The following is a 72,089-nucleotide window of genomic DNA, read 5'->3' as shown; positions in this document are numbered from 1 at the left end:
CCAGTCATCAAACTCAGAACCTGGCACTTGTAATAAGTTCTCATTCTAAATATGTCTTATAGTTGTTGTTAAGCTAACCCAAGTGTGTCGATAATTATATGTATAAACATAAACGAAATATACTTGTGAGTTTCTAGATTTTTTATTTATTTAAATTTAAAAAAAAAGTAATTTTATATCGAATACAAACTTAACCTCTTGACCAGACGAGACAAATAATTATAAAATCCACTTCATGAAAAAATGCGATGATCGATCACTTGGTGAATTGGGTACAAAGAGAAAGGCATTAATTTGAACGATTTTTACATGACAAATTGGAATCATTATAGTGAGATGATTTTTTTATCTTCCGACAGACAATTATTTCGTCTTGATACTATTATTTAGATGACTTTTATACTGTCCACAATTTGCATTTTGATCGACATGTTGGTTAAGCTCTTTAACTTTATATTTTGTATAAATGCTATAAAAAATTCAGTATTATGCCACTTGTTTAATCTCGTTGGTTTACCTTTATGTATGTTTTGTGTAAGAAGAAATTGCAGTTTTATTTTAACCATTTTGATTATTCTCTTTAATGTACTATCCTTAATATTTTCTTGGTGTTTTTGTTTTCTTCAAAACGAAATCAGGTGATTTTTCTAGTATCTCAGAATGCTTATTTACTAAATTTCAAAGCAAAGAATTGATTGAACCGATATTTTGATATTTATATGGTAAATATACTTTGAAACTGAGAAGTCAACTCTCTTGAATATGAATTTAATAATTTCAGAAGAATTTGAAAGTGTACAAATAAATTAAAATTACCCAATAAGATCAAAGAGGTATATAAATAAAATCTGTTAAGCTCTGTAAGTAGAAATTTATCATTTAGATTGGGAAAACAGCATTATCCGTGTTGAAATGAATAATATTATATTGATTTAAAAATCAAAATTCAAAGAAAATAACAGAAATGTTAAATAATGCAGAAAACAGAATTGGAAGTTTTGCAAAGAATAATATGTTTTGCTTTTTATAACTTTTTTAAGCTTGAAAGAAAGTATTGCTATATTTAACGAGTAATAAGTAAGGAAAAACAATACAGGTACCGGGTCATGATAATGACAAACAATCAACACAAAACATGAAAAGCGCGTGGTAAAGAAGTGAATTGATATAGCATGATATTTTGAATTTTTATCAACATTTGTTTAAAGATTTGTGTTTTCTAAAGAGCATTATGTACGAAATGCAAACAAACAAATATAATTTTCTTAGTTTCATACATTATATAAATTGAGATAATGAAATAAGAATCCGTTTTAATCAGCCACTTTGGTTCAATTTTGTCGGGTAAAGTGACCGTCGGCAGTCTGTGGAGGTCATCCCGATAGTTAATTATATGTTGTCTAGTCTAGCCGTTAATATTGATTCACTTATAGGGTCTTTGCATCGAAACTAAACACATTTATTCAAAAACCAGTTGTTGGCATGACACGGGTTATGTTCTTCTCATATATGTTATGATGGTATGATACTAAACCCCTAACGGGAAGGATTGTGCCTGATGTTCATATGATGAAATCATAATCTTTCAGTCAGTTTAATTGAAGTCTGGAGCTGGCATGTCAGTTAACTACTAGTAGTCTGTTGTTATTTATGTATTATTGTCATTTTGTTTATTTTCTTTGGTTACATCTTCTGACATCAGACTCGGACTTCTCTTGAACTGAATTTTAATGTGCGTATTATTATGCGTTTACTTTTCTACATTGGCTAGAGGTATAGGGGGAGGGTTGAGATCTCACAAACATGTTTAACCCGCCGCATTTTTGCGCCTGTTCAAAGTCAGGAGCCTCTGGCCTTTGTTAGTCTTGTATTATCTTAATTTTAGTTTCTTGTGTACAATTTGGAAATTAGTATGGCGTTCATTATCACTGAACTAGTATATATTTGTTTAGGGGCCAGCTGAAGGACGCCTCCGAGTGCGGGAATTTCTCGCTACATTGAAGACCTGTTGGTGACCTTCTGCTGTTGTGGTTTTTTTTTTTCTATGGTCGGGTTTTTGTCTCTTTGGCACATTCCCCATTTCCATTCTCAATTTTATTCAATGCAAAATCTTTTTTTGTTATTGTCTTTGAACTTGCTGTCAGTAACTGGGAGTACTCTCAGATCTGTATTTAGTAACTTTTTGTTGTTAGGATGTACAAGTACCCTGTCACGTATATTCTGTGGTTTTTTTTTTTTAGATTTGACAGGTAATGCCACTTAAAAACCATAAAAGTTGAAAATCAAATATAAAAAAAAAAATCAATAATGTTGATATACTTGATTGGCCAAGGTTAACTCTAAAGAAGTGAACGTTAACTTTGTTTGTTTAAAAGACATCTTTTCTATCATCGATATCTTCATTAATGTACCGAAATTTAATTAATGCCCTCCAAGACACTAATTCGCCGATATTTGTACGCATGTTTTGACCTTAATTATGAGACATCTCTATTAAATTTCGACCACAGCACAAATGCGAGGCGAAAGAATGTAAGCAAACGTGCACTTGGAGGTAAATGGTAATAACTGATTTGTAATGGACAAATTTAATGCAGTAAACCATTGAAAAACTCAGAAGGAATAGTTTATTTAAACGAATGCAAAATATGAAACAAAAAACAAATGTCATGGCTCTTTCAAATCACTTAACTGTCAAGTTTTTCAAGTGTTCTGTTTTTATTGTTTATCAATGTCACGATCAGATAAACCTCTGAAACTGCGAGGAAAGATTGTAAAACTCGAAAGTTAATTAGCTTGCGACCAGCAACCACTGTATGAAATATTTTGTCTATAATTCCTTAGAAATGTTTAATATAGAAAGTAAATGCAAAATCAATAATTCCGATAACATTAAAATTTCAAGAAACTCGTTTCATATGTCTTAAAGAATAAGTTATCATTTTTTACCTTTCAATGCATGTTTCTTTGCATTTCGTTATGGGTTTCCCCTCGCACTCACATTTTGCTGTCGTCAATGAAGTTTCAACAAAACATTATGCAGTTAATGTCACTTCGTAAGTGAAAATATCGGCGGATTTGTTCTTGGGAAAACAATAATTCGATAGCAGTACATTTATAAAAAATTGATAATAACATTTTTCTTGGATATATTGCACTTCTGATGAGAGAAAACTAGAACAACACTTTATAAACTGTAGAATCATTGAATAATTATCATTATTATCATTTAGTTACTTCTCATTTCTCTCATCATAAGTGCTTGACACTTTATTTTTATGTGGTGCCAATATTTAAACGGCAGATTCAAAAGAAACTTTTAACATGTACATACAAGTACGTCAAAAGGTCATTATTGGTTTACTGGATATTTTGATAATGATTTGGTTAACTCTGCATTAGCGAATAATCAATCAAATTGTTTTTATTACTCCGTCTTTATTTAAGTAAGAATTAGATAATTTGATAAAAATTTCAAAGTGAAAAATGATATGGCATCTTTAGATTAAAGATGTGAAGATATAAAATCTTATAAGCTCTATTTGTTGATAAGTGGACATTTATCAAAATGTGCGCAGAAAGCATTATCCGTGTTGAAATGATTGTCATTAATTTATATTGATTTAAAAGTAGAGAAAAAAAGTGAAATCTTTCCAAAAAGTGTAGAAGACAGATAGTTCAAGTTGAGTGGGAATCACATAGGAGTACTTATCTTACTGTTATTGTGAATCTGACCTCTTTGTTGATACATATACCCTTGAACTTATTTAAATCACTTAGACACATCAACAGCGCTACAGGTTACAAGAGCGCAATTATTCGTAATGCATTTTCCATAGGGTACCACTAGTGTTCCGTATTTTTTTTCTCGAAGACTACACAAACTAGGGAAAAATGGGTAGCAGTTCCTGTTACTAGAAATGCCAGCGTTGCATTACAACCAAAAAAGTATATAGGGTCATGCGGCTCAAATAGACTTAAAATGCAGTAGTAAAAGATCGTCTACTTTTTTCGCTTAATGAAAAAAGGCATATTTTTAATGGCTCCGACGTGCAGAAGTGGAAGATATTTTCTATACTCCGTAAAATGTGAATATGACTTTCGGCAATTTTTAAACCTAATTGGATAAGCTTTCGATTAAATGTAATTCCACTCCTGTATCAACCAATCAGACGCCGTATAGGATTCTATTCTGAGTACCAAAACTTGCCTGTAAAGTGTAAACAAATAATTGCGCTCTTGTAACCTACAGAAGCAGCAAACGAGTTAGACATAATACATGGTAAATACAGATGACAAAATTAGTAGGGAATATCTAAGGAAGCGATCATTAAACTTTAAAACGGGAGATTTGTGATTTTTTTTATGAATAAAATATGCTGGTCAAGCAGATGAGAGAGAAAAAAATTATTCTGCATCCATATTTTGCCAATACCCTTACAGTATTAAATTAAAAAAAAAAAAATAGTATGATCGATGGCATAAAAAAAAATATTTGAATATCGCATAGATACTATTTGTTGTTGTATTACGATGAATAAATTATAAAAAGTAAAATCACCAAAATACTAAACTTCGAGGAAAATTCTAAACGTTTAAAAGTCCCTCATCAAATGGCAAAATCAAAAGCTCAAACACATAAAAAGACTGGATAACAACTGTCCTGACTTAGTACAGACATTTTCTTGTGTAGCTAGGTAAAAATTCACACTTGTATGACAGTTCAACATATCATGTTCTAAAGATAATTAACAAGTTCGTTTACTAAATATTTATACCCTGAGAGCGCTTGAATTAATTATTATACATTACCAGATGCTAACTATAAAACAGGGTTAATATTCTTATATGAATTCTTATGTTATTCGTTTACTAGATTATGAAGAAGCGAATTTAGAAGTTTGAATCTATTAGAGTTTAACATTTTTTTTAAAGAAACCATGAAATGTAAGAGAGAACTAACGTATTTCCTTTATTTATTTTCATTTTGCTGAATTCATTAATATTACAAAGTAACTCGCTATATATTTTGTTCAAATACATTTCAACAGAAAATAGAATTGTTCATACTAATAACTATTTTCAAGTCAATAGCTTGTCTACGGAGATGGCAAGATCCCGACATTTACAGATATTGCTTTAATATAAACAAATAAGATTTTGTCTCAGGTGTCTTTTAACATATTCATACAATTTGAACAGTAATATAACCAGAAATTTGAATAGTTTATTCCAGAAACACAACATCGTTTTTCATGTATATTTCGAGATAATATTTCAAAATATCACAATACACCATACAAGTAGGCGCAAGTAAGCATGCTTGTTCTAAATCCTTACATGTTCTTAAATTATTTTATTGCTTTAAAAATTACAATTATAGATATACCAAAAACCTGAATAGTTTTATTCGTCCTTTTGATATAGTTTTTCACCAAATATTTCAAAAATAGTCTAACATAGTCCACTTTATCTTCGTGGGCACTATGTTGTTTTCCATGAATTGACTTGGAGTTTCAATAAATTATAATACACAGTGTGTCATACTATACTAGAGAGTCGTATATCATCCTGGTCCTTGATATTTAAATAAATGAGTTGGTGAAATACAAAAATAAACTTATGCCGAAGAAGTTTCAAGTAAATTAATTAAAATTTTTGAATCGAAAAATGTCGTGATATCGTTAATTAAAAAACAAAATTAACAATTCAACTTTTTGTTGCATTTATTAAATACAAATCTTCCCTATGTAGCATAGAAATTTGTGCAGGCAAACATTCGTTTCTACCAATCCTCATATCGTGGCGGTCTTCCTAATGGCTTTGGTTTCTTTTTCAGTGGTTTGACTTTATTCTTTTCATCATCTCTGTCAAATCTATGAAAATAGTTTATTCATTAGAATTAGCCACATGCACATGTTATATATTGATAACTTAATCTCATTGTAGAAACTGAATGTTGATTTCATTGTAAATCTATCAGAACAAATATCATAGAACAAAACCACATATCATTATATAAACGACAACAATCGAAAGGAACCATGTCAGGAACGTTAATTGTTAATTGCAAATAAAATTGATTTGTTGATTGTTGCTTGTTCAACGTCTAGAATAAAAAAAAGATAATGAATTTTCAACACGAAACAAATAAGTTTTAAATCAAATTGGCAGGTTGTACAAGGTAGATTAACCGTAATGAAGAGTGTGGGTGTGGCAAATGCAGAATGTTTTATGGCAATAGGCCAACCGTGGACCCCTTGAAGATTCGCCGTAACATTTTCTTGCATAACTCACAAAGCGTGACGCTCACCATTTACGAGTCATTGGATCTTCTATCGCTCTTAATATAGATTAGACCATTGGTTTTCCTGATTAAATTGTTTATAATTGTCATTTGGGGAACTTTATAACTTACTGTTCAGTGTGAGCCAAGGCTCCAGGTAAAAAAACGTACTTTGACCTATAATTGTTATCTTATTGTGAATTGTGACTTGAATGAAGAGGTGTACCATTGGCACTCCTACTACATCTTCTTATTTATATACATGTACCAATTATCTTATTGTCATTAAAAAATCAAGGTTTGTAATTAAGTTGATCAAATTTAAAACTTGTAAAGTTATCGACAAAATTTGACTAGTTTATAGATCTTGTCTTCCTGACAATCTCTTAATTAAAGAGTTGTCGGAAAATTTCCTCCATACCGTCGAATTGTAGATATTGTTTTGCTGATCATCTTTGCTAATTTAAGGTTCCATCAATATATTTAAACTTTTGAGATATAAGTCAAATTCCCAAACAAATGATAGTAACTCTCATAATGACTCGACTTAAATTTCAACCATTAGACGTATGTGTAGAACTTTTCATGTTGTTATTGTTATCAGCTTACATATTCGCTCTATCTATTATAGTTTACAAGATAATAGGCAAAAAGTAAAACAAAATGGAAGAGTTGTTATTCAATGGCTAAAACTCATAAAAGAAGTCGTCTGGCAGTTTTGACGAATGTGAACAATTGGTAGAGCTAATCACAAAACTGTTTTGTCCTGTCAGATTTTATCTAATTATAACGTTTTTCAAAATAATAGGCAAAACTTGTGTATAATTGTGTTTTACCCTATGTTCTATTTGAAGCCATACCGGCCATCTTGGTTGGCAGACATACTATTTACCGTATACCCCCTTATAATGATGGTGACATAGATTACTTGGCCAAGTAATGTCAGAGGAGAAAATTGTTGTTAAAGTCAACAGAAGACAACAACGACGGACGCCAAATGATGAGAAAGTTCACTTGGCCCTTTTGGCCCGATGAGCTAAACATTGATATACATACGTTCCAAGAATACACCAACAAAAACAACAACACATAAGGAGGACAGCTAGTGATGTTAGTGATATTAAAGCTATGGTCAATGGTGTAACTAAAATGAAATATAGAACAGACTTTTAAAACTTCAGATATAAACCTAATTAAAAAATCATAAGATTTACTCATTATACCATATAACTTTTTGCAATTCGATTTGCAATTTACGAATAACCTTATTCAGATAATTCTGAATAATGACACCATCTTATTTATATTGACAGTCTTGTTCTTGAACAGTTCAGATTCGGGTTTTAGTACGTACGTCTGTTCGATATAAATGAGACAGATGTCTTAGAGGTTGAATATACGAATAAAAAATTTCATCAAAGATACCGGGTTTGAATATCTAGCAGGAAGTCATAATACATTTTTTCATTCTATTCAAGAGAGAGGGACGAAAGATACCAAAGGGACGGTCAAACTCATAAATCTAAAACAAACTGACAACGCCATGGCGAAATGTTGGTTTCAGGCATGCAACGACATAAAATATTTTGGAAATGTTTACTATAAAATCTGTGTTGCGAGTTTATTCTTTATTTATGTGCTATCCATTTAATGACAAAATAGAACATACAAACTTACACTTATTGCACATTTTGCCTTCGAAAAACACCACACATTCACAGTGAAAATCAGCCGCCATATCTGTGCATCTTCCAAAGAAACATGGATTACTGATACAATGAACAAAACCTGTCAATACTATAAATAATGGTCAATCAACATGGATATTTTGTGGGAATTTAAGTACAGGTGTTTAAATCATGTAATCGACTTTAAAAATGATAATAGTAACAAAAAGTTCAACCGTATATCTATAAGCATGAATGAATACTACACATTATTGATTAAGATTATTATGATATATTTATTTTCACCAATATCTATTATTTATACATCTATTGTTGTATTTGTTTGGATAGTTAGTTAGTTTCTGCCATGTGGTTTTGTTGTTATTCTCCTGTTTGCCCATTTTGCCAGATAGACACGTGTACCTTACTCTTGTCCTTACATCAAATATAGTAGTCCAATCGCTTAAAGTACCCGAGAAACCGACCAAATCACAAAATCTTAACATTGATCAATGAACAATGAAAATGTTGTCAAGGTTACATGAGTCATGCCGGACAGACACGAACATCATACAATCATTCCATACAACAAATATAGTTTAATTATAGCTATTACTAATTATAAGGTAGAATTTAACTTAACTTTTTTTTCAAGCAGCTAACTATAAAAAATGTGGTCAATGTCCATATACAGATGAAATTTAATAGGTCTTTCCACGAAAAAATGGCCCTGCATTAATACTATAGTCTCATTCGAGCTCCTCCCCCGCATGTAGCATTACAACTATGCCAAGGAGCCCATTGTTCCACTACACAGTAATTGTTACCAAATTTATTACATGTATAACACAAATCAAACACACAAGAGATATAAATGAAACAGCAGATCAGAAGATTTCGTGTCATCCTCTCTTTACCATAAGATTTCGTCTAACTGAACATTAATAAAGCAAAACCTGCGTTAGATTTGTCTTAAACTAATTTTAATTTAAAGTTATCGTTATCGCGGGAAAATAGATACGGGAGGATAAAGTAAGGATTTTCGATGTTATTAACATAAACCATGTTCAATATTAAATAGAAAGTAAAATACCCTATCGTAAGTCGTTCTATGAATTATTTGATTTACAAATGTCGAAAGTTTTCCCGATTTAAAACCCAAAAATATATGATCAGGTTCTCTTGGGTAGCTTCACTTGATACGCGTATATAATCTGCCCTCGATTATGCGTTGACAAGAAACTTAAGTGTTTGAAAACATATCATTCTATGGTGGGTGATAAGATGCGGCCAGACTTTTTCAAAACGCACGTTTCCGAAAAAGTAATAATAGTTATCAAAGGTACCAGGATTATACTTAAGTACGCCAGACGCGCGTTTCGTCTACATCAGACTCATCAGTGACGCTCATATCAAAATATTTAAAAAGCCAAACAATTACAAAGTTGAAGAGCATTGAGGATCCAAAATTCCAAAGAGTTGTACCAAATACGGCTAAGGTATCTATGCCTGGGATAGGAAAGTCCTTAGTTTTTCGAAAAATTCAAAGTTTTGTTCATAAAATATTTATGAAAATGATCACATTATAGATATTCATGTCAACAACGAAGTGTAACAGTGTAACAATAAGCAAACAACACTTATTTTTTTTTCTTATAACAGCATTTAAAGAATAACGGTAATTTTAGTAACGGTCTTTCTAATTTTGACTTCATTTGATTGTATTTTTCTTTCGAACTTCTTACATTGTAAACAGAATTGAAAAAAAATCATATGCCATATTACTATCTTTTCATTAACCTAGTAGAATAGTAAGATGAATTTCATAAAAGCTTTGAAAATTTAACTAAAACTTTTGTTATTCAATATTAAAAAAAATACTTTTAATCTTTGAACATCCCAAATTACTTTCACTTGCAAGGAAATTTAATGTTAAAGACTTATAATAACAGATTATATTCCAACAGAATATTGTATTGTATGAAATAATTGTGCAATAACCCTTTCATTATTCACCATAAAATATTTCAATGTTAAAACAGAATTTCAAAACACAGTCAAATATACTTAGGTATGTTGTTGCAAACAGTTTTGATTGATTTTTGTATGTTTAACGTTAAGTGGCAGTTAGTGCATGTATGTTCACGACGAGACACTGGTTTGCAAAAAATAGTAATAATAGCTAATGTATTGTCATGTCTTCTACAGTTACTCTTTGTTTATAATCATATAACTTCGTACACACACATGATCTTTAGGGGATACCAGAAGTTACCGAAGCTAAACGCACTAAATGCGTAATTCCATTTACCCAAATAACAAAAAAATTGCAATGTATTAAGATATACTTCAATAAGATGACAACTCAATGATCCAAGAAATTTTGGAGTCATTTAAAAAGTACAATCACAAAAGTACTGAACTCCAATGCAAATTCAAAAAAGGAAAGTCCCTAATCACACGGCAAAATGAAAAGCGTAAACACAATGATAACTGTCATGTTCCTGACTGGTACAGGAATAAAATTGATTTTAAAGCTAGCTAAACCTCTCACTTATAAAGCTCAGTCTACTATATTTGATAGTTAAAAGTTTAGATACATTATCGTAAATTGTAAATCTTTCAGAGAGTAGACAAATATGTTATGAAGCATCTGTCATTACAATAAAGTTCCATAACAGTACTAAGTATAATTACAGACAACCTTAGAATTTGGACAGGCAAATGAACATATGAAGCATAAGATACAAAAGGGACATTCAAACTCATAAATCGAAAGAAGACTGACAACGCCATGGCTAAAAGAAAACAAAAAACAGAAAAATATAGCAGAAAAGACACATCACAGAAAACCATAGACTAAGCAACACTAACCCCACCAAATACTGGGTTGATTTCAAATGCTCCGGAAGGGTAAGCTGATTATGCTCCACATGAGACAACCGTCGTGTTGCTCATGTTATTACGAACCCGGTAATAAGTCTAATTTTGTAGATCACATGCGTGGTGAAAAGGGAAGTGGATTGTATTTACGATATATATATACAAAATGAACATAAAATATGATTTTTTTTCAATCAATAATGAAAGTGAAATAGTGAAATAATATATTGCATTTAGCAATGTGGTAAAAAAAAAGCTAAAAAAAAAACCATTGATGATGAATTATTCACTTACAAGTAAATAATACGATCTCATTGAACTCCAATTTAACACCTTATCTAGAGAGGAATACTGCATGCAATGTGCGTGTTCAATTATTTAAATGAAAGAGATGTAAACATTGAATGTGAAATAAAGATAAATATGTGATTGACTGATTCTATCAAAAATAAAATCATTCTTACACAGGTAAAAACGATGATTAATATATATTTTTAATCTATAATATGAAATTAAACAAACCAAGAAAGATCCAAATGCACGCGTCTTATATCTATTTATATCTTCATTTATGATTATATCGCTTATATGGCAATCGGATGTGTTCAGAGGTTTACTCAACAGTTAATTAGATTGCGTCTAGATTAAAATACACACGAAACGAAGCTACATGTTATCACGACCATGCCTTGTGTATTGTTTATTTTAAACTTTTTATGATTTTACATTTTCATAAATCAAATACTAGAATATGAGTCAAATCGGTGGACATCAATTTGACAGCTATTGCCTCTTTAAAGTTGCGGAGAAAAAGTCATCGTAGATACCAAGATTGAAATTTGGTAGTTGCGCCAGACGCAAATTTCGTCTACAAAAGACTCATCTGTGACGCTCGAATAAAAAAGTTAAAAAAAAGGACAAATAAAGGACGAAGTTGAGGAGCATTACGGACCAAAAATTCCATAAATGTTTTTCAAAATACAGCTAAGGTAATCTATTCCTTGGGTTGAACAACCGAAGTACTTCACATTTCAAAGTTTTGTTAACTTATAATAATGACCATTTAGATGATAATTCATGTTAACACAGAAGTGCTGACTACTTGACTGGTGATACCATCGGGGAATAAAAAACTCCAACAGCCATGGAATCCACCCAGTGGTTGTAAATTAACTCATCATAGATACCAGGATTGAAATTTTGTGTATGCGAACGAGGCGAGTTTCGTCTACATAAGAGGCTCGACTAAAAAAAGTAAAACATAAAAATTATAAACTGCTTGTGAAACTGAGTAGCACAAATATAAGACAGGCAGTAATACACTCACGTTACTACCGCACATTCTAAATAAATGAAGTATATGATTGCCAATAATACAACTATTCATAAAGGAGTAGGTCCGGTAAGGCCGATTTTGGCCTCAAATTTTAAGTTCATCTAACGAAAGATTTTGGACACTTTTTAAACACTTAAGTGTCTATTTCAATTGATTCAATTAGTTTATGTGAAAGATTTTAACTGATTTCGTTCGTCATTAAAAACGCTCTGATTCAAGACTAAATATGAAAAATCTATCAAATATGCCAAAAAACGTCACTTTTCAGATGGTTTTTGTCAATAATGTGGCCGCATCCGTGTTCATTCTCAACCTTTATGTATGTTATGTATTATCATCAAATACAACTTACATTTCAATATTATGAACACGAATGCGGCCACTTTCATTTAAGACGGAAACCGTCTAAAATTTAACTAAAATAATAAAATTGTGAAGATTTCAGTAATTTAGCATGACTTAATGGTGCTAGCTATATAGTACTCGATATATGTGCATTGTATTGTCAAAAACAGCCCATATTCATGTAGCAGAAGCATTCTACTTTCCAGTTAATAGCTAAAAGATTACATTTTCACAATTTTGCAAAACTACTATATTTTGGGGCCAAAAAGGGGGTCTTACTCAACATACTCCTTTTCAATTATAGTCGATGAAAGTACCCGTACGATCTTCCACGATTAAGGAAAAACACACTGCATAGTAGGCTAATAAAGGCTCTGATGTATACTTTTTTTCAGTGGCTGCGAATACTCTAAACTCGTACTTTCGTGTTAAATTGATCTGGTGTAAATTTTGTGATGTTTTTTTATGTCAAGTTATATCTCGTATCTTTTTTTTTATATATATATATATATACCCGCGTTGGTTATGGTTGAGTTTGACTATATATTTTCACTCTTGTTCTCGTGCTATGAAAAACAAAATTGTTTTGTAAAACATATTTCCATTCTCCATTACCGTACATATTTGTTTTCAAGTTAACGGTTGTTTTTCTGCGAATTTTTTACACATCAACCCTTATTTTGATGGTTTTGTGATTGCATTGTGTCATGGATCGGATCTGTGTTTGTTCGATGTGTATTCATTTGTTTGTGTTGATGTGTCTTTTGATTGGGTTAAGCCATTTCGGCTGATGTGTTGTGATGTGCCTTTCTGTGTTGTGGTCATGCACTGTTGTTTAAGAAAAGGGTGAGATATTGGTGTCTATTAGAACGTTTCGACCCGCTGCATTTGATATTCAGTGATTGTCGTTTGTTGATGTTGTTCATAAGTGTTTCACGTTTTCGTTTTTTATAGAGATTAGACCGTTAGTTTTGCCGTTCGAATGGATGGTTTTACATTTGTCATTTTTTGGGGTCTTTAGAGATTGCTGTGCGATGTGTTCCAAGGCTTCGTTTTGAAAACCGCACTTTGACTTATAATGGTTTACTTTTCCAAATTATGATTTGGAAGGAGAGTTGTCTCATTGGCAATCATACTTCATCTTCTTATATCTATTAGACGCAAAAGGAATGAACAATTCCCAAAAGGCTTCTGTATCGTTTCTAGATTAACTTGTGAAGAAAGACACTGTAATGATCAAATCTTAGCATTCAAATTTAGTCACAGATGCCAAAAATTCAAATTTTGGTAAAGAGAATAAATTTTGTCGATGCAATGGCTGTGGTCCAAATTCATTTTTGTTTAAATAAAAAGAAAAGTATAGAAAGCCCTGGTTAAAAGCAAAATTAAAATCAAGTGACTAAAAAAAAGACCGTACCCAGATTGGCGGAAGACCACATGTAGAAGACACCGACGAGATATCACACAATATTTTACATCTGCATGACGACTCATCACATCGTTTGGTACAGACGGCGAGATAAACATCGAAGTGTTGATTTTACGTTTTTTTACATAATGTTTCCAGATGCACAGGGTTTGTACTTATTTTTTATTAGACAAAAAGTGTGATATAAAATTATGTAAGCAATCAATAACTATCATACACCCATCAACAATGAGAAACAAAACAGTAACAAAAATATATAAGATTTTACTGTTTATATTATCCTGATTCCCAAGTTTAAAGAAAGATAACAACAATTTGATCAGACGAAGTATGTGTGGTTTCGGTTTCAAAATTTTAAAAGACAGATAGCAAATTGCTTTCAATTAATGCGTTTTTTCTGTGGGGGAAACATTATAACTTGAACATTAATTATTATAAAACTTTAGGTAGGACATTTTAAAGCATAAAAAGAAAAGTATGGAAACAGGAATCACATCTACACCTATTTAAGACTTTTTATTTGGCCCCAAGGTGGAGGAATTAGATGATTTAATGATTAAATTTATCTGAACGACCAATTAACTCGTGAGTTGGAGGGGGTTTGTACTTATGTGAGCAACACAACGGGTGCCACATATTGACCCAAAGTTTTTCTTAAAAGGAGTTCATGTTGTATTGGATCTTGTTTTAAATGTTATTTGTGTTTGTTTTTTATATGCCGTTGTTGCTTTTTATGTAAAAAGTCTATTTTTTGTCCTTTCACTTTTTAATTCTCATATCAGTCAAGTTTCATTGTTAGAAGATTTACATGACCAATGGATTAAAAAATTAGGTTGGGTTTATGTTAATCAGTCTGTCAGGTTTTCTATATTGTGTTACTTGTACTTTGTTTGCCAAGATATTGTTAATGTTTTTTCGATTTATGATAGAAATAATGAGACGTGGTATAAGTGTCAATGAGAAAACTCTCCATCTAAGTCATAATTGTAGGTCAAAGTACGGTCTTCAAAAAGAACTGGCTAAAAACAAATCAGTAAGCTAAAGGGCCCTCAAATGGCAAATGTAATGTGTTAGGACTAGTTGAATGTTCTTTAACTTTTTTGTTTTTTACTGTATCAAAGTGTTGAATGGTTTTCTTCGACGTTCATATTGATATTTCTCATTGATATTTTTAAAAAGAACATTTCAAGGTCTGTATGGCAGTTTATTGAATATTATTATAAGTCAGTACATCTCATACTTGGGCGAGTACACAATTTTTCAGTTCAATATAATCAAATTATCGAATAAGTGTCAAATAATATTGAGCTGTTCAGATTGGTTTTACTAATATCAAGTTATTTTTATTGAAAAAAGGTTTAAGATTTTCTATATTAGAAAATGCCTGAACGAAGTCATGAATATGAAAGTTATTATCTATGCGTTTGATTTTGCCATTTGTTTACGCACTTTTTTTTTAAATTTCCCTGGAGTTTTTTTTTTTTTTTTGTTTTTTTTTTAAATCATACAATTATCAAAACAACTGACAACTCAACCCTTTCTGGTATGTCATTGAGTTCATAAGCTTGGAGGATCATTCACACAGAAATGAATGCATTTTAACAAGTATTATATACTAAGGGAACCATTTCTAGCACTCAAGTGTTTTGGTAGAAATGTCTTGTTTTTATTTCGGCATCCGTAAAGATAATTAAAGCGGGGATTCTACATAAAAGCCCCAGACAGGGAAATCTTCTTCTTTTATATTTTGTTCTGATTTCATTAAAACAAAGAAAGGATCAAAAGCAAGTATTTACCTAATAAAGGAGAATGTTTTAATAATTTTTAACCTGACTTTGTATTAGATAAAAAACATCTTAATCATATTTTCATACTTTGTAAATCAGTTGAAGCATGGATAGCTTTTCAAATCAATTCTTCCTAATTGGTCTACGAGATATAAACATCGTTGAAATAATGTCGCTTTCATAGCATTTTTTGTATATTGTGCATTGCTTTGTTATATAACTTCATAGTAATAAGAAACTATATAAATAAAGTTAATTTAAGATCTTATAAACAAAAATATATAGGTGAAAAGGCAATTGTAACAAAATGGTTTCTTGAATTGTCATTTAAAGGAACCGTAAACTGTATTAAAAAAATTGATGTTATTGAAAGTCTTTTTGATGCGCTTATTGAATAAAAATATATTGACTTCTATGTCATTATATTTATTACAAAATTAATGTTGGTGTAGGTACAATGTAATATTATCAAAAAATAATTAATCGACTTATACCGCTTTGCTCACATCAGCTACTTCTATTCATGGTCAATTATTTTAGCAATATTTGATTTTGTTATGGAGTATTCCGTTATAATTTTGTCTCTATGTTCCTGTCGGCATTGTCTACGTAACATATATCAACAAAATGTGTTTGTCCTTTATCACACGAGTCTGTCACATTAAATTACAGATATATATTTTTTGGTTCATCACATTCACTAATGCATGTTTCGAAGATACATAAAAAAGTATAAAATAAATACCAAACTCCCTGGCATATTCAAGAAGTGGAGTATATCAATACTTACAAACTTAAACGCTATCAATCAATGAAATCAATGAAATAAGTGAAGAACAACTGCCATATTTCAGACTGTGTATACACTTTATCTGAAAAAAACCTACTGGTGCTTTCAACCTGGTTTTATACCCAGCACACCCTCCCAAACGTATGAGAGCTGTATAAAGTTCTATTATATTGACAAAATTTGGCGAGTAGCTCAAACAGACATAAAAGTTGACAATTATTGGGTCAAAACACACACATCTTTATAATGAAACATTGTAACACACCTAATGTCTTTAGATGTCTCATTGACAACCATACCACATCTCCTCATTTTTCTATCAATCTGAAAAAAAGACGCCAACAAAAACATTGTGATTTTGACAATGATGCAAGCAAAACATTTTTTTGTCGTTGATCATGCATACCGTATATAGTTTTAACTTTTAGTAAATATAAATATAAAAAAATTAAAAAATAAAGAAACAACACCGTAAAATGTCCTTGTTTCCGAATGGCAATTCAGGACAGGACAAGTTATGATATCTATATTTGGAAGAAATAATTCTTGAAAGGTCTTCGTAGTCAGTTATCGAATGACCTTGACATCACTTTACGGATTAATTCGAAAAAGGTACTTATCGGATATACAAGACTTTTAAAATGCATTTACCCTACATTAATAAATGCAATAGTTTTTCATAATCACATTAAGTTTTAAATTAAAAGTAAAAAAACTGCAGTCAACTTCATTACAATGAACTCTCATCACCATTCTTCACTATGTCTTTCCATTGGTTTTGGTTTTATCTTTTGATTCATACGTTTTGTTGTTTTCTCTGTTCGTCCTTTTTTACCTCTGAAAAAGACAAAATAAAAATTATTTTCAGAAATTATTCGAGTTGAAATATTTCATTTGTAAAGGACTGTTTATTTGATGAAGTAATTAGAATCCAATAAATCTATCCACAAACAAGAATAGGGGTGAGGTCTGGTATTTAGACAGGGTAAGCGTTTCCTGATATTTCTATTGGTATTTATACATGATACCTTCTATAATATGTAAGAAATTGTGAGAGGAACTTTTAAATTCATTGCTGTAATGAATTTCCTTAAAAATGATTTATTTTGAATTGAGATACACATATATTTTAACATCGAATTATAAAAACTTACGTTCCTATAATCCACCGGCAACAACAGCACCATGTCAAAGTAACTGCTAAAGATGCTAAGGCTACAACAGGTATGGCCCATGTTTTTACTACAAATAAGATGTCTTATGACAGACCATTATATTGATGAAATGATTTGAACTAAGATTTTTTTTTATGTTGTTTCTTTAGAAATAATAACCTTATTGAATAGTGAAAATTATCATTAAATAGATATGGGAAGTATCATGGACATATTGTAGGATTATCAAGATTCATCGGTTCTTTCAAATGTACTTTTAATTTGTCATTCAACAGATATAATAAGATGAGGTATGCGTGCCAATAGATTGCTTGCCGATGAGACAACTCTCCATCCAAGTCACAGTTTATAAAATGCAAACCATTATAGGTTCTAATAGTTATCAAAGGTACCAGGATTATAATTTTGTACGCCAGACGCGCGTTTCGTCTACATAAGACTCATCAGTGACGCTCATATCAAAATATTTATAAAGCTAAACACGGAACCTTGGCTCATATGTACACGAAACAGCAAGCTATAAAGGGCCCCAAAACATGACTAGACTAAGTGTCAAACCATTCAAATGGGAAAACCAACATTTATCATCGATACTTGCACAGACAGCATCAACAACACATTGCTAGATCTTTAAACATGTTAAAACATGTGTTAGTCTCATTGGTGTAGTTCTTTTAGAGCATACGTATACATTAGATATGTCGTCGTAAGTGAATATCTATAGTGCATAACATGAATAGGGAGTTTGAAAAAGAAATCGAAATTAGATCACCTATCGTGACAGACAAATTGTTGGTTTATCAAGCGTTTTATGCTATAAATATCAGTGTTCATGTTTGTTTTTTGTTATCAATCAAATCACTCCCCTGAAAATTCATATTAAACAATAATTTCTTTCAACATTTTTAATCTGTTGAAGTGATATGAAGACTTATTATTATCACTTTGCTGCATTTATTATTGTTTACACTGACTCTACACTTAAAACTTCATGATTTGTTAATGTAATACCACAGTTCATTGTTGTTTGTTTTTCAGTTGTCAATCACGTGATAGCTAAGTAACAATCACACTAATCTCCCAAGTACAGTATAATATTTATTTTACTTACGCTTGCTACATAGTTTGCCTTCAGAGAAGAAAACACAGTTACATTGAAACCCATCATCTTTATTATGGCAAGTCCCGTACTGACATGGTCCGCTGGCACAATCATCTTTCACTGTATAAAATCAACTTAAGTTAATTCTATTTTTGAATTGGTATTTGTCATAAGATGCGTTTTCATGAAGTCTTGCGTAAAACATTTTAACAATTTAATATATAATGCATACTTTTCCCTCTATTTACAAAACGGATTTTTAATAATTGCTATATGTATATTGGTTTTTACACTGTATTATCATTTTCTTCTTATATGTTTACTTTTACCAATAATTAATTAAGTAATTCTTATTTTTGTTCGATAACATTTCGTCTCCCTCCAGGTAAATTTATATGGCTTGTTTGTAGTTTGTAAGACTATCCTTTGCCTGAAAATCTCTGATCTCTCATGTTTATAACCTCCTTCATATATGATAAATTTAAGTGGTTGTGCTTCTCATATGTCATGAAGCACGTTACAAGCAACTATCGGTCTATCAATCATGTGTTTACAATTAGATAAACAATACAACATGCAATCCTTGTAGTAAAAATATATACTGTGATAAGTTAGTAAAATATTTTAGGACGAATATGGTATTTAAGACTATTTATAACATGATACTACATATAGAGCTGTGTTAGTTATAAATAATAATGATAACACAAAGATGATAATTCAACTTTCAATTGTTTGATTGCGTTTAAATTTATCAATTTTCATTGATTTATTCTTTTACAGCTTTTTTCCTTATCCATGTACTTTAGATAAATTTTACATTTTTTGCTTGCTTGCTTTACTTGTATAACTGTTTGCTCAAGCATTTTAATAACGTTTTACAATTGCAATCAATAAATAAGTTGAGCTTCAGCTTTTAATGCTATTGGATGCTTGTGTAAACATTTATACCAACAAAGCAAACAAGCCAAGCAAACCTACTATAAACTACATGTACATGCATTAGGAAAATAGCTGTAAATTCGCCTTTGAGTTCGCTATTTTTGTTATACTTGAATTGCGTCACTAATTAATAAACTGTTGTCACAAAGAAAAAGACGATCTGAAGGAAAGCGAGATTGCTACTTAATCCAAAGACGTTGGACAACCATTAAGTACATAACAAGGCCTCGAAATAGTCGTCAAACTGATATGCACTGATAGTTGTAACTTTTTAGAAAAAAAACTATCGATCTAAAAAATATATTACAAGTAGTTTCTACCAAATAGACTGAAACTCATCAACTTTTATGCCGACGTCGCTATATAAGCAATACATTTTTTATACCTATGTCTTGCGGTCAACTACTTTCATCGCTCACCGGCAACAATTACCTTTCCCTGTAGCAGTTAACTTTATGCTGGAGTGTGTAGTTGACAAAATGTTGATCGCTGATGTTTTTATTGCTGTCGTCACTTTTGCTAAAATAAAAATAAATAAACTCACATACGAGTAAACACCAGATTCAGACAAAACATTGTTTGATAGTATTAAATCACAGTACGTGCTCATGAGACCGAGTAAAATCAGGAAAGTCAAAAGTTGTTTTCTTTCTTTTTGTGTAACAGTTGATATTTCTAGTTTATAGAGAAAAAAAACCACTCAAATAAATCAATTATGATACATTATGCACGTTACATATCATGCCCTAGCTTGGAATATAAGATAAGGTCCAATTGTGAGTGAGCTGTCGTATCTAAAGTAGCATTGTGAAGGCTCCCGAGATCCAAAACAGTCATAACGTCTAAATCTACTAGTCATTGCGCCACAATAGCCTTACTATTAAAAAATTTCGATAAGAATATTTTAAAATAAAGGACTACTCCTGTTTTGGTGCATTCATTATGATATTGCTGAAAGTGGTATAACAAAAGAAGAACAAAATCTTGCATTCCAAGATATTTGTTCCACCCTGGCAAAAATGCTTGCTAATCTTAATGGTCTGTCAGAGGTCAAATTTCAAATTTTGTTACTGAAATTTCTTTAAAAGGAAATTTCAAGATCAATATTTTATCCAGAAATTATGATCTAAGATTTTTAATAAATCGTGAGCTTTAGATGATTTCTCCACCCAAACATAGAAATTCCCTTCTAAGCCCTTGTTCATATTTATGCCAAAGGTTCTCACGACGAGAAAACCCTCTAGCAGCACATGTTCAATGAACATTTTCCAAAAGAAAGCCGTATTTAAGAATAAAAAAAACCTTAAAACTGTTGAACTCTGTAATATATACAAATACTCTTCTCATTCTTTGTTAAAACAAAACTCCTACCTTCTCTTACAAAGACATTTAAGGAATGACTGTAATATTTTTTCTGTCTATGAAGAAATAACATAAAAAATTTGATGCACACTAAATAACGCGCGTAGCGGGTTATTTAACAGTGTGCACCACAATTTTTATAATTTAATTCTAAATTCCATCTTAAACCGTAGAAAACCTTGAAAAAACGTTGATGACGTCACGGTCACATGACTAAATTATGTCTATGGTCTGATAACAAAATAACGTCAGCCAACCAGAAGACGCGTTACATCCAAAATTAAATTATTTGTTATGTTTATGAAAAATGTATCAAACAAAGCGCCCATTACTACTAACATTTTCATGTTTTTAGTCTAAACTCATCAACGGATAATATTAAGTACACAATTATCAACTTTCAGTAGGTTTATCATAGTAATGAACAGTGAAAAAATACGTGAAATTTAATGTTTTTATTATATTCACGGACTTGTTTATTTTCTGTATTTGAATTGCGTTTAAAAATATTCTAGACAGTAGTAATATATTTTTTTTTAATTACAAAAGGGTGGATGATAAGTTAATACTTCTGGATCTCTATAGCATCACTACATATCTTAAAAGTTGAAACCTTTGCTTTTGATTGACTTTAATTCTACTGAATGTATTTAGTTAAAAAATTAAATCAATGTTAAAACCTCTTCATATTCTTTTTTTCAAGTCGTTTCCAAATATGATTTACACTAAAAAAAAATTGTACGTAACAAATTCAAAATTTTCCTTGAATTTTACTTACTTATCTAAGAAAAGCTGCAACCGTTGTAGCAGAACATAATATTGTAAATCCCCAATGCAATATTGACCTTAAATACATTGGGCTAAATATTTAGATCCGTTTGGTCATTTAGTTCCTGTAGTTTGTAGATATTCATACAACCTTATCTTTCAATTCTTTGTGTTTGGTCGTTACTGATGAAGTTAGATCCAGAAAAAAATACTTCAGTTTTCTAAAAGTGATTTTGTTTTATTATAGCATTGTAAGGTCTCGGAGTATACACTGATTGTACGATTTAATCAGTTAAATGGTTCATATTCCTGTGTTTAAATTGCAACACTTACAATCACAACAAGATCCGCCGAAGCCATGAGGACATATGCACTGGTTTTTATTCATAATAAATGTTCCTCCTCTTTGACATTTCCCACAGGATTTATATTCTGTTGCATTTGCCTCCCACCAACTGAATGGAATGTTACAACCGTTTAAGCATCCTTTCAGTGAATAATATATAGAAGCATCACAGCATATATACTTCTGTCTTTCCCGTACTCCTCTTCCACATGTAGCATTACAAGAACGCCATGGCGCCCATTCTTCAACTTTACAATATTGGCTCCCTGTTCCACATGCCTTACACAACTCAAACACAGAGTAACAGAAAATATAAATGCAAGAGCAAATGCGTATAATGTTTTTCATGTTACTCTGTTATTTTCAGATGTTGATTTGACTGTTAATTGCCTCCACCAACTTGATTTAAAATGAAAAAGTAATATATTATATATATTTTTTTTAATAAACCTATTTTTGACATATCGGCTTTTACGTTTTGCAGTCAAATATAATGAAAATTCATTAAAGTAACGATTTCCTATTGGAATTCCGTGGTACATCGGTGTTATGTGTACAATAAGTTAACAGACACATTTTTCGAATTTCAATGTTCTAATTAAGTTTTTGGACATGTCTTTTCTTTTGACGAAACAGATATGTTATTGTTTAAGATAGAAAACAAATCATATAGTCAAGTCCAAATTGACAACACTATAAAAGGTACAAGAAAATAATTGTACTGGATAATATGTCATTGCATTTGTAAATGTCATCAATGTCAAATGTTTAATAACGAAATTTACAGGCACTGCGTTTTTTTACCCAATAGAGGGAAAAGGATTACAGTAGACTATTGAAATTCAAAAACTTTACACCCGGGTTCCTTAGGCTTTACTTTTCCATTACCCCGGCCAGATCTTTGTTTGCTAGAACTCTTTTCTTCTGTCTTATACTTAAAAGACTAAAGATATCGGATACACAAGATTTTAACCGTATCCTCGTAAGATAGAATTTTCTAACCTTGATGCTCGCTGAAAGTCATATTTAATGTAACGAATTAAACTTATAAACTACATAGCATTAAAGAGAAACCAGAAAGACCATACATATCATGTGTACTATTTTACTCAATTATTGCATACTTAAACGCTATTTGTTGACGTTTTTGTGTTCGTTTTAGGTAATATGGTGTATCCCATTCAGTTTTAGGTTGAGTGATTAATGAAATGTCGGATCTTTATTTCAATGCAAGAACTACTATATGAAGAAATGAACCCCATAACTAAAAGGAATATTGCAGTCAAAAAAAATAACGGCCTAAAAAATGGAAGTGATTTTTTTCCATGGCGTTGTCAGTTTATTTTGAACTTATGAGTTTAATCATTTCTTTGGTTTCAATTGCCTCTCTTTGGTAATTTATTTATACAGCTTAGTAAATTAATAAAAACATAAGAAAATTAATGTTCTCTTCTACAATAATTCTTGAATTCAGTACAATAACATTAAATATAAATTGAGACCAGTTTTAATTATTCTCTACAAACAGATGCCGAAACCCATGTATTGTAAGCATTGAAACCGGCTATTTGAAAATAAACGAAAGATTTTATATGCCCCTATCCATCCCCATTAGGAAATCTGGGAAAACCACTGAAGACGTCATAAAAGAAATGACGCAAAAGGTAAGTGGGTCTAAGCCTCTAGGTTGTAATTTTGATTTTACGCATGGCCATTCTAATTAATTTCATATATATGTGTGAACACAAATATCAATATCGTATGTTTTTTTTTATATATATATGTGCTAGCGCGTGTTACGTATACAATCATACATAAAATTAGTTCAAAAATAGTCAGCTAATAAGTACTCCCCTTTGGCCAAAGAGAATGATTTAGTATTAAAGAATATCGGTTTTATTGTCTAAAATTTGTCATCACCGCATGATATCTGTTTTTTTACAAATTGAAAAAAATAATGTTTGTCAACTTTTTATTAACAGCTGATTTTCCCCTAAAGTGTCATCAGGTATTTATTGACAAGGGAGGTTACACCTTATGTTAAAAGTTATAATATGATTTAATTTTTAATACCACTTAATATTGTTTTTCACAAGATTCCTGCAGTTTATACGACAGTGTTGCAATTAATTTATGTCTCCCAGGTAAGTTTATGTTATATATCGGACAGTTTATGAATAGTTGCCATCTTCTTTTCAAGGGGTTCGATAACATTAAAATTACAAATTAAAGTACGGGTATTCTTCACAAATCTGTAACGTGTTGAAACCACTGAAAAAGATACACTAACAATGTTTATGTATATATATATATATATATATATATATATCAATATCCCTACTGGCTAAAACGTATAGTCTTATAAACACATATTCTCCTCCGATTGACCGTTTCAATTTACAAAATTTATATTCTTAAACATTGGCATTTTGCTTTTAAAACTGGTTTCCTTTCATGATATCTGTTCAACTAAATACCAATACATACACATTACAAGGTGCATAAGACATTTAATGTTTCATTATTGATGTTAAGCGATTTGGGGCAACTTTTTGGAATTTTGGGTCATCAATGCTATTCAACTTTGTACTTGTTTGGCTGTCTATTTATTTTGATCTGAGCGTCAATGATGAATCTTACGTAGACGAGACGGACGTTTTGGCGTATTTTAAATAATAGGCCTATTACCTTTGATACCGGTAGCTATCAACACTCCTGGCAATAAAATGATGGGTTCTTGTTTTTATTATTGGCAGAGGAAGCCAGTATATCGACTCTCGGTAGAAAAAAAATTGTCAATACATGTACAAGAGTCACTTGATATCGAAGTTGAACGCATCTACTATGAAAGAGGTTCGAACTAAAAACTTCACTTTTTACAGAAGTGTGATCACAGTGTTTGTAGATTGATCATTAACTACTTGTCCAGTTATGCAGTTAACTTAGATTCTACTGGCTGCAAGGCAATCTGCTAAATAACAATTGTCGCCGAATTCTACCAAATTAAATTGCACACACAAAGAAAAGCGTCTTGCATAGCATGTGCCTGTAGCAAAACATCAATCGCGTTATAACCTATTGACGTCAAATCGTGTGTGTTATATCAAAAGAAATACAAAAAAGTGAAGTGTAGTGTAGTGGCCTAGATGCGACGACAGGTTACCCTTTAATCCGTAATCCTTTTTTCTCTAACATAAAAAGCTGATGCCTTAGAAGGCTCCGTGATGCTTTCAGATACCAGTGCCTGTGATGAAACGCTTTAAATTGATGACATTAAAAATGTCATCTCAAATAAAAAATTGAGCATCACAATAGGTTGCACTATGTAAGTACAGCTGTTTCTCAAACCACGTCTCTTTTGGGGAGATTTAGAATATTCATAGAAAATAATTTTGTTTACATACTGGTTCCCATTTATGCTCTCTGTGTTCCATCTCATAGAGACATAACTTGGGAATGTTACCAGTAAATATACATGTGCATATTGTTTACATTGAAATCTGTGGTAACCCTTCATTCGAGGTAGGGGTAGATAGGAAATTTAGTATTAGTTTAAACTCTGAAAAGTTCAGGGCATATAAACGTTGAAAATATGCCGCACAGCCCTATATTCAAAACTTCATAGTAAAAGTGGTACAGGTTTTAGCCGTAAAAGGAGTTCCTATAGGAAATTGCATTGTCAATATTTACAGAAATGCAACCTTTATATCCATTCGAAAATCTATTTCTCGCGTGTTGTTAAAGTAGTAAAAGTTATCTATGGGCTTGTGAAATAGTTTTGACTTCGCAAACTTCACTTCAAATAGACAATAGGCCACAATCAGAGAAGGCATATAAGGCACTATCATTTAAATCGTACGGTAGAAGATAGAAGAATATCGTGCTGAACGTGATACAGCGGTGGCATCTACTTATCTGGTGATTTAATACTCTTTGTTGGCTATCTGTATATATCTTTTTGAACGATCTGCAATGAGATCACAAATAACATGCATCGTCTGCTTTGGCATATCCATTTGAAAACAGGCTTACAAACAACGGTATATTGCTGGGTCTTCCAAGTGCTCCACGAAACCTCTTTCTAAATTATTAACATCTATTTTATCAGCAATCAAAGACGGGCTTCAAAGTTATTGTGAAACTGCCTATTCTAGAGGTGGCGTGAATCAGATGTGGATACTTAAAAATTCAAAAGATCTTTTAGAGTACATACAATCTAACTCTCTTTCATCTTGTAACAGTATTAAAACATTTGACTTTTCTACCCTGTACACAAGTATTCCACATTCCAAACTAAAAGACAAATTGAAAGAGTTGATATTACTTTGCTTCATAAAAAAGAATGGCCAACGTAGATACAAGTATCTTGTCTTAGGGAGGGATAAATCCTACTTTGTAAAGAATCACTCTGATTCAAACAAAATATTCTCTGAAACTGATATTATCAAGATGCTTGATTTCTTGATTGACAACATATTTGTTACGTTCGGAGGACGTGTTTTTCAACAGACTGTCGGCATTCCAATGGGAACAAACTGTACCCCTCTACTCGCCGACTTGTTTCTTTATTATTATGAGGCTGACTTCATGCAGGAACTTCTTAGGAAGAAAGATAAGAAGTTAGCAATATCCTTTAACTCTACTTTCCGCTATATAGATGATGTTCTTTCACTAAACAATTCAAAATTTGGTGACTATGTGGAACGCATCTATCCAATCGAACTAGAGATAAAGGATACTACAGATACAGTTAAGTCGGCTTCAAATCTTGACTTACATCTAGAAATTGACAATGAGGGTCGGTTGAAAACAAAACTTTACGACAAAAGAGATGATTTCAGCTTTCCAATTGTGAACTTTCCATTTCTAAGTAGCAACATTCCAGCAGCACCTGCATACGGGGTATATATCTCCCAATTGATACGATATTCCCGTGCTTGCATTTCCTATCATGATTTTCTTGATAGAGGTTTGCTGCTCACAAGGAAGCTATTAAACCAAGAGTTCCAAATGGTGAAGTTGAAATCATCCCTTCGTAAATTTTACGGACGCCATCACGAGTTGGTTGACCGTTATGGAATAACCGTTTCACAAATGATATCGGATATGTTCCTTACGTCGTAACTACAATCCCCTTCCCTTTCATGAATATGACCTACCGAATTAGACTATTTACCGGATTTGTAATCACTTAAGCAACACGACGGGTGCCACATGTGGAGCAGGATCTGCTTACCCTTCCGGAGCACCTGAGATCACCCCTAGTTTTTGGTGGGGTTCGTGTTGTTTATTCTTTAGTTTTCTATGTTGTGTCGTGTGTACTATTGTTTTTCTGTTTGTCTTTTTTATTTTTAGCCATGGCGTTGTCAGTTTGTTTTAGATTTATGAGTTTGACTGTCCCTTTGGTATCTTTCGTCCCCCTTTTTCTAAAACAAGTTTTTTCAATGTCTTTAATAAAAATCCAATAATCACTGTTATACTGAATATGTTGATATACCAGTCACTTGAAATCATCATAATTTTTGTTTTCAAATATAGTCTAGTAGTAATACCAGAAAAGTGATTGTTATGACAGAAGTATTTTTAGGAAATTGAATGTTGAACCTAAATCATGCTCCTAGAATATAAGGAATAAAAAATAATATTACAAAAAAAAGGCCAAAAAAGTCACTTACCTCGTTTGGTAAAATAACAATTTCTAAGTCACTAGTTATATCAAAATGTAATCATCTGTTCCTGTCCATCCCAGGTCCAGATGATGATATGATACGTCACCTTAATAGTTAAATGTATTCATTCATTTGAGATGATAAGGCCGACAAGATAAAGCGGGATCTTTTTTGTCACAAATACTATAGAGGGGGCCTAAAAATGATAAATTTGAGTAATTTTATACACAGGTTAAACTTACATGTGTTAGAAGATTGTTTAAGTCAAGATATAAATGGATTCAATAATTTACATCCGCACAAAATATTAATTTTACAGATTTGGCTTGTTTTGGAATCTTTAAAAAATAAAAAATAAAATTATTTTGGATGAAATAGTTCATGCCTGAAAAATTAAGTTAACACTCAGACGTCCTTTTAATTTTCGGAAAAGTCATTCCGACATCTATATTGCATAACGAAGATATTAAAATTGATAACGTTAGCATTTACTATGAAAATTGGGTACACCATGGGGTATTAACTGTACATGATCTGTAAGATGAACATGGAAATATATTAACAAATGAAAATTTTGAAATACTGTATAATTTCAAAACAATGTTTCTACAGTTAAATTGACTTGTATAAGCATACAAAAAAATAGCTACAAGCCATTGGAGTCGACACAGAAAGAGAGATTGATTATCAGACAATTATACCTTTTAATTTTGATAATTTCTTCAAGTCCAAAAAGGGTTCAAAGGACATGTATACTATTTTAAATCAAGTATTATACATATAGATTTTATAGCAGGAAAAAATGGAAAGGTATTCATAATAAAGTTGAAGAAAATTGGGGGAAAAATACACTTGTGTGTTACCAAGGTTTAAACAAATAGTAGGTTATGTTGGTTTCAATATAGAATTATTCATTATTTCTTGGGGATAAACGCTCTACTCTTTAAAATGAACCTTATTAGTTGTAACTTGTGAACATTTTTAATGATTTAATTATTATGTTTGCAATATTTGTCTTTTTCTTTTCACTGTGCTGCAATAGGATAACATTTTACTCGTATAAGACTGCTCAGACATAGCTATTTTAAAGAAGGCTGGTATGATAAATTTTGTTATCAAATCTAGTCTAACAAAGTAAGTGCGGTTGCAAGACATTTGTTGTCATTTTCCTCTTGTAACAGCATGCATTTATCGATTAAAGACTGAGATTCCTGGTCCACACGGCGTAATCTAGTATAGTGAATTTCTTGCTACTTATTACCAAAAACATTGTCAGGTTATTGATACTAGAAAATTATTGTTATGACAGAAGAGTTTTTTTTTTTTATGAAACTTGAAAACGTTTAAGGTGGTACCAAACACATCGACTACAATTAATTTGGGTCGTTTAGTTTTTATAAATTTTTGACAAAATACGTACTTTGATCCTTTGACAAATATATAAATTTAAAAAAAAACCTTTAATCACGTACTTTATCCAAAAAAATCATTGCAAATATTGCAGGTTGACAATAAACTTTTTTTCCTTAAGAATAGAACGTGATTTTAAAACGTTCAGCTGATTTTTACTCCTGTGGTTTTTTATGAAACACCTTTTTTTGGTTATCAATTTTTTAATTACATGATCCGGGGATTGGAGCACCCCCCCCTTTTACGATCAATGAAATTAAAAGTACAGTTAGAACTTTCTATATCCTGCGTATATGTTTCATAAGAATTCGTACTTTTGTTTTGCTGATAACAATCAAGGGGCATTTTGTAACATTCATAACTGCAGGTGCTTTACATAACATGCAACTCCAAATCATTGCATTGAAAAACAAACAGAAAGCATGATATCACTCTTTAATTCATGGTTGTAGATTATTATCGATAACTATAATTTTAAGAAAAGATGTTTCCTTTTGCATTTTTATAGGGTTTCAAAAGGAGTGACCGTTCGCACCTCTTTATTATATCTAATTATTGCATGAACATTTAATCCTATTTATAATTTCATTTTTAATTTGAATAAAAGGATAAATAACAAATGTTTAAGACAGTCCAATTAACAAAAAGTATAAAATGATACAGATAACGTATTGGATTGACAAAGTATTGAAAGCACATGAAAAAGAACAGAGATCTTTGGTAAATACTAGTTTTCGGAGATAAAATTATCACAGAGACGATCCAGGGGCGGAGATGGCGTATAACCCCTACATTTTGGTAGCCAAAACATTAAAAATATTTTTTTTTACAATATATGTTATCACAGTCATTCAAAACAGAAACTATATAAACTTAGTTTTTGCGTAGAATTGTTTCCTTTATTTCAGACTAGAACGGACTTGACAGTGTAACGGTGGAGAATACAAACTTAATTCAAATATGAGATGATTTTTTTTATAAAAAGAACTAGTATTCAGACTGCTAGTCAAAAATGGCTGGTGCTGATTTTTTTATGGATATCACATCACGATAGTTTGCTGTTTTGACATTTAAGTTCAGTTTCCTACTTATGTATGCTGTAAAGAAGGAATGTATATATAAATCGATAAAATCATTATACTTTGACAGAATTCGAATGGATTATGTCAAGACTTCAAATACTTAACATGCATTAAGTTCTCTAACACTAATGTGTTAATGCCGTTGAAAAATCTTAACTTTTGAGAAAAGGCCTAGATACACAAGATACAATTTTTTTTTAAATAATAGTATTTGTATGTGTGACTACGAGCTCCCATCACCACCTGTCATATCGTGGTTGCCTTTCCATTGGTTTAGGTTTCATCTTTTCTTTCATAGGTTGAATTTTTGTCTGTTCCTCGTCCCTGTTACAACTGAAAATAGGGAAAACGTACATGTATTGTATTTGAGTATACACATAGTTAGCAGGTTTCCTGTCTTCCACAAGCTGTAGGTCTAAAAATGCAACAATAAATAATAGTTTTTCTCCTTTTCCTAATATTTCACCCAAAATAACCTTTTCCGTAAATTATATCAATGTATAGTTTTAGTATGTTGTTAGTACAAGTCTATACTTTAATTTGCACTAAAAAAAAGAGTGTGTTGCAATAAGTTAGAGGTTGTGTGATTTTAGAGCTAAATTGACTAGGCTAGTTATATATACGTACGAAATACAAATGTTTCACAAAATATACGACTATCTCTTACATGCAATACATAAAGGCAATAGTATTATACTGCTGTTCAATAGTCATACATCGATTTAACTGAAACAAACCAAAGCTAAGGGGAAAAATTTCAACTGCACGAGCAAGAAATTTTTCAGTTTCAAATTAATAAAAGACAATTTACTTCAACGTCGAAAATAATCCGCTTAGAATTGTAACGTTCATGTCGATAGACAATTTCATATTTGTCATAACCTGAATGAATAAATAAAATAGATACAAGAAATAGATTAAGTATACACGACTATTAAAACTGTCTTTACTTTCCCCTTTTTTCAGAAATGTAATGAAATATAAATAAACAAATTATCTGTATCTACATGGAATAATCCACACTTACATTCCCATAATCCACTTCCAACAACAGCAACAAATTAGAAGAACTGCTAAAGATGATAAGGCTGTACCAGCTATAGCCCATGATGGTACTACAAATATAATCATATTTTTTCATTGTGAATGTCTAAACAAGGAAGCATTCATATTTTATTTAAAAATGTTTTAAATAGCTTTCATATTTTCCTGTATCTAACGTAGATTAAATGTTTACCACCATCTCGAATTGTTAAAAAGATATGAAAATACTGAACTTCTAGGCAAATTCAAATAAAAATTTTGTGAAAGACAATACAAAGTGACAAAAACAAACGCTATTCTGAATCGCAGTACACAATCGGTCTTATTGTCTGCTTAAATCTGCAAGGTTTGAGACAGATTTTCAATTACAGTGCAGAACGTTTCATTCAAAGTTTTCAACTTAGCCTTATAAGGATATGATTTAAATTTTATAAGGAACTGGTAATGGAATTTTTTTCCCTTGTGGTACGAAAACAAGTGCTGTGACACAATTTTACTTTCAAACTAAGTATCTTCACATGTTTCATTCATAAATTCCGTCTCATAGAATTCCTCTATTCTCCAAAAATGTCATGGACATTTAAAGAAATATATAACGAAGGTCCAACTTATAAATCTATAAAAAAAAAAGTAATTCGCCTTATTCTAGCGATATTGGTATATCCTAGAGGTTCACTCGTAGTTAAATAAATTTTTGATAATTGCATTTGTGCCACTCTTTGTATTCTAGTTGTTTTTATTGTTGTTTTTTTTGTGTTGATGCCGCATTGATATTCATATTCTTCAATAACAAAAAAATGATACAAGCACAGTAAAAATACTGAACTGCGAGGAAAATTCAAATAGGAAAGTCCGTAATCAAATGTTAAATTCAAAAGCTCAAACACATCAAACGAATGGATAACAACTGTCATTATACGGACTTGTAACATGCATTTTTTTATGAAGAAAATGGTGGATTAAACCTGGTTTTATAGCTAGCTAAACCTTTTATTTGTATATAACTTCCATCATATTGACAACAATGTGTAAAAAAATCACACAAACATAATAGGTAAAAAGTCAAAAATAGTGGTACAGCAGTCAACAATGGGTTATAATCTTAATCACTATAAAAACAAACAAATATTTAACAAATTAGCACAAAATCACATATAGACAACTCATATAAGTAAAAATAAAAGACAATATTACACAAATTTTCCATTTACAATAACGGGATGTAAGTCTTTAAGTATAGTCACGTCATATGTACCAAAAGGCATACGAACAAAACACCATAGCACAAACGAAAGATATTTGTTCTCAGATATCTGAATAAACAACCAAACATTACTGTCTACATGAATCAGTAGAAAACTCGAACTTTCAAACATAGTATAACTTTTTGACAATTGTTAAAATTTCAAATTTTATGAAGTAGTGCACACCTTTCATGGCTGATCTATTAGTCTGTCAAGTCCCTTGTTGTGAGATACATGTACTTAGCATCAACGCAAGTTTCCTTTAATTTATTTTTTAGCATTCTACTTACGTTTGTTGCACATTTTGCCTTTGAAAAAGAAGACACAATCACAATAAAAATCATCAACTTTATCATGGCATGTCCCGTACTGACATGGAACGTTGGCACAGTCATCTTTGTCTGTTTCAAATATATATATATTACTACAAAATCTCAAATTTATTTAAAAAAAGTGTCTATGATATTTCTTATTATTTTCTCGTAGTTGCAGTCTAAAGTTAGTGTTTACAATGAAGATCTACAGTTTTCTGTACCTCTGTATTTGTTCTGTTTGCACTTAATATAAGACTATTTATCATATGCGTCATTGTCATTTTATTTATAATTGAGATAGCGGTAGAGATGGTGATGTGAAAAATTTTCAGCATGTTTCGTAAATAATCTGATGACAAAAGTGCATCTTTACGTTAAATGTAAATTAAGAAAATTTACCATATAAATGTATATAGAAATTATTGTACACAGATGTTTTGTACTTATTGTAATAACGATCAATTTAAACCAAAACCGACAACTTAGCATATAAAGTTTCGATAATAAAAAAAAAATGATATTTGGATTATTAATCCGAAAGTATTTTGTTAATCACCACTGTACGTATATATCTTGGATATATATTTATTATAATTAAAAACCAATTGTCTTAAAGATAAAAACTTCCATTCATTGTCTACGCACCCTTTCAACTAAAATTATTAAGTTACGACATGTCGCAACTAACAATTTAGTCAAAATAATTTGTCGATATCTTAAACGGTTTCTGGAAATGAGTGGAAATAGGCCTAATTCAAAAATTAGAATATGACCTTGACCTTTGACATTGACCTAATTTTCATTTTTTTGGACCAAGGACCTCTAATCAAAAGATCCTAGGTCTCTATCACTTATGGTGTTCCAGTTTAAAATACATTTCAAAATTTCAAATACAAAAGGGGAAATAACTCTCATATGGAGCGTTCATATTGCTTCGATCGAAATTGGACAAATCATGCGAAGGATATAACGAGCAATTTTATAAAATAAATTTGTCGTAATCTTTTACGGGTGCGAAGGAGTCGTGGACACAAGGATAACAGTGTTTTGGGAGATAACTCCTACAAAGAAAAGTATTCGGTTATGCAGGGTAAATTTCAAAAGCGCATAAACTGTTGGATATTATATACCAAATATCTAAGCGACATAGTGCGAAAGAAATATTTATCGCGAGAACAAAATTAGGCGGATGATAAAAAAATAATCAGAAGAAAAACAATAGGTCTTTCCACAGAAAATTGGAAAGACCTAATAATATATCTATCTTGTACATACAGTATCCATATTTTAAGATATATTGTCAACTTTGCTTTTAAATGAATAGCATTTAAGATTGTAAATATAACTTTTATGTGTCTCAATTTATATTATCATGTTAATTGGACATACCTTTGTCACAGTTTTTCCCTTCGTACCCAGGAGTACAAAGACAAATGTAATGATAATCTGCTGGTATACATGTTCCATGTTGACAAGGATTTCCTATGCAGCTTGACAAGTCAGTCCCTGTACAAGTAATTAAGAGATAACAATATGTTTTCTACGTATTACTTCGAATCAATATTAACAATTAAAACGACAAGAGTTTATTATGACTAGTACACTAGTTTTATCATCCCGGAGCACCTGATATTACCTAAGGATTTTGAAAGAGCTCTTGTTACTTAGTCTATAGTTTTCCATGTTGTATTTTCTAGTCAGTCTCTTTCATTTTTCGTGTGCGAGTCATTTTATGTCTTACACGTGACCTCCTTGTTTTCTAATAAACTCATTATAGATTTTTATATTTACGCCAGACGCGCGTTTCGTCTACAGACTCATCAGTGACGCTCGAATCAAAACATGCTTAAAAGGCCAAATGTAGTATGAAGTTGAAGAGCATTGAGGACCAAACGTTCCTAAAAGTTTTGTAAAATACAGTTTAGGTAATCTATTCCTGAGGTTGAAAAGCCTTAGTTTGTCAAATCATCAAAGTTTTGTTAAAAGTTAATTTATAATTGTAAACATATCAGCGATAACTCAAGCCAACACAAAAGTGCTGACTCCTGAGCTGGTGATACCCTCGGGGAAATAAATCTCAACCAGCAGTGGTATCGACCCAGTGGTTGAAAATATACTCATTATAGATACCAAGATTAACATTTTATATTTACGCAAGACGCGCGTTACTATGACTTATTTCACAAATGAACGGAAGAAGTGTCTGACTTGTCTTCAAAATAACTTATTCGTAATTCGGAGTAGGTTTGAAATACATTGAATTAAGACATTTAATGTTTTCGATTACAGGGCTGTCACTAATGTACCGAACTCCAAGGAAAATACAAATCGGAAAGATAAAACGAGAGATCAAAAGCTGAAACACATTAAAAGAATTGGGGGAAAAATGTATTTTTCTAGGCTTGTTTGATAAAATGCTATAGGTTAAAAATGTATGTTTATCATCGTTTCTATATTTAATAAAATAAGTTTTTGTGTATCGAATCAGTCAATCAAATTGTTTAACCTTGATTCACTTTCAATTTTGACATTCCGTTCCTTTTCATAAACGAACACGCAGTATTCATGAATAACCCAACTCTACATTGTAACTAGAGGATTGAAATCAAGGTTACATAAATACGGATTTCATGAGATCAAATTATTCACTTACAAATAAATAGTTCATTACCAGTGGGTCTAAGCTTTTGTTTTGAAAAATGAATCAAAGTGACTGGTAAAATCAAATTAACATTTCCTTATTTCACTTTCATTATTAATTGAACCAAAAAAAAACTATTTGTTTTAATCTTATTTTGTAGCTTATATTCCTTCAATATTTTCAATTTTCTTCGGGATAATGAATGAAGAATTTGAATCTCTCTCCCTACCAAACATGACCTTTATTAAGTTGCATTATATTTCTATATAAGTTATCCATGTCTACATCCCTGTCGATCACATTGAAAATCCCACCAACTTGTTTATCAAATCATTATATAAAAAACAATTATGTATAGACAGCAATTACAAATAAGTAACCTTTCGGTGTCGTAGTTAACCTTAAAATGGGTTTTGTTGTTGGTTTTATCATGGTCGTTAGTAAAGTTGTCCCGGTTGTTGATTTGTGCGCAGGGGACGTTGTAGTAGTCGATGTGATTACAGAAGTAGTTGCTATAGTTGTTGGACTGGTCGAAGTAATTGCTGTGGTTGTAGTAGTTGGTTCGCTTGTTGGCGAAGTAGTTGGTTTGGTTGTTGGCGAAGTAGTTGGTATTGTTGTAGTAGTTGCTATTCGTGTAGTAGTTGGTACTGTTGTAGTAGTTGTTGTTGTAGTTGTCTTAACTGAAGAAAAAAACAACTAGAGGAAAAAGAGGGTCACTAAGACATGTCTCTTTACAAGTACGATGTATTGATAATTTTATGGGTTTTAATGTCCTCAGGTGAATATTAAATATATATTTAACACGAAATACAAAACATAACTCGTATTTTACGGCACAAATGTCACTTTTGTCCAATGCATTTGGCCTACTTCGTGAACCTCGTATGTGGTTGTCTTAAATAATTTTTAATATGTTTGGTCCTTTTAAGAACTTTGTGATTTTAGGCCGATCGTTAACAGTATCTCTGTATAAAACTATTCACAACTTGAAAAACATAGGACGAGTCCCATTTTGTTAAACATAAGACTGTTCACTTTTTGTTAAACATAAGACTGTTCACTTTTTGTTAAACATAGGACTGTTCACCACTAGTAGACGTCGGTCATTTACATACGTGTCATGTATGTTGACGTATCCGCATCTGCAGATATACAAAAACACAATTTGTGATCCCGAGCTTTAATTTTATGTACTTTCAAGAATGCAAATGGGCAACTGGTTAATTTCTAATGCAGAAATTGACAAAACAATTAGGAAATATAGGTTTTTTTTTAACATGTAACCCGACTTTTTAGATATTCCTCATAGTTTACAGGCATGATAGGAGTGAATACGGTAAAATCGTTTGTCATTGTATTAACTTGTGCTCACGTAGAACCAAATTATATTTTGACAAATAGAGTGATACTCACTACTTTTATATAACATCTAAAGACAACTCGTTTTTCTATTACCTTTTATGGTATCATCGCAAATGAACAATATTCAAAGTTCCTTACATATGTATAAGTAGTTAATTTGATTTAAGATCTTGAAATATTTTTTAGCTGGATTATTAAAGGATTGTGTACGATATTCGTGTATCTACCCTACATTGGGTTTTAAGGGCATGTAAAAGTAGTTGATACAACCGCTTAATCCCCAGTCACACTGTCACGTTTCAAGTGATACATTTTACTACGTTTTGAAAGCGTACCGAAACGGGAATATACGTAGCGAAGCGTATCGAAATGTAGTGATCCTTTGTTCAAAACGGGGCAGGCACATACAGAAAGGGGTTAGGTAGAATATGTCTGTAAGCGCTAAACCCTTCACCTTAAAGTGGGAAATGGTATAACAGTACAACATATATAAGAAAAAAATGAAATTAAACAGTTAGAAATGACCAGAATCGCCAGGTCACCACGAATCACAAATAAAATCAATATAAAGACAAAAATCACACAGTGCTGTTTTACATTTACCAGAAAGATACACAGAACCGATTTAAGCGTCCTCGCAAAGGTGGGAATAAAGTTTGTATATAGAAAGGAGTGATGAAAAAATGAAAAAAAAATATGCTTTCAAATGTACCTTCCAAAACACACATCTTACTTACAATAGTCTCTTATAATTATCTTCTTGAATAAAAGAGATTTACTGATACTGATGAATATGCTCGTTGTAAAGAGATTTAAAGTATAGAATATACATTTTTGAAATACATAAAAATAAAACGGTTTTGAAGGATTTTTCAATATTGTTGGTATTTTCATTTTTGGAGCAAGACTATTTTTGACAAAAGACAATGTAATTTTGAATTCTGATAAGTTAGTTTTAAACTATTGTATTCAGGAAAAGTATTTCATTATTGATGTAAAGATCACATAAATGAATTATTGGACTTATTTAATTTATTTGGAATATGATTATATGTTGAATGAACTTTAAAGTATTCTTTTAAATATAGTACCTGTATATTCACATCGGAGACTTTTTATGTTCTTATATTCAAGGTTACATTAACAATTTCATTACTTTTTCATTGTATTCACTTATGTCTTGTAATAATGTATGTATGCACTGTAGTTTGAACATCACAAAGATCATAAGAAAATTAAAAAAAAAAAATGTAAAACAGACTCCTCGTATTAAAGTTTCCAGATTGACTTCAATAAATTAGCCTAGTTTATACAAGTTTACCATTTTTGTCAATGTTGGGATAAAAAAATATTGCTCCTATAAAACAGTCTCACTATAATTAATTTTGTTTTTGAGTTTTGCGAGATATTTATGTCACTGCAAAGCAACTTGGTTTTCCAAATTCAAAAATGATGTTTAAAAAAAAAAATAAAAAGTTTAACTAGATATTCATTTTTCACAATTTTGTAATTAAAAAAATTCAGAGCGTTTCAATATTTTAGGTGTACATATTTGACAAAGCCGATGTCTGATTATAAGTGGCATATCAATTTCCATTTAACTTACCGTCACAGCATGTACCACCATAACCTAAAGGACATATACAACGATTCTGTGTTAAATCAAAGGTGCCACCATGCGAACAATTTCCACATTTCTTATGGTCAACTGCATTAGACTGGTACCAACTAGACGATATCGAACAACCAGTTAAGCATTCTTGCAAAGAATTATACTGTTGAGGATTACAACAGATATATTTCTCTCTCTTCTGTACTCCTCCTCCACATGCCGCATTACAAGAACCCCACGGAGCCCATTGTTCAAGTTGACAATAACCGGATGGTTCACATGCATTGCAGCAATAATAGAACATTACCGTTAACAATCGAACCAGGTTCCTCATGTTTGTATCTTCATTTGACATTTTCTGCGATTAATGCTGTTACAATTTGTTTTATAGTTCAAAGCTTATCTTCGTGGTAATTGTGTTATGATATGTAAATCGTTACTTTAAGGCTTCAAATAGTTTGACTTATTAGTTACATGTAGTTGTTAAGTTAACTGCAAACATGATAAATGTTGGATCGGTTATATGCACTGATAGATATAGGTTTCTCAGCAGGACTAATATCATTATTAATCAATGTTGTAACTACTTGTATTGTAGCGAGTTAACCCGAGAAAGGTGCAATATTTCAAATATTTATTCAGGACATCTTTTTAAAAATCAACAAATTATACAAACGAAGATTTGGTTCAAGTACCAAATGACACAGAACTTAGCAACTATTATGATAAATCTATTTACCAAAAAATCAATGTTTGCAACCATTTTGTATACGTTTTATGCATAAAAAGTAAAATAACAAAAATATCGAACTTCGATGATAATTCTAAACGAACAGACAAGTATCTCATGGCAAGAAAGCTCATTTACACCAAACAAATGGATAACAATCGTTATATTCCTGACTTGGTAGCTGACATGATTTAAAAAATATAATTTGGCTTACTTTTTGTCGCCAAATTTGTTCAGTGTGGATGGAAGTGTTATTATGCTCTCCGGTAGTTGATATTTTCTTTCAATTATGTAAGGATATTTTATAAGCACTTGAGCAATGGTTCAAGGAAAACACATAAAATAATTTAAACATAAGATACGTATGCATAAATAGCTCTTATTTCTGTAAATTTATATAAAGATCGTGTGTGGTAATCGTCTATACGGGTTGTAAAAGGATTAACAAGTTAACAAAATAAACATCTCCATTTTATTTATATTTTCTATTTACAATAGAATGGTATTCACAAAATAGATTTATGATAGAATGATATGCACAACAGCTTAGGGGACGACATGAAAAGCTGTATGGAGTTAGCCATTGGCTTAGGGTATGTTGATGTTATTGGACATCGCCAACAAGGGTCTTTCGCAACAGAAGATTAAAAGGCCCCAAGGGAGATGGTTCAAGTTAAAGAAATGATAATAGTACTTTTTTGCGTATGGACTGTGCTATGGGAAATTATTATATAAATACGTTTACTATGGTGGAAACTGTCAACTGAAACCATTCAAATACCTGAAATCAGTTTCTCAAAAAAACAGTGACGTACGTTAAGAAAACATATTGATGCTAATATACCCTGTGTCAAATGAAAACTTTTTTTGTCTGGGTCGGACGCGTTTTTCACCGCAACATATCGTTAAATTGCGCAAACATAATTAAACGTTGTTTCTTTGAGTCTGCAGTTAAATATTTATTTCCTCGAAATCGTTTTTTCAAGAAATTTAAAAAATAGCATGCTGTATTGTAACTTGTTATACTGTATCAAAATTTTCTGATATCAAAATAATCTTTTGATATTCTTGTCAACACCGAAGTGCTAACTACTGGGCTGGTGATACACTTGGGGACAAAACGTCCACCACCAGTGGCATCGATCCAGTTGTGTAAACAGTTATCAAAGGAACCAGAATTATAATTTAGTACGCCTGACGCGCGTTTCGTCTTCAAAAGACTCATCAGTGACGCTCAGATCAAAAACAGGAAAATTTTAAACAAATAACCATATAATTGATATTCTTGTCAACACCGAAGAGCTGACTAATCAACAACATATACGCATTTATTATTAGCCTTTATTTTTCATTTTCTTGTCGACTGGTTTGACATTAACTCCTTTTTGGGTTAATGTCTGATTATTTATCATTTGACCGGAAATTACTCGATTTTGCCTTGAACATATATAGTAATAAAATTGAGAATGGAAATGGGGAATGTGCCAAAGAGACAACAACCCGACCATAGAAAAAAACAACAGCAGAAGGTCACCAACAGGTCTTCAATGTAGCGAGAAATTCCCGCACCCGGAGGCGTCCTTCAGCTGGCCCTTAAACAAATATATACTAGTTCAGTAATAATGAACGTCATACTCATTTCCAAATTGTACACAAGAAACTAAAATTAAAATAATACAAGATCTCAACCCTCCCCCTATACCTCTAGCCAATGTAGAAAAGTAAACGCATAACAATACGCACATTAAAATTCAGTCCAAGAGATGTCCGAGTCTGATGTCAGAAGATGTAACCAAAGAAAATAAACAAAATAACAATAATACATAAATAACAACAGACTACTAGCAGTTAACTGACATGCCAGCTCCAGGCTTCAATTAAACTGACTGAAAGATTATGATTTCTTCATATGAACATCAGGCACAATCCTTCCCGTTAGGGGTTTAGTATCATACCATCATAACATATATGAGAAGAACATAACCCGTGTCATGCCAACAACTGGTTTTTGAATAAATGTGTTTAGTTTCGATGCAAAGACCCTATAAGTGAATCAATATTAACGCCAAAATATGCAATCTTTAATGACCTAAAACATTCTATTGTTCCACCTCAACCTTAATCATAGTTTAAACCTTTCCCAGTTTTGGAGAGTTATTTCGACATTTTCATCCTAGAACGTATTCCCACAGTTTTACCATAGAACGGATCATGTGTTAATTATTTGTCTTTTTAACTGTTTCTCTTTTGTTTCTTTCTTTATAGATCACCTGCAATCATTTGTCGTCTGTTAATTTATGAAAAATCTTAACTTTGAAACGACTTGATAACCAAACTTGACCAAAATCGTTTTTTGGGTTCTGGTTTTAAAATGTATTCGATAATTTAATCTGCCCAGCTATGTGGCCTCACTTATAGGGGTTAAATTCAAGTTTGTAAAATTCAAAACGATCAGATTGGAAAAAATCTATAATTATTGGAAATACCTCAAATTTGGCCATCTCATATTGCCTCCAAATGGTGTTTTATAACCATACTTTGTTTAATCATTTCTGAAAGAATTAAAACTTCAAACAGTTAAGATCTAAAAATAAGTCAGTCTAGCAAAAAATAGTTATAGATTCCATTAAGGAGTAATTGCAATTTTATTTATAATTTTTACCGGTTTATGTTCATAATTATATTTATCAAAGTTGTACATATATCGATGCTAGTTTGTTTTGTTTGGTAAGCAACATGTGTTTATACTATTTATAGAAAGGTTTGTTTGGTTGGGTCTATAAAGTATGCGGGAAGAATTTCATGCACGGGTGGTTTGATAGTAGTTAAAGTCATTCGAGTCATTGCAGTCAAGTGCTCTAGATGCTTTTTTCCAAATAAATAATTATGAAAGTTATTTATTTTCAGGTTGAGTCAGAAGAGTCGCAAATATGGATGTTGCAGTGCTAGTTAGAGACAAGACAATTTTCATAATTCTCATTGATAAAAAATGAATTACGTGTACTTATTACCTGAATAAAAATGCACTTGACTTTTGCAAGTGGCTACTCCCATGTGAGAGTTTTGTATTAATATTGATAAATGTTTTATGTTCGTTTGAGGTTACGAATTAGAACATAATGAACAAAACTATTAAAGATAAGGACAAATTCAAAGTAACAAAAATGACAAGCAAGACAATATTTACAAATATAACAGCAAAGCTAAATTTATCAATCTACTTCTTTCTGATTGTTACCAATGACATATAGTTTTATCTTATTCGGTTTGTGAATAATATTCTATCTCGCTTTAAAGGAACAGAACGCTATCATCAGATTGCTTGACCATTTTGTTTTACAATTTTTCCTAAAATGTTCTTTGGTGAATCTACAGTGAATAATTGAAATTATATAAATGGGGTTGGAGATGAAAAAACCCTAACTAGCCTGTTTCAACTCAGATTCATGGAAACTTCGAATTCGGTGTTGACAAGAATATCAATTATATGGTCATTTGTTTAAAAATTTCATGTTAGAAAACTTTGAATATTTCGAAAAACCAAGGATTTTCTTATCCCAGGAATATATACCCTTAGCCGTATTTGACACAATTTTTGGGAATTTGGAGTCCTCAATGCTCTTCAACTTTGTACTTGTTTGGCTTTATAACTATTTTGATCTGAGCGTTGATAAGTCTTATGTAGATAAAACGCGTGTCTGGCTTATTAAATTATAATCCTGATACCTGATAAAAACGTTAGTATACCTCCGAAACAAATATAAAAAACATGAAGTGAAGCAAAAAAAGAAAAACATTTTGCATTGACACTGGTAAACATTCTTTATGAAAATAAAGAGATGTCGTTTAATTGAAAATGATACTATAAACAAAATGTTTCTACCAAAGTGTAAAGAACGAGACTGTAAACCCCAATGTTTACATGTTGGTCACCACAAAGCCTTCAACAATGACCAAAATCATAATTGATATTTTTTTCTTCTGTAAGTAACGTTTTAATAAGCAACGCTCACATCTTCTTAATCAAGAAAATATAGACGCATGTCAGAATTCCAGGAAGGATAACGTATGCATTAACAAATGTTTCCTAATCAATGATCAAAATTATAATGTTTCTTAAAGACGACATGGTATTAAACCATGTGTTATGCCATTGCTTGTGGTTGATGTATATCCGTAGGTCCTATTTTATGACTTGTTGGCTGAAGTTTTCTTTTCCCTCTATATTTTTCCTTTTCGTTATTGCTTTTATCCCTGTAATATAGAAATTATACAAAACATTATTTAACTTTTTTTAACGTTCTATATAAAATGATAATAGTTTAATACTTCAATTTAAATGAATTACCCAACATTGTGTTAGTGTCCTCACACTCTTGTTCTTTAAGTCTTGAGCTTGCTATTTTACATTCACTTTGGTTATGTATTTATTTTCATCATTCAATCTTTATCACCTTGATTTATTTGCGGTGGACGTTTATCAAACATCAATCAATAGCGAACTCATGCACTTAAATTTGTATTGGTCTGTTAAATTTCATATTTGAGGCTGAAATACTTAATCATCTTTTCCCCTGTATAAGAATGTGTTTTGTGGATCAAATCAGTCAATCAAATGATTGACCTTTGTTTCACTTTCAATTTTTATATTATTTTCCTTAAATGAACACGCATAATGCATACGTTAACCATCTCTAGCTAAGAGATTACAATGAAAATCACATGAATGCGGATCCAATGAGGTCGAACTATGAACTTGCAAGTGAATAATCAAGCATCGTATTTCTTAGCTTTTTTTACCAAATTGAACCATTCTGGGTCTAAAAGCGAAATTACTTCACTATTTCACTTCCATTAATGATTGAGTCAAACAATATTTATTTTTTTAATATACATTTTTGTATTTCTGAGCGTGTGCCTCCTTAAATGTATTGTAGATGTTTAAAATTTTCTACACAATATAGCTTCATAATAAAAAAAAATGAATTAGCACAATATACTGAACAAATCTGCAAGAAACTTATTTTAGTTTAAGGAACATACTTTCCCATCATGTAACAGAAATAGCAACACACCAGAAGTAGAGCTAATGCTGTCAGTGTTATTATGGCTATCGCCCATGGTTTTACTGCAAGAAAATTAAAGAAAAAAGATTATAACTGAATGTGCATCTGAGGACTTATTTGTCATTCAAGGTAATCAAGTTACACGTTTGTATGTTTTACTTCTTATTTCTAACATATCATAATTGTCACAGAACGTTGCACAGACAATAAACACTTCCTGTCGGAAATGGGGATGTTAAGTCCGAAACTGTTTCTGTGTGTTAAGGAACCATATTGTAATACCTATCTTACTGTAATTTTGCAAAACAAAATGTTTGTCTTTATCAAATACACCCTGAATAATCCTGAATTCCAAGTGGCAGTCCAAATTTTACATATTTCATCCTTATTGACTTCCCTTGCAAAACCTACTTTTTATTCTTATTATAAATCTTGTTTTCGTCTTTAGTACGCATTTCCAACGGACATTAAGGAACCAATCAATTAATTTACCAAATAAAAGGTAAACTAGAGCTAAATTTATTTAATATATAATTCATACGTGTATGGAAAGAAGAAAATAGTTATCAAAGGTACCAGGATTATAATTTATTACGCAAAACGCGCGTTTCGTCTACATAAGACTCATCAGTGAAGCTCAGATCAAATGTGTGTTAATAGATTCATGTATAACTAGATATCATTGAGATGGGAGCCATCTCTGTGGGCCCCGCTGTGAATAATGTGCATTAAAAAATTGTATCTTTACCATAGGACATGGGTTTGTCAACTGAAATCAAAGTTTTTGACCTTGACCTTTGACCTAGGAAGTTGTAAATAAATTATGACACATCCTTTGGTGTTGGTTTATATACATGTCAAGTATAAACTTTGAAATGATAACGGTTCTCAAGATATAGAGCGGACACGATCTTTACCATAGGACATGGGGTTGTCAACTGAAACCAAAGTTTTTGACCTTTAACTTTGCCCTAGGCAGTCATTCATAAATTATGACACACCCTCTGGTGTTGGTTCATATACATGTCAAGCATAAACTTTGAAATCATAACGGTTCTCAAGATATAGAGCGGACACGATCTTCACCACAGGACACAGGGTTGTCAACTGAAACCAAAGTTTTTTGACCTTGACCTTTGACCTAGGAAGTTGTACATACATCATGACACGCCATCTGGTGGTGGTTGATAAACATGTAAAGTATAAAGTATGAAATCATAATGGTTCTCTAGATATGGAGCGGACACAAAGGTAAAGTGTTACGGACGGACGGAAGGACGGACTGATCACTATAGGGCGACCCGCCGAAGTTGTAAATAAATTATGACACACCCTTTGGTGTTGGTTTATATACATGTCAAGTATAAACTTTGAAATGATAACGGTTCTCAAGATATAGAGCGGACACGATCTTTACCATAGGACATGGGGTTGTCAACTGAAACCAAAGTTTTTGACCTTTAACTTTGCCCTAGGCAGTCATTCATAAATTATGACACACCCTCTGGCGTTGGTTCATATACATGTCAAGTATAAACTTTGAAATCATAACGGTTCTCAAGATATAGAGCGGACACGATCTTCACCACAGGACACAGGGTTGTCAACTGAAACCAAAGTTTTTTTACCTTGACCTAGGAAGTTGTACATACATCATGACACGCCCTCTGGTGGTGGTTAATAAACATGTAAAGTATAAAGTATGAAATCATAATGGTTCTCTAGATATGGAGCGGACACAAAGTTAAAGTGTTACGGACGGACGGACGGACGGACAGACTGATCACTATAGGGCGACCCGCCTTTGACCTAGGAAGTTGTACATACATCATGACACGCCCTCTGGTGGTGGTTAATAAACATGTAAAGTATAAAGTATGAAATCATAATGGTTCTCTAGATTCGGACGGACGGACGGACAGACTGATCACTATAGGGCGACCCGCCTAAAGGCAGGGCCCTAATTATGTATCAAAATGTTCTCAACAGCAACTTATAGTTCTGAAGACCGTGAATTTTTATTGTTATCACTCTTTATTGATTAAGGTATGAGATATGAAAATCTTAGATTCTTACAAAAAACAATTGAATAGATTAATAAAAACAAAGGACCGTGAATTTTTATTAAAACAGGATATCACATCCTATGTGAAATAAATGGATCTATAGTTGGCCTCTGTCAAAGACTTGATTATTTCATCAGTAGGAATATGCCGACCTTGACAGGGTTTTTGTTCTTTCATTTTAAGATATAGACCGCCTTTGACAAATATTAGGTTATTTTATGTAGTAGGTGTATGTCGTATCTCAAAACAATATCATCATGTCATTCATGAGTTATATTTTGCCTCTAAAAAAAGCTCAAATGTATTTATTAAATTGCTATAAAAAGTAAAATCAGAAAAGTACTGCTTTCAGAGGAGAATCCAATCGGAAACTCCATAATCACATGGTAAAATTAAATGACAAAACACATCAAAAACAAATGGACAAGAACTGTCATATTCCTCACTTGGTACAGGCATTTTCAAATGTACAAAATGGTGGATTAAACCTGGTTTTAAAGCGCTAAAACTCTCACTTTGATGGCAGTCTCATCAAATTCAGTTATATTTACAATGATGTATGAAAGTAACAGACATAATAAATAAAATAGTCAAAATATTGATACAGCAGTCATAACATATTCATCTTCTGAAAAAGTTTTGTAATTGCATTGAAATCCAACATTTATAAGAATTAAGAATAATAAGATGCAGTTAAACTTACGTTTATTACAGTTTTCCCCCTCGAAAAGTACCATACAGTCACATTGAAAATCATTTATTTTATCCGTACATTTCCCAAACAGACATGGTTGTTTCAAACAGTCATCAGTATCTGTAAATATATGTTATTTACAATTACAAAGTTTGCAATATGTTTCCATGCTTTATTATTAGAAAGCATGAGTTCTTAGTGATTTACTTTTCCTCCAGATCCTGATATATTATCAAAAAGCATTTAACACACTTAAAACATGTGTATGTCCTTGTATGTAAAATTATGTTTCAGATATAGGAGGATGTGGTATGAGTGCCAATATGACAACTCGCCATCTAAATCACAATTTATACAAGTAAACCAATATATGTCAAGGTGCGGTCTTTTGCCTACATGTTCTGAGATTTGTATATGGGCGCACATGTACCGTAATAGAACTTCTATATCTTACTTGAGTAAAATAATTTTCAACCTACCAGTTTTCTGAAAATGTCAGGAACATGGCAATTGTTATCAAATAGTTCGTTTCTATGTATGGTGGTGTTTGTTTTTTGTTCTACTTAAGTGTTGCTTTTGTTCATTTGTTTTCCTCTTATAGTTGATGTGTTTCCCTCGGTTTTATTTATTTAATCCGGATTTGTTTTCTCTCAATCGATTTATGACTTTTGAACAGCGGTATACTACTGTTGCCTTTATTGAGTAACACTGAAAAGTATGAAATCATTTATGTATAGCATAAGAAATCCTGTTTTTTAATTTAATCATCTTAGAACAGTTTCAATGTTACTCATACTCTATATTCACTTTATTCTAAATTGGATGAATGCAGAAACTACCATAACATGGTAATGTTCATGCATTTGGGAAAAAAGTAGTAGTCTATTTCATTCGCTTACAATATATGGATACTACATAATGTTTATAGATTAAAAGAAAAGTTATCAAGCTAGTATTGGAGTCGTTTAATGTAGATCTGAAGCATATAAATTGAGATTATAATTTGCAAATCAGTAACTTTTGGCATATCTAAATCAAGCAAAAATTCCATATACAATTGGAGAAGGTATTCCAATAAATAATATTCAATTTATCAATACAAAAAAAAAAAACCCATTAAAATCAGAAATGTACTGACCTCCGTGGAAATACAAAACGGAAAGTCCCTAATTAAATGGCAAAGTCAAATTATAAAACATATGAAATGAATGAACAACTGTCATAATCCTGACTTGGTACAGGAATTTTCAAATGTAGACAAATGGTTAATTTAACCATGTTTTATAGCACTAAACCTTTCACTTGTATGATGATCGCATCACATTTCATTATATTTACAACGATGCGTGAACAAAACAGACATACTAGGTGACCTAGTCAAAACATTATAAAGTAAGTAACCAGCAATTATAGACAATCATAATAATTTTTAAGATTATGTTATATTCTTAAACAGAACCGTACTAAATTAAAATTTTCTTCACCTATCTCGCATTTTTCTCCTTCATATCCAGCAAAACAGAGACAGGAAATCCGGCCATGAATAGGTACACACATTCCATTTCGGCATGGGTTTCCTATACAGCTGGCAGCATTCCGTTTCCTCTTTCTTATAACCACATCTGATGGAAAAATATTACTTTTTACTTTTTTAGTGTAAAGTCTACATACCGTATGACACACCCTATCAATGGATATGTAACCTAACTGACGGACTCGGGAGTCCAATTACGAGTACAAATCATAGTAGCGATAATATAGGAGTAATCTCAAAATAATTTATATAATAATTAATTTCACCCTGCTCAATCTTTGCGTGGTTTTCGGAAAAACCAATTATTAAAATCCTTCTAATGTTGATTGAGTTCTTTAGATGATATTTGTCTTTGGCTGACCTACACAAGCTTTACTACCGAATCGACATAAAAAATAACTGCACAAGTAAAATTGAGAATGGAAATGGGGAATGTGTCAAAGAGACAACAACCCGATCAAATAAAAAACAACAGCAGAGGGTCATCAACAGGTCTTCAATGTAGCGAGAAATTCCCGCACCCGGAGGCGTCCTTCAGCTGGCCCCTAAACAAATATATACTAGTCCAGTGATAATGAACGCCATACTAATTTCCAAATTGTACACAAGAAACTAAAATTAAAATAATACAAGACTAACAAAGGCCAGAGGCTCCTGATATGGGACAGGCGCAAAAATGCGGCGGGGTTAAACATGTTTGTGAGATCTCAACCCTCCCCTATACCCTATAAGTGTTTTCCGCAGTGATTTATTTGTTTTACAACATATCAAAAGCTCCTTTATATTGATATCTTTAACATTATTATTTAGTTCAGAATTCTTAATATTACGGGTATAGTGGACTGTAAATGGTATGTGTATATCTACTAAATTATCAAATCAGGGATTTTGTAATCTGTAATAACAAAACCATGATACTTAAAATCTTTGCTTAAATCATCAACAAATACACAGATTAAATTTGGATTTACCTCCTTTAGAAATTTTATATAACACAGGATATCAAATCACAAGTGTTTAACTGTGATATTGTGTACAGAGGTCGTAAATTAGCAGCAAATATTGTTTAACATTAAGTTTTAGCTAACCGGAGGGCACCTGTAAAGATGTAGCATCCCACAATTATACAGTCATTAACTTTTATGCCATCAAGGTCTCTTGTGAAGAGTTGTCTTATTGGCAATCATACCACATTTTCTTATTTTCATAAAATCATCATTTAACTTCACCTTTTGTTATATAGATGATAATTATCATTTCACTAAATTATCTAAAGTTTGGTGACAATATTGAATGTTCCTATATAACTTATCGAACTTGAAATAAAGGATACATCAGATACAGAAAAAAATGCCTTATATATTGGCTACCTGTTAGCCCTAAATAAAAATGTGTACTAGTTCAGAGAAAATAGATATCAACTGCAAAATATTTAAATGTACTAATATTAAAACAAGATACAAAACTAACAAAGGCCGTTGAATACAAAACGACAGAAATGCGTACAGTAAAACGCAGTAAAATTGGTCACAAGGAAGCTATTAAACCAAGAGTTCCAAATGGTGAAGTTGGAATCATCCCTTCGTAAATTTTATGGACGTCATCACAGTAAAGAGTTGGTTGATCGACCGTTATGGAATAACCGTTTCACAAATGATATCGGATATGTTCCTCACGTCGTAACTACTACCCCCTTCCCTTTCATGAATGTGACCTACCGAAGTAGACTATTTACCGGATTTGTTATCACATAATCAACACGACGGGTGCCACATGTGGAGCAGGATCTGCTTACCCTTCCGGAGCACCTGAGATCACCCCTAGTTTTTTTGTGGGGTTCGTGTTGTTAACTCTTTAGTTTTCTATGTTGTGTTTTGTGAGCTGTTTTTTTGTTTGTCTTTTTCATTTTTAGCCATGGCGTTGTCAGTTTGTTTTAGATTTATGAGTTTGACTGTCCCTTTGGTATCTTTCGTCCCTCTTTTGAAGAATAGATAACAAAAGAAATTAAGAAAAATGACAACGATACATATATTAACAAAGCCAGCTCCATACCTCAACTTAACTGATTAGCAGATGATGTCTTCCTTATATGAAAATCTCGTATAATTTCTTCCGTTAGGGCATTTGTATCATACAATCATAAAATATATTAGAAGAACATAACCCGTATCATTTTAAAAAACTGGTTTTAGATTAAATGTGAAATTTTCTGATGGAAAGACCCTATGAGTGAATCAATACTGTAAATTAAGAAATTATTGCTTGCATTTACTATTGAGATTTTGTCATGTTTGTCAATGATACGATTTTAATGTTTGCTATAGTTAGAAGAATCCTGTTCAGTCATATGCAAATTTTTCAAAATGCGAGTTTAAATTATTGTGATTTTAACCGTGTCGCAGTTTTTGCAAAAATAAAAACATGGCAATAATTTCTGAATTAACAGTATTGATAACAAAATATGCAATCCTTAATGACCTGGCAATAGTAGTGTAACCATATCCATTCTGAATACGTCCATTGAAAGGTTTGGTTAGCATTTCAGGTGAATGCTGACAGTTTTGTGCTTTGTAACGAGTATTATCATACAAGATTTTATGTGAAATACCTGAATAAGATGTCTGCATGTTGATTTAAATTTACGAATGATATCCTTGGTCCGATGATAAAAAAATTGGTAAATTTTTTAACTAGTTTGTGATGAAGAAAATCCTGGTGTAATAATTTTTCAGTTAAATAGAGGTTTTTTTCTTTAAATTCAAGTACGTTGTTACATACAAGAGCGAGTTGAACAAGTTGAGATATAAACACTTTAAGATAGTCATCATCTAAAAAAGGATAATTAACAGTAGGAAATGAAAAATCATTTCTTGTTTCATAAAGTTTGGCATTAAGCTTCCTATTAAACATTGTTGCTAGTATTAGATCTATTTAAAGTCAATCTGCAGGATGAATCTCATTAGTGTACATACTGAATTCGTTATTATTGAGAGCCAATATATCATCCAAATATCTTAAAGTGTTGTTAAATATTTGAATCAGATGTTGTTTCGATGGGCCTTTGCAGATTTAAGTCATAAATTGTAACTCTTAACCATTTCAGAAACAGGTCCGTAACAACATTGACGCAGCTCTTGCAAATGGAATATATATCTCCCTGTTGACTAGATATGCAAGAGCTTGAATTTCCTATCACAATTCCTTTGATGATGGTTATTGCTTATATGGAAGATTTTAAACAGGAGTTACAAGTGGTACATTTTAAATCGAGTTGCTTGACTGTTGTGGAATACCCGCAAAACAGATGACGATGGGTATGTTCCGATTGTCGTTATCACAGTCCTTATCCAATAATGGAATGCGACATTGTCGATAATGGCTATCGGTCAAACTTGGTTTTCATTATAATTGTTGATTGATTGATTGTTGGTTGTTTAACGTCCAGTTGAAAATATAACATTTATGTTCAGGACAAGATAACATTTTTCCTATATCCAATAGATATGTCCTGTAATAGAGGCTGTCCAGGATAAACGTCAGGTGAATTGGGACAGACATGGACAAAATAAGTATATTGGATATGGACAGAACATGCATTGGATTTAACGTCCCCATTCTGAACGGATATGGCTGCGAAGATGTACATTTGGAACAGCCTAACGAATGAATGACGTAATTTTGGACTGAGGAAGACCAAAGGTTACCATGTGTCTATTCCCGAGTTATTGGTGTGTTTTGGCATAACGTGGTCTTTAATAGCTATCTATACGACGTAGGCTTTGCTCATTGATAATAATAGCTGAACATCATTGAAAGAATCGAACAATTAAATAATTAATTGTGATAGCTCAGTTATCATTATGAAAAACGTTTCGGAAAGAATTATATTCTAAAAATTTTGAATGAATCCAGTAATATCTATAATACTATCTGCCACAGTAATCATCAAAACGTTACCGTTAAAACCTTTTGCTTATGTTTTAATTTATTCACCCCGTTCGGGAATTTCCTTTAGCTAACATAAATAAAGGCAACAGTAGTATACCGATGTTCAAAACTCATAAATCGATAGAAAAAAACTAATTCGGGTCACAAACCAAAACCGAAGGAAACGAATTAAATATAAGAGGAGAATGACAACACACACTAAAATGTAACACACACAGAAACGAACTAAGCATTAGACAAAAGCCGTTAAGAATAACAAATATAACATACCTTCGCAACAGGGACCTTCATAACCCAAAGGACAATTACACCTGTGCTGGTCTGCATTAAATGTTCCTCCTTGTTCACATTTCCCACACACTTTATGTTCTGTTCCATTTGCTTGCCAGAGACTGAATGGGATATTACAGGATATTAAACACTGATTCAACGCTGGATATCTTGTCTTATCACAACAAATATTCCTTTCTCTAATTTGCACTCCACTTCTACAGGTTGCATTACAAGCCTGCCATGGACCCCAATCTCTAAAATCACAAAAGGGTACACAGGCGCTGCTACCTAATTTAAAGAAGACAATAAAAAATAAACAACCAAGCTCCATGTACGGTTTCATCCTGTTTTAATTAATTTCATCTCTAGTGTTTGTCTCTTATCATCATACACCAGGGGACAACGCTTTTGTCAATTTAAGGCAATGTACTTCTTTTATTTTATTCGACATCAAATAATTAAAGCAATTTATAAATATATGATTCCTTTGTAAACAGATTTAAGAAAAATATGTCATAACTTGATACAGAAATAAATATATTAAAAGTAATTTATAACGCGTTATAATCTAAATAAGATTATTGCATATATCTGTTCGTTCAGAAAAAAATAATCAACAGAGGTTTTAGGTGGCGGTCGTGTTGCTCAGTCTTTAGTTTTCTATGTTATGTTTGTATACTGGTGTTTATCTTTTGTATTATTCTTTAATTTGACTTTTGCCAGGTGTTCAATTGATAACCTTTTAAACTATAAGTTAATTAAGATCGTAAAACATGGACTGTACATCCTTTTACGAAACCTAATCACCGTTAAGTAAGGATACTAGTATAATGTCCTTTTTCGTTTTAAAAGAAATAGTTCTGACTTTTGAATATTTGGTCTTCTTTTTATATGTTTAAAACTAGTAAAGAATTCCGAAGTGCTTGCTAGTTTAACATATCGGTTAACTATGTTCGTGAAATCCTTTGACGACGTTAAGGGAGTTGTTTCGTTGTACTAGCAAGTTAGTCCAATGATATTGAAATAAAGTTTAAACATTGAACTATCATTAAATAAAATAATTTTTAAATGAACATATACATGTGTTTTTAAAGTGGAACGAAATTATCAATGTGATATGAGCTATGTTTATTGTTGAAGGCAGTAAAGTGACCTATAAGTGTTAATTTTTGTGTCATTTGGTCTCTTCAGGAGATATACATTTGTTTATAAAATGGAACGAAATTATTAAAACAGCAACACAATACATTGAACGCAACAGTTATCATTATTCATATCACAACTGATATATATATATATAACGCCGCTAGATTATGGTATCGGTTTAGCGATAGCTCACAGTAATTACGACAATCAGTTCGCCTTTTATTGCCATATATTTATACACAGATTATATTAGTTTTCAGCTAATAGAAATGTATTTCACAATTTGTTGTATGAAAATGGCAATTTGAATATTTTGATGCAAATGTTGCTTGAATTGTCATATAAAACTTTGATTGCCAGAAAAAAGCTGCTACGAGCGAGTCTAAATGTAGACTTGAATCTCAATTTTACAGAGAATTCAAAGACGAAATGCTATATATTCGGACCAGCATGACGAAAATGAAAATTAATGAATTTTCTACAGCAAAATATTTTTACTTATTTTGTTGGTATGAAATAATTTAGGAATGTTTCAAAAATGTGTCGTAATGAAATCCAGGGATTTGTAAAGTAAGACTATCTAATACTATACAAATCTGTGCGAAATCCTAGACTTAATAATTTACCAGTTATCTAAATAGGTTCGTTTGATAGATATTTTTAGTTTATAACACAATCTTGACTGCTGTACCCCAATTGTTGACATTTAACTTGTCTGTTTGCTTGATCACACATGGTTGTCAATATGATGGAATTATATGCGATAGTCATATAAGTGAGCGATCAAACCATGATTTATCCATCATTTTCTTCCCATTGATATGTCTGTCTCAGAGTTGGAACATATACGCACCGTTACACTGAGGGGTTAAGGAACATCACTGTTTAAAAATGGAAAAGTGTTACAGTAAAAGAAAACAAAATATCTTTCGTAGTTTGTTTTTCGTGAAAAGTAACATACATCCATTTATTCAATTCACCATTCGAAGAAATCAATCAATTTTGTATGAATTCAAGTCTTAAAGTTACTGTTTCGGGTAAGAAAACTGCTTATAAAAATCAAGTAATATTGCTTAATTCAGATTAATAAAACGTATATTAATCATTGCTATCGTAGGATGTGTATGAAGAATCAGCTTATATGACGGATGTCTAGTAATATGCTAGATGTACATGCATTTCAAGTAAACCTCAAATCGTATGAGTCACACTGGTACATTGCTTGTGTCCTGTCTTAGTTGTAAGTGTTTCCTTTGTTGTTTGTTTGTCCATACACCTGACTAGCTTATTTATTTACCTTTTTTATGTGCTTGCAACTGGTTTCGTATATTTTTCCCTCATATTCATGATTAACACAATAACAATAATGTTGTACCATACTTAATTGATATAAATCTTTAAAAAAAAACCTCTAAATATGTAATTCTAATTATAGCTACGGCGATAAATTATATTGTTTGCTGCTTTGTTAATATATATATATAAATAAACTCATCATAGATATCATGATTGATTTTTTTTATTAACAAAAGAATCATCAGTGATCACGCTCGAATAAAAAAAAGGTTAAAAAAACAAATAAAGTAAAAATATATATAAATCCCTAACTTTTATTACGGTCAATCCATTGCAGAAATAATCCATACAAACTATATAAAAAAATGGCCACGTCTTAAAAATTTCGTTTGTTGATGTGTAACATATTTGTGTTTTGTTCATTTTTTAAATGGCATTTGCCACTGAAAGCAAACAAACAGCAATCAGTCAATTAAAAACACAAACTTTTTTTTCTCATCTTCATTAGTTTCCCTTTACTATTTTGAATCTATAATTTCAAAAATTCGTTTCTAAATTTTGTTCTTTTGACAAAACAATTTGTCCTCAGCGATTTTGGCCAGCATACAAATAAGGCCGTTAGTTTTCTCGTTACAATTTTTTTACACTGACATTATAATCCGAGCCTTTTATAGCTGATTATGCGGTATGTGCTTTGCTCAGTGTTGAAGGCCGTATGGTGACCTATAGTCGTTAATTTCTGTGTTATGTTGGTCTCTTGTGGAGAGTTGTCTTATTTGCAATCATACCACATCTCCTTTTTATATCTTCAAAAAACGTATGAACTTCAGATTAAGAAAATTAAAACACTTATAGATCTGCTGTATATCTTGATCTTTTTCTCGAAATAACTTTGGATAGACGACATCAGAAAAAAAATCAGGACAAACATGATGATTTCAACTTTCCAGTTGTCAACTTCCCATTTCTCAGCAGAAATATACCCTCTGCTCCATTGCAAGTTTACATGTGCAGCTGAAAGTACGCTCGAACATGCTCAAACTATACAGATAGGGGTGTTCCTTGCACAAAACCCATCACCACTTGGTTGATTGATATGACAAGTCTAGGTGTCAACTTGCATGTTTGTTTTGCAATCATAAATCTTTTGCTAAAAGTATAGTCGTTTGATGTATTGTTTTAGCAATTGTGTCCAATTGCAGATGTGACATTTTGACTGAGTGTGCATTCGCATGGCGGGATCAACTTATATATAAAAAAGAAGATGTGGCTTGGTTGCCAAAGGGACAACTCTCTACACTAGACCAAATAACACAGAAACTAACAATTATAGGTCACCATACGGCATTCATCAATGAGCAGAGCCCATTCCGCATAGTTAACTTTTAAAGGCCCTGAAATGACAAATGTTAAATATTGCAAAATAGTAAAAAACTATCAGGTTAATTCATGTACAAAAAAATAACGAAAAACAAATATATAATACATTGAAAAACGACGACCTCTGAATTAAAGTCTCCTGACTTGGTACAGGCACATACATACAGAATGTTGCGGAGTTAAACATGTTAGTGCGATCGCAATCCTCCTCCTAACCTGAGAGAGTTAAAAAAAAAAAAGCTTAACTCATAAGATGGATACAAATAGAAATACATCTAACAAAAACACAGAGTGGACGTGTCTATGCACGTGTCTTAGTATCTGGTCCCGCTCCTTTATTTTAATTCTACGATTCTCCAACTTTTTTTGTCACCTTGATTTGTCTCTGCTAAATTGATTAGCGAGATTTGAACATTGTTTAACTAATGTTGCCTTAATTTACCAATGGTATTTGTCAGGTATTCCATTTTAACTATGATTCATGTAACACTGTTAATAAAGACCACCTTTCTTCATAGTTATTTAACAAATATATGTTTAGATATATCGAACAATATCTTTTTAATAGATTTCGCAGATTTGTATACACGTTAAATAAGGTTGGGTCATATTTTACAAAGTTCTACAGTAATTAATCAAAGTAACTTTTTTGTGCTGTTTTTTCAAGGTTTTATTTTTAGAAAGTAGTGAGACAGACAACTCTATATATTGAAATGTTTAGAAATTTCATATTGTGGCTACAAATAATGAAGTTCTGTCAGAGTATTTAACATTTAAAAAACGCTCTCATTTTCTTTTTAACATTGTGCAGACCAAATACCATCGCAACACGATCCTACAGTGTCAGTGGCGTTGCATAAAAACAAATTGGGAATGCGTAGACACATTAGTCTCTTCTATTTTATTCTTTATTTACATTACAAAGCTCATAAACAATCTTATAAAATGAATACATAAATCAGATATCGAAAAAGAACTCTTGGGGGTACAACTCGTTGAATATTCATAAATATATGTATTTTTATTCTACGGTTAATTAACCTTTCATTGTCACACTAACATAACGTGTGTCTCATCTGCAAACCACTCCCGAAAATAGCATTACAAGACTGCTCTTCAACATCTCAAAGATGAAAATATGAATGTATACACTTGCTACAAAATTAATTGAAAAGAGAATGCAGTCTTTACGATGAACCAGGATAGATAACCTCAATCTTTTTGAGAAATTTTATCCAGTGACTTCATACAGCATAACATACGTCTAGGAGGCAAGTATTATATTTAGTGTATTGAAAACCTTTTCTTAATCTTTAAGTGTTATGCATCAAACATTTTTACCAATCAATGAATATATGATCGCTTTGTATATATAAATTAAAAAACATGTCATCATTCATTAAAGATATATTTATATCAATAGACATTATAAATGCGCTATCATCTCTCATGATCTCTGTTGAAAGACTTGCATACCGTATATTAATTATTTTCCGCCAGGATTTTTTTTGACTGATTGAAGATTTCATAAACGTTCATAACAGAGGCTTCGATGAAAATTAACAATGACCCGATTGTAACTTTTATTTTAAATCTTTTTACTAAGAAATGCTAATAATGTATTACATAAATGAAAAGAGAGACAACTACTACTGATTTTACTTAACGTCCACTTGCAAATAGTTTCAAAATGTTTAAGGGAAATAAGATACATAAAGGAAAACATATATATATACAATCATTTAAAGAAAAAATGTTTGTGATTGTACAAAACATAGTCAGATGTAGTATGATTGCCCAAAGTGACAGATGACAACCAAAGACAAAATGACAATGCTTTTAAGTAAGAACGTGAAGTCAACGTACGGCCTCCAACGGTGATCAAAACATGTATGTATATAGTAAGTAATAAAAGGACGTAGATAACAAAATCTATAATATAAATCATAGAACTCATGGCTCAAAACAAAAAGTATAGTCAATGGTGTAACGAGACATTATTAGAAAAAAACTCTAAATATTTGTTGGAAAGAACTATAATTATGAGGTCAGTAAGAAGCACAACAACAACCAGCAAAAAACAATATCGCAAGGTACAATTACATTATGCTACCAACTATTGTAAGCTATTTAAAAGTTAAGTTTCCAAACCTTACATTTCAGCTAGTAGACATGCACCAGGTTTGTTGTTAAGACGAAATATGTTGTCCGAAAAGGCATTACATTTTACATAACCAAAGTATACGAATCGACATGACGTAGGACAATAAGTGTTAGAAACAACAAGTACTTTACACATGCCTGGATATCATATGTATTTTAGTTGTGTACCAAAATATTAATTATAGTAAAATCAATGTTAATACATGATAAAAACAACATACCTCTTGCACATTTTCACAGAGCTATCAACTACTTACACTCTGGTATAGATGGTATGTAACTGACGAGAAATAGGAAATTGACACTTGAATGACTGAAATGGAGGTCCGTCATATGTTCTAGTTTTATGTCGTCAGTATGGCTCAATATTCAGGAAAACATGGTTATATTGAGCAGACCTTCTTCTTTCGGTAGTTTTCTGAGTTTCAAGATCAATGTATAGCATGATATGCAAGTATTCACTGAAATGTGGGTTATTTATAGAGCGACATGATTTCATCCATTTAAAAATACAATATTTAAATGATCTTACTATCATGTTACATTGACATCCTTTTATGATATATATATTTTGATTGCCATTGACTATTGAAGACATTGCAGACGAAACACGAGTATGTATCGTATTAAATGAGTGCCCGTTTCGGAGATGCATGCATATTTAGATCCTAGTGAAAAATACTTGCGGTGGTAAATTATGAACGAAATTCATCTGATAAAAAGAAAAGACATACATCGACTAGCACATATAAAAAAAAGTACTTACGTTTTAATTCATTTTTACATTATATTTATGCTACATCAGAAATTTTGACAAAATAATTACACCTCCAATGTTGTGAAAACAACGAATACTTCAATCAGCGAAATTAATTGATGTCCTTTGTTATTTGCATAGCCAGGTTGGCTGAAAGGTTAAAAGCAGTAGAGATGGATATGATTTATTAAAGGCTTGATTTAAAACCTCGTTGGTGAAACTATAAATTTTCAGAATTGCAACTTTAATATTATTGATATTATTACTTTAAATATTTGTGATATGATTTACCTCTTCCAACAAAAAAAATAACGCCAAACGAATAACCATTGTTTGCTTTTCTTATCCTGAACTCTTATTAACTTTTGCCTATGTATATAGATCATGCCTTACAAAGCTTGTTTTCGACATTTTGAATTGCAAATAAATTTACATAAACATGCTGAAGGCACATATAATTGAATTTGTACAGCTAGAAAAGTAAAAAAATCCTTTCATTTCAACTTTGATATTTTGTTTTCTACTTGTTGAAGAGTCAATAACAAATTGTTAAATAAACTTGTTCAATATCTTTGGAGTCAATAAGCATATGATGAGATACTGCACTTTGTATGCAATGACTACCAATCATATAAAATACTTTGGTTGATATAGACATTACAATTAATAACCCTTCAGCACACATCTGTTAGTGCAGCATTGACAAGATATCAGGACTAACACAAACAACAGGGATTGACAAGATATTTACTGTCATGTCAATTAATAATCCAATATCAAATTAAAGTTTATTCTTTCAAAAATATATATTTTTGATAGACTTATTCAATTATTATATTTTTATGTGGTCGTCCATACATCAATATCAACTGATATGATATTATGACGAAAAGACAACTTACACATGCAACCAATTGATGTTTGTTATTTGTATTACATGTATGTTTTGATATGACTACTATATATAAAAGAAGAATAACTTTGGTGAAAAAATTATAAAATCTAATTTTTTGCAATGCCATTATCATGATTATATAAATAAATTTCTATCAGAATATATATTAACAATAACAACGTACACGCGTGTCGCCATCAAAATTGACATCATTGAAAATAAAACTAATAATTTTAACCAATCAAAAGACAATAAATACACCAAATTTATTTATTCATGTATAATTTTTTATGGGCAAAAAGAGGAAGTGACAACAAAATAACAAGAATTTTTTAATTATTATAATAAAAAATATGCTAAAATTTTCAGAATGATAAACTTAAAAGACTTTCTATGAGTTAAAGATTTTAACATTATTTGTAAGGAAATATTGTCAGTTCTATCCTATATCCATGAAGTTGACTGTCACTTTTTTTATCTCACACCACCGGTCGTAATTACCAATCATAACGTGGTGCTCTTGCCATTGGTTTTGGTCTATTTCTCTCTTTCACGGGCTTCACTTTTCTCTTCTTGCCTTTTTTACATCTTCAATATAGAAATAATAACAACATGATTTTGGCATTTACCCAAGGGTTTAACAAGCCTCTAATTTAACACACTTTCATCTCAATTTATAAACTCGGCGATTGTTCCAAAAATACTAGATTCGGTGACTGGGTTGAATACAGCTACCCATCGAACTTCAGATCAGTATAGATACAAAAGATGCTCTTAAACATCTTCGGATTTCAAATGTTTGGCTTTGAGCGTTCCTGATGAAGGTTAATCCAGAAAAGCGCTTCGGACGCATGAAATTATTAAACGTGTTGTTTTCATTTTTTTAAATCTGCTTCATAACTTAACAAGAATCTATAAATTCACACAATGATGGTCAGCTGAAAAAAAAACGACTTTACAAAAAACAGAGACGATGTCTGGTTGCCAATTGTGCACTTTGCATTTGTATGTAGCAACATTCAAGCAGTACCTACATACGAAATATATTTCAAGTAAATACAACAATCCAGAGCTTATATTCCCTGTCATGATTTCATTGGTAGTTGGTTGGGGCTAACAAGGAAGCTAATAACCAAGAGTTTCAAGTAATGAAGTTGATCTCGCCCCTTCGTAAGTTTTAACGCCATCACGAGTTGGTTGATCGTTATGAATATCTGTTTCACAGATGATAGTTAATATGTTCCAAATGTCGTGATTACAATACTGTGACCTTTTCCCTGAATGAAACCTACCGAATTAATTTGTATGCATTTTTTTTATATTCAGAGCATAACACATTCGACCCATCTTTTTAAATCTGTATTTATTACCTGTTTAGGCCAAAGATGGAGTATGTAAACAATAATTGATTAAATACTTACACTTTTACAATTTTCCAGTAAGAACAACAAACAATCAGTAGTAACCCTAAAGCTGCAAGCGATACGAAAGCTATGGCCAAAGGAGTCACTACAAAATCATTCATGTTCAAGTTAATCAATTACACATAATAACAATAAAGAGGTACATGCATTGCCTTTCTTTGATATACACATGTATATATGATTTTGAATTTTGAATATGTCAACAAAAGAAATAAAAATAACATTATGTGTTTAGCCATGTCTGTCAAGTTTCATTGGTTTGTGTTCATACAGGTGATAAAATATTTTTGATATGTTCACAAAACATATAGTTTCTGATGCTAAAAGAAATCAATGTTAATCTGCAAGAATTTCTTACTTCATGCAGACGTTTTAGATTGATGGTTCCTTTGGCAAGTTAAATTTCAAATGTCATAGGACTTTTTTCATAATTTAAGTACATATTATATTGTGCTTTGTGTGGTAACTATATCATTCAAAGGCTTTACTCGTAAAACAATTGTTACTTTCATATTCATACAGCACATAAAACAGCACATTGCTTTGGGTTCCACAATATACCAATTTATAATCAAATTTATTCTCATAACCGTTTTAATACTAGAAGTGTTGCAAAAGAAAAATAAAAAATGAATTATAACACCACCCTTTCTTATTTGCAATAATCAAAAACAGTTGAATAAAGACAACAGTAATATACCGCTGCTCAAAAGTCATATATCGATTGAGAGAGGACAAATCCAGGTTAAAAACTTTAACAGAGGGAAACACTTCAACTACAAGAGCAGAAAACAACGAAAGAACAGAAACTTAAGTGCAATTTGACAACGATTGCCTATTCCTGACTTGGTAAAGCATATTTTAAGAAGTAATGGTGTGTTGAACCGGGTTTACGGCTAGACAAACCTCTCGCTTATAGGGCAATGTAACAAAATATTGCTAAAATTTAATCACCACGTGTCAGAAGTATAACACAATCAAACGCAAAAAAGCTCATCTCAGAGAAATGCACAAATAGTAAAAGTCGTTATATCATTTAAACTGCAGAATAAAAAGAAACATAATCCATTAACGTTTTTGAAATGTACAGAATTCAAACCACATACGATAAGACATTTAAAAATTTCCATCCGAAACCACAACAGAGACATCATAAATAAACGCATGAACGTTGGATGCACAAATACCGAGACACAACATATAACAATTCAAATTTACACTGGACAAAACAGTCATATTCGAAAATAGGTCACGTTCGGTACTTAGCAGACAGACGACACAGATGCTTCAAACACAATCATATCGTATAGATGAACCAATTCGTGATGGTGTTCATAAAATTTACGGAGTGTCATTTTTAATATTTCCTCCTCATAACTCTGATGCAGCAGTTTCTGCGTAATTTTCACAGTCCTGTATATGTATACGTAGTCGGCATAGTGTGAACATGCACAGGTATAACGTTTTAATTGAGATGTGAAAACACCATACGACGGAGCAAAGGGTATGTTACTGCTGATAAACGGAAAATTGATAATTTGGAAGTTGAAATCATCCTGTTTGTCATATATTGTAGTGTGCAGCATCTGTGTCAGTATCAGGGAAAAGATCAAGATATGAAGTAGTTTATCAGTAGTATCATTATGTTCCAGTTCAGTGGGTTATATGATATGCAAGTTCTAAATGAAATATGGTTTATTCAGGGAAAGGACATCATCAGTAAACTAGTATTTGAAAGTTGCTTTTTCTTTTTGTCTTAAAGATGGTTCTGAATGAATTCATTCGAGTACAAATAAAAGTTGACCAGAAGATAATGCTAACTGTCTTGTCTGTTGAAATATCAATCCCCAAAACAAAAAAATATATAATTTTGATAAAAAAAATCTAACATTTTAATAAAATCATCTTTAGCCGTATAACGAGTTATTTTCGCGGGGTGCAAATTTTCGCTTATTTTCGCGGATAGAAAAATATCGCTAAATTAAAATCCTCCAATTTAAAGTGTACATGATAAAGTATTGATCAAAGTTATGAATCTGCCAAAATGAAAACCGCCAAAACATTTCGTATACTTTATTCAAGTAAATCGCGAAATTTTACAAGGGCGAAAACAACGTAGCTGTATGGTTTTTACATGCCATAGATGTATTGGAATATAATTGTTCAAACAACTACACGTGGTGACTATATGTTTGATATAGGGTGTCCAAAACAAATGGCGTTAGTATGAAGTTACTTTCCTTTCAAACTAAAAAAAATATATACGCCCCTTTTTAAAAACAGCACGGTGGAGAGGAAAAATGCTAAAGGTTTTAACAGACGTAGAAATTGATGATGAAAGATTGAAATAAATTCATAAAACACATTTATATTGATAATATCTGTTTTTGTATAGAAATTTTAAATTAGGTTCCTAATATTAAGTATTGAATAAAATTGAGAATGGAAATGGGGAATGTGTCAAAGAGACAACAACCCAACCATAGTGAAGACAACAGCAGAAGGTCACCAACCGGTCTTCAATGCAGAGAGAAATTCCCGCACCCGGAGGCGTCCTTCAGCTGGCCCCTAAACAAATATTTATACTAGTTCAGTGATAATGAACGCCATACTTAACTCCAAATTGTACACAAGAAACTAAAATTAAAAATAATACAAGACTAACAAAGGCCTGAGGCTTCTAAGTTGGGACAGGCGCAAAAATGCGGCGGAGTTAAACATGTTTATGAGATCTCAACCTTCCCCTATACCTCTAGACAATGCAGAAAAGTAAACGCATAACAATACGCACATTAAAATTCAGTTCAAGAGAAGTCCGAGTCACTTAGATATACCACTAGTCTAAATACCACATGTTAAGACAGTTCGTAAGATAAATTCGCTAACAGTGTGCTAGTGACATAATACGATATATACGGAATTAGTAAATTCCATATGAGGATTCGAGCTTCGCTCTTACCAATATGGAAATCACTGACCCCATCTATATCGTATTAGGCCACTAACACACAATATAAATAATATTATAACCCAACACAAACGTTATTCAAATTAAACTAAATATATCGTTAATCTCGCCTGTGATTTGTTATGGATCTCATTGACATCATATTACGATTGATCAATCGCTATGTCAATACTAGATTAACGTTTGATATGTCAAATGCGTTTATTTTTATACTTTTTTTATAATCATCATGGTACATAGTTTTTCTTTTTCAAAAATAGAACCCTGGCATTTGCAAGTGAAAACTATAAGTTATTTAGAGACTGATTACAGCAGATAATGCAAGCAGCAGCAAACGAACAATTTACAATACACTAAAGATTGAGCAAAAAAGAACAACACAAGCTTAAAACTACTACTAGTAGCATCAATATTTGACTCAGGTACAACTCGCGTGTTCCAGCAGTATCACGAATTCCTGTTTGACCAATGAAAATTGCATGAAAAGGAAACCGCACCTGATAGTTGTGTGTTATTATTATGTCGTGTTGTATCTTAATAACGCTTGCACATTTTCAATGCTATTAATCACATTACCAGGAATATTAAAACGAAAATAGTTTGATTTTAGTTTGACAGCTGGAATGGTATGGTATTACTAACTAGTATAATACTATAATGCATTATTAAATTATTGAAATAACAAACTTTTTCTCGTACATTTGTTACACGTCTTGCCGTTGAAAAATATCATACAATCGCAATAGAAGTCATCTATTTCGTCTATACATTTTCCGTACTGACATGGTTGGTCTGCACAGTGATCTTTGTCTGTAAGTACAAAAGTGATCTGCTCAATTGTATCAATCATTAGCAATTTTGTACTTCAGTTGCCTTGTAATTAATATTCAACCTTGTTACCAAATACATTTATCAATAAAACATGCAGTTGTCTCTGAATTTTTTTTTTCTACCTAAACATCTTTATTTATTAAAGAATACAAATTATGCAAATAATCTAAACCGAGTACATAGGACCACAGAGCATGTGTAAATACCATTACAAACACATAAAACAGTATTGTTCATGTACATTGTGTTTGTTTTGCAAACTACTTAAATTGTATCCTTTTGTTTCATACATTATTTTACATTTTTTTCGAACTTTAGAAACGCTTTCAAATATTAGTTATGTTAAGAGAAAAGGCAATTAGATATGCACCCTTGTGTATGTAAAAAAGCAGGTAGCTAACATTTTAAAACTTAAACACGAAATGAAAGATAAGAAAGATAGTGAAAAATCTTGGAGGGAATACAAAAGAAGTTACGAAAACATAGATATAAAACATTATGTCGATACTTTAATTGTAGAATTGCGCAAATCCATGCTTTCCATTCATTTTGTATGACGTCATTACAATAAAAAAAATATTATGTACATTAACAAAACATGAAAACATTGATTATTATCATTTATTACCATTCTACCAAAAAAAGAGGGTTAAGTTCTGACAAAAATGTTTAACATTCTTTACGTGCCTGTCCTAAGTCATGAGTTTGTTATTTATAGTATGTGTTATATCTACCTAATCTTTTTTTCGTTTGTATTATCTTAGCATGAATCTCTGCTCCTTTGAATATTGTCACATTTTGTCATGGAGGTGCCATTTTGTTTTTCTAAATGATATTGGTTTTGATCGTTGTTGACGAACTTACCTTGCTCTCCAGATTATTAATCCTTGACTTAAGGTTTGTAGTTTTTCAATGATACACAATCACAAGTCAATTACAAAACAATACAAAAACACCAAATTTGATTTCACCACATTTAAGTAAATCTTAACTCATCATAGATACCAGAATTTCGCTTTTAAAAGATATGCAAGTTTAATCACAGTAAATTTTTACTCATCCAAACATTTTTTTTTTATTTTTTTCCAGTGTTTACACTTAAAAACAAAGATGATTCACTCGAAGTTATTAATAACCTCAATCATTGATATAAGAATGATAGTCTAATTTGTATGAACCAACTACACGGTATTATTTCTTCTCATTGTTGAAGGCAGTACTGTTGTCTTTCGTTGCTTACATCCACTTCATTTAAACTTTTGTGGATAGTTGTCTCATTGGAAATCATACCATATTTCTTATTTCTATATAACATACAATAAGAAACATAAGATGCAAGTCAACAAGTCATTGCATAGTAATCATACTGTATCAATAAATGAATGTTATATTATTGTAACACTTAATAATTACCACTTATGGTCGCTGTTTTAGTTGTTTCAGTAGACGCTGCAGTCGTTGTCGTAGAAGTTGCAGTATCAGTTGTTGATGTAGTTGTAGTAGTAGTTGTAGAAGAAGTGGTCGTTGATGTAGTTGTTTTGACTATGAAAAACAAACACAAATATTTATCATTTCTAACTTGAAAACTGATTAAAATATCTTCGTCTGTTCTTTTATTTAAAAGTATGCATTGTGTTTGATTGTCAAATTAAACACATAAAAATGATATGATATTATAGTTTGTTGAGTTCTAGACGATGACATTTATTGAACTACGTTACACTGTATTAAAAAAAGCGGATATATATATATATTTAAAGTATGTAAAATGTAAAATCACAAAAATACTGAAATCGAGGAATATTCAAAACAGAAAGCCTCTTATCAAATGGCAAAATCAAAAGCTCAAACCCATCAAACAAATTAATAACAACTGTCACATTCCCGATATGGTACAGGCATTTTCGTATGTAGACAATGGTGGATTAACCCTGCTTTTAAAGCGCTTACTACTCTCAAAAACATCTGAAAACTCTTACTTACCGTCACAACATGCGCCACCATATCCATTAGGACAAATGCAACTGTTCTGTTGAGAATCGAATTTTCCTCCTCGCATACATTTCCGACACGACTGAAATTCTGTAGCATTTGCCTGCCACCAACTGAATTTAATGTTGCAGCCGTTCAAGCATTCTATGAGGGAATTATATTTTGTTCTATCACAACCAACATATTTTTGCCTTTGTTGAACTCCTAGTGATGACAGTCCCCCTTGTCCTCCACAAGTATCATTACATGCCTCCCATGGAGCCCATCTGTCCTCCACGATACAATAACTACCCGTTACAGCTTTACAAAGAAGGAATACATACACTAAGATAATAGGACAATAAATCTTATTGGAATATATCATTTTTCTATAAATGTTTTGATATCACTTGGAACTTCAATCATGTACTAATAAACAACAATCTAAAGTAAAATAATCCTACTCGAGAACCTTTACCCTGATAGGCTACTTATACTTTTGAATTCACCTATACTATTTGAATAACTTAAATCGTGTAGTTCAATGGTATCTTGGACGATTGTTTTATAAAAAAATAATAGAAAAGCAAATATGATTACTCTGAGTCATAAAAATGTCCAAAACATAAATATAAAATCAAGTTTTTAATAAAATTACACAACAAACAAAAACCGACGATTTTTTTTTTGTCGATTACAAATACATATGTCAAAAATATTCATTCCTTAAAAGAGGGACGAAAGATACCAGACGGACAGTCAAACTCATAAATCGAAAATAAACTGACAACGCCGTGGCTAAAAATGAAAAAGACAAACAGACAAACAACAGTTCACATGTCACAACATAGAAAACTAAAAAATATGCAACACGAACCCCACCAAAAACTAGGGTTGATCTCAGGTGCTCCGGAAGGGTAAGCAGGGTGGCACCCGTCGTGTTGCTCATGTTATAACACATCTGGTAAATAGTCCAATTCGGTAGGTCACATTCATGAAAGGGAAGTGGATTGTAGTTACGACATAAGGAACACATCCGATATCATTTGTGAAAAGCAAGATTTCATTCATTTGAGGTTGACGAAAATATTTTCACATTACTAGTAGTATAAAATCACTGAGATGAAGAAATCTCATACCGTATAGTTAACTATAAAATGCCACGGTAAGTCAAATATGAACCATACAAAAGACGAACAACGACTTCATTGAAAGCTAAATGGTTTGGTTCTCAAGATTTTCATTTATATAACTGCGTCTTTGGATTTGGCTTAAAAACGTTAGGCGGACATATTCAATAAGAAGTACCTCAAATCTAACTTCCTTTGACAAATTATCAATACCACACATAAGGAGAATGTATGCGATACAATTGGCAATAAGACAAGCACAAATCATCAATACTGTCTAATAATCTGTCTGAGGCTTTTAGTTAAGGTAGACAGAAACAAACTCAATCCACTGTACTATAACCTTCCTGTCTTTTGACAGCCATATACAGCACGATGTCGGGGTTAAATATGTTTTTATGAGCTTAGTCGTTACTTCACAACAACAAGAAACAATGGTGTAAGTTTTCTACAGGAAAACAGCATGTAAAAACCCACTAGAAAAGGCTTAACTGTATGATAAACTGTAAAATAAAAAAAAAAATAACTCCCAAAAAAAAATGAAAACGGAAAGTCCTTAATCAAATTGCAAAATCAAAATCTCAAAATCTCAAACACATCAAACGAATAGACAACCACTGTCATATTCTTGAGTTGGTACATGCATTTTCTAGTGAATAAAAGTGTGAATTAACTTGACTTTATATCTAGCTAAATATCTCACTTGTATAACAGTCGTGAAAAATCCATCATATTGACAACAATGCGTGAGCAAAAAAAAACAGACACAATAGGTAATAATGGAAAAAATAGGGAAACAGCAGTCAATGTGTTATTATCTTAAAATATCATAGAACAATTACAGGATGTATAGGTACAGACCCACGTCATATGTAAACAAGAAACACAAAAAGGCATACAGAAAAAGCAGATAAGCAAAACAAAAGATAAGAATACTGAAACTATCATAGACCAAACACCCAATGACGGGATGTATAAGTACAGAGCCACGTCAAATGTATACCACCAGAAGAATAGACTTAACAGTAAAAGTCGTATCCATAAAGACAATTACAAAACAATATAACACGTTTTTAAGATAACAAACAACGTCAGTGCCCATCATCTTTACTTTAAAACCATCGTGTAAAATGTGTGAATCTGATACGGATTATATTTATCAACCAGGCAGTAGTACCTTCCGATATTATTTTTTTTAGAATCTGGTCGAAATGTTCTCTGACATACCCCTGTTTCAACAACTTTCTGCGCAGACACTGGTAACGTTTAAAACCAAGGATGTTCTTATCCCAGGAATAGACTAAATTAGTCATATTTGGCAAAACATTTTGGAATTTTGGGTTGAGGTTGACGAAAATATTTTTACATTACTAGAAGTATAAAATCACTGAGATGAAGAAATCTCATACCGTATAGTTAACTATAAAATGCCACGGTAAGTTTAATATGAACCATACAAAAGACGAAAAACGACTTCATTTAAAGCTAAATGATTTGGTTCTCAAGATTTTCATTTATATAACTTTAACACGTAAGTCGGACATATTCAATAAGAAGTACCTCAAATCTAACTTCCTTTGACAAATTATCAATAGAACACATAAGGAGAAATGTATGCGATACACTTGGCAATAAGACAAGCACAAATCACCAATACTGTTTAATAATCTGTCGGAGGCTTTTGGTTAAGGTAGACAGAAACATACCCAAACCACTGTACTATAACCTCCTTGTCTTTTGACAGTCATATGCAGCGTGATGCCAGGGTTAAATATGTTTTAAGAGCTTAGTCGTCATTTCACAATAACAGGAAACGATGGTGTAAGTTTTCAACAGAACAACAGCATGTAAAAACCCACTAGAAAGGCTTTACTGTATGATAAACTGTAAAATAAAAAAAATTAACTCCCAAAAAAAATGAAAACGGAAAGTCCTTAATCAAATTGCAAAATCAAAATCTCAAAATCTCAAACACATCAAACGAATAGACAACCACTGTCATATTCTTGATTTGGTACATGCATTTTCTAGTGAATAAAATGGTGAATTAACTTGACTTTATAGCTAGCTAAATATCTCACTATAAATCCATTATATTGACAACGGTGCGTGAACAAAAAAAAAAACAGACACAATAGTTAATATTGTAAAAAATAGGGGAACAGCAGTCAATGTTGTGTTACTATCTTAATCACATGAAAAACAAACCGATATATGAACAAACAATAAACAAAGCATACGAAGCACATTGACAAAAACGAAAGACAAGAATACAGAAAATAGCATAGAACAATGGCAGGATGTATAGGTACAGACCCACGTCATATGTAAACAAGAAACACAAAAAGGCATACAGAAAAAGCAGATAAGCAAAACAAAAGATAAGAATACTGAAACTATCATAGACCAAACACCCAATGACGGGATGTATAAGTACAGAGCCACGTCAAATGTATACCACCAGAAGAATAGACTTAACAGTAAAAGTCGTATCCATAAAGACAATTACAAAACAATATAACACGTTTTTAAGATAATAAACAACGTCAGTGCCCATCATCTTTACTTTAAAACCATCGTGTAAAATGTGTGAATCTGATACGGATTATATTTATCAACCAGGCAGTAGTACCTTCCGATATTATTTTTTTTAGAATCTGGTCGAAATGTTCTCTGACATACCCCTGTTTCAACAACTTTCTGCGCAGACACTGGTAACGTTTAAAACCAAGGATGTTCTTATCCCAGGAATAGACTAAATTAGTCATATTTGGCAAAACATTTTGGAATTTTGGGTTGAGGTTGACGAAAATATTTTTACATTACTAGAAGTATAAAATCACTGAGATGAAGAAATCTCATACCGTATAGTTAACTATAAAATGCCACGGTAAGTTTAATATGAACCATACAAAAGACGAAAAACGACTTCATTTAAAGCTAAATGATTTGGTTCTCAAGATTTTCATTTATATAACTTTAACACGTAAGTCGGACATATTCAATAAGAAGTACCTCAAATCTAACTTCCTTTGACAAATTATCAATAGAACACATAAGGAGAAATGTATGCGATACACTTGGCAATAAGACAAGCACAAATCACCAATACTGTCTAATAATCTGTAGGAGGCTTTTGGTTAAGGTAGACAGAAACATACCCAAACCACTGTACTATAACCTCCTTGTCTTTTGACAGTCATATGCAGCGTGATGCCAGG

The 72,089-nt window shown here is 31.6% G+C and overlaps 3 protein-coding genes across 3 annotated transcripts; all 3 read right to left on the bottom strand.

The window, feature by feature from the left end:
* Positions 1-17,214: 17,214 nt before the first annotated feature.
* Positions 17,215-22,589, bottom strand: LOC143047224 (uncharacterized). The gene is made up of 5 exons (XM_076220229.1): positions 22,206-22,589; positions 20,175-20,261; positions 18,810-18,920; positions 17,678-17,765; positions 17,215-17,360 (listed from the first exon to the last, which is right to left on the bottom strand). The coding sequence occupies exons 1-5, from the start codon at positions 22,564-22,566 to the stop codon at positions 17,270-17,272; spliced, it is 738 nt and encodes a 245-aa protein (XP_076076344.1). The 5' UTR covers positions 22,567-22,589; the 3' UTR covers positions 17,215-17,269.
* Positions 22,590-27,764: 5,175 nt separating this feature from the next.
* On the bottom strand, positions 27,765-39,011 carry LOC143047217 (uncharacterized). Its single transcript, XM_076220222.1, has 6 exons — positions 38,591-39,011; positions 36,003-36,302; positions 34,371-34,487; positions 32,958-33,068; positions 31,407-31,494; positions 27,765-30,712 (listed from the first exon to the last, which is right to left on the bottom strand). Exons 1-6 carry the CDS (start codon positions 38,949-38,951, stop codon positions 30,616-30,618), a joined length of 1,074 nt encoding a protein of 357 aa, XP_076076337.1. The 5' UTR covers positions 38,952-39,011; the 3' UTR covers positions 27,765-30,615.
* A 3,641-nt stretch (positions 39,012-42,652) lies between these two features.
* On the bottom strand, positions 42,653-53,320 carry LOC143051557 (uncharacterized). The gene is made up of 5 exons (XM_076224478.1): positions 52,905-53,320; positions 48,637-48,774; positions 47,162-47,272; positions 44,370-44,454; positions 42,653-43,580 (listed from the first exon to the last, which is right to left on the bottom strand). The coding sequence occupies exons 1-5, from the start codon at positions 53,248-53,250 to the stop codon at positions 43,472-43,474; spliced, it is 789 nt and encodes a 262-aa protein (XP_076080593.1). The 5' UTR covers positions 53,251-53,320; the 3' UTR covers positions 42,653-43,471.
* Between the last annotated feature and the right edge of the window lie 18,769 nt (positions 53,321-72,089).

The sequence above is a fragment of the Mytilus galloprovincialis genome, chromosome 1 (assembly GCF_965363235.1).
Source record: "Mytilus galloprovincialis chromosome 1, xbMytGall1.hap1.1, whole genome shotgun sequence".
In the NCBI taxonomy this organism is placed as follows: Eukaryota; Metazoa; Mollusca; class Bivalvia; order Mytilida; family Mytilidae; genus Mytilus; species Mytilus galloprovincialis.
This window is presented reverse-complemented; position numbering and strand designations above follow the sequence as displayed.

Excerpts from the sequence above, each read along its gene's own strand:
- LOC143047224 (XM_076220229.1), bottom strand. The coding sequence starts at position 22,566 with ATGAAAAACATTATACGCATTTGCTCTTGCATTTATATTTTCTGTTAC. Across the intron at positions 20,262-22,205 it reads CGGCGGATCTTGTTGTGATT|CAAAAGTGACGACAGCAATA; the intron begins GTAAGTGTTGCA and ends TTTTTATTTTAG. Across the intron at positions 17,766-18,809 it reads AGGCAAACTATGTAGCAAGC|TAAAAACATGGGCCATACCT; the intron begins GTAAGTAAAATA and ends TCTTATTTGTAG.
- LOC143051557 (XM_076224478.1), bottom strand. The coding sequence starts at position 53,250 with ATGAAACCGTACATGGAGCTTGGTTGTTTATTTTTTATTGTCTTCTTT. Across the intron at positions 48,775-52,904 it reads TGAAGGTCCCTGTTGCGAAG|ATGTGGTTATAAGAAAGAGG; the intron begins GTATGTTATATT and ends TTTTTCCATCAG. Across the intron at positions 44,455-47,161 it reads GGGGGAAAACTGTAATAAAC|TAAAACCATGGGCGATAGCC; the intron begins GTAAGTTTAACT and ends ATTTTCTTGCAG.
- LOC143047217 (XM_076220222.1), bottom strand. The coding sequence starts at position 38,951 with ATGTCAAATGAAGATACAAACATGAGGAACCTGGTTCGATTGTTAACG. Across the intron at positions 36,303-38,590 it reads TGGTGGTACATGCTGTGACG|TTAAGACAACTACAACAACA; the intron begins GTAAGTTAAATG and ends TTTTTTCTTCAG. Across the intron at positions 30,713-31,406 it reads TGGAAGTGGATTATGGGAAT|TTGTAACAGGGACGAGGAAC; the intron begins GTAAGTGTGGAT and ends CCCTATTTTCAG.